This window comes from Delphinus delphis, chromosome X (assembly GCF_949987515.2).
Source record: "Delphinus delphis chromosome X, mDelDel1.2, whole genome shotgun sequence".
NCBI classification, from domain to species: Eukaryota; Metazoa; Chordata; class Mammalia; order Artiodactyla; family Delphinidae; genus Delphinus; species Delphinus delphis.
In genome coordinates, this window is record NC_082704.1 from 100,201,092 (window position 1) to 100,262,262 (window position 61,171).

Here is a 61,171-nt window from a genome sequence, read left to right on the forward strand (position 1 = left end):
ACTAAGAGTGTGGATTTTTGTTTGCAAATCTTTGTGGCCAACCTTTTTTTGCTTTATATTTTTATTATTTTTCATGGTCCCATGTTAAACTAGTTACCATGCATAGCTCATCCTTGAATAAGAAGAGACTTACTTATATAGACTTACATATAAAGAAATAATGAGGTTAACCTAATAAACATTAAATTTTGGAATATAAATTTACCATATGACCCAGCAATTTCACTCCTGAACATTTATCTCACAGAAATGAAAATTTACATCCACAGAAAACTGTACATGATTATTTATATAAGCTTATTTATAATGATAAAAAGCTAGAAACAATAAAAATGTTCTACAATAGGTGAATGGCTTACAATCTATGATATATCCATATCATGGGATACTACTCAGCTTTAAAAATAAATGAACTGTTGATACACAAGTTGGACATATCTCAAGGGTGTTATGATGAGTAAAAAAAGACAACCTCAGAAGGTCACATACTGTATGATTCATACATAGCATTCTAGAAATGACAAAATTATGGAGATGAAAAAGAGATTAGTGGTTGTCAGGGGTTAGGAATGGTAGAGGGGAGCATGATAGGTGTGACTATAAAGGGATAGCCTGAGGTAGATCCTTGGGATGATGGAATAACTATTCCATAACTATTAACTATGTTAGTAGTTGCACATATCTACATGTGTGAAAAAATGGCACAGAACTCTACACTCATTGTACCAATGTCAAGTTCCTGGTTTTTATTTTGTACTATATTTGTGTAAGACATAACCATTAGAGGAAACTGGATGGAAGGTACATGGGACCTCTCTGTACTATTTTTGCAACTTCCTGTGACTTTACAATTATTTCAAAATAAAAAGTTTAAAACTGTTTAGAAACACACAGGAGTTGTTAAAATAAATCAGCAATTTTTAATGCTTTTTGTGTCAATAATGAGCGAGGGAAGCAAATGGAAAATGGACGTATGGAACAAATTTGTCCCATCAGGTTCCTTTTGCAAACTCAATTCTATTGCTCTCTTCATTGTCTGCTTTCAAATGCAAACATCTTAGTTTATTCTTTATAAGGGCTCGTCTTCATGACAACAAAACCCTACTCATTTCATTGAAAAACAATCAATACCATCAGGTGAGGATCATGAAGATTATATGGCCGACTCTGTTAATGTATAAATGTGTACTCGTTTGAATGTGACTTCCACCAGAGTTTTGAACTTGATCTTCAAAACCCAGTATATTTTTAATTTGCATTTGATGCCATGGGATACCACAAAAAAACTCATTGACAATTCGTAACTTCTGTGAATACAGTGTTAAATTAATTTGTCTAACCTTCGTTAACTGTTAAACTTGCAGTCTTCTCTGACTAGGTTTGCATCAGAAGCATCAATTTGAAAAGAGCTGGCTCAGTTTTTACCTCTGTTGATGGTAGAAGATTAAAAATCCCTATGAGTCAAAACCATCTACGCTTTTAGGATTATTATCATTATTATTATTTTGCCATCACTGTATTTTCTCCCTGAAGCAGCTGAGAAAATAAAAGTGCTCTTCAATTAATTTACCAATAAAAACACAGAAGTGACTTTGGAGCCAAAAGACGACCACAATAATGTTTCAACTAGGAATTCTCAAACACCGAGACATCTGTTACGATTCTTAACAGAGCATGGTAAATGTAGATAAACCATTTCAATGTTACATATTGTTATGCATAAATTAGCGTAAGGAGTAGATGGACATGTTCAGTTTTAATTACATTACTACTATGAGGAAAAAGAAAAAAATATCTAAAGGTTATTTTTGTTTGATTGAATTAGTAATACTCAGTTCAATTTCAGTCTTTTCCCTTTATTAATTTTTTAATTTAGTATTTTCCTTCTCTCTTTTAATCTATAAGTACCATTTCACCTTCCTAGTCTACAAATTACCCATAGACAGCATATATACATATATTTGAATAATCATGTATCTTAGATGAAATATAGTGTTTATTGCTTCACTTCACAATAATTTTTAATGTTGCTGAATGTACATTTAACTGCACCTAACCAATGCATAATATACATCCTCATTTTATTTTACGTTTCCCTACAAATGGACACTTACTTTTCATAATGCTCTATTGCCACCATGAATACAGTAAGGAACACACATATATGTCCTTATATTGACTGATCCTTTAATTTCTCTTGGATATATTTAGGATGGGATTGATGTAATACGTTGGGTGACTATGTATCCCAGTTTATCCAGAATAATTCCAGTTTATGCCAATTATCCTAAAATAGTTTTGAAGTGTCACAGTTTGTATGAAAAATTATAAAATCATTCTAGACATAGAATGTGTGCATACTTAAATGAGTACTTTAAAAAAGTCTCTCCACATTAGCTCTAACATTTTGTACTCCTTCCTTCAGAACATGTGGGTTCTTATTTCAACACATTCCATCAAGATTTAGCATTAGCTGACTTTCAGATTTTTGCAACACTGATAGCTATAAGTGGTCTCTCTTTCTATTTTAATTTCCTTTTTTCCTAATTGCCACTGAGATTTGATTGCACTTGTATTTATTTAGTTTTAAGCCTTTTAGGATTTTCCATTTGTGAGTTAACTACTTACTGCTTATGCCCATTTTACATTGGAAGTTCTGTCTTTTTTATAGCCTACATATTTTTTCTAGAAACTTGTATATTTTTCTTGCATTTTTATTGAGATATAATTGACATACACAACTGTATACATTTAAGGTGTATAGAATAATGATTTGCCTTACACATATGATGAAATGATTACCACAATCCATCATCTCATATAAAAGAAAAAGAAAAAAAGTATTTTTCTTTGTGATGAGAACTTTTAGGATTTATTCTCTTGACAACTTTGACATTTAACATACAGCAGTGTTAATTATGTTTAGTGTGTTGTACATTACATCCCTAGTACTTATTTATCTTATAACTGGAGGTTTGTACCTTTGATCACATTTATCCAATTCCTCGTCCTTCAATCTTGCCTTTGGTAACCACAAATCAGATCTCCTTTTTTTAATTGAATGAAAGATTCTTTAAATTCTATAGTGCTTTACAATTTTCAAAAGTTTCACACACATGATTTCATATAATCCCATGATAACCTTTTTTCCCCCCTACCCCTATATTGTCCCTCCCCACTTCCCTCTCTCCACTGCTAACCACTAGTTTGTTGTCTATATCTGTGAGTCTGCTTCTTTTATGGTTCACTTTCTAGTTTGTTGTATTTTTCAGATTCCACATGGAAGTGATATCATACAAATTTGTCTTTCTCTGTCTGACTTATTTCACTTAGCATAATGTCTTCCCAAGTCCATCCATGTTGCTGCCAACGGCAAAATTTCATTCTTTTTATGGCTGACTAGTAGTCCATTGTAATGTATATACCACATCTTCTTTATCCATTCATCTGTTGATGGGCACTTAAGTTGCTTCCATACCTTAGCAATTGTAAATAATGCTGCTATGAACAATGAGGTGCATTCATCTGTTCGAATTAGTGATTTGATGTTTCTATACATTTCAAAATGATCACCACCGGTCTAGTTACCATCTATCACCATACAAACACATTACAATATTGACTATACTCCCCACACTGTACACTTCATCCCCTTGACTCATTTATTTTGTAATTGGTAGTCTGTACTTCTTTATTTTCCTCACCTATTTCATTCATTCCCTCCACCCCTTCCACTTTAGCAACTACCTATTTGTTCTCTGTATCTATGACTTTTTCTGTTTCCGTTTTTTTGTTTTGTTTTGTTTTGTTTTTGGATTCCACATATAAGTGACATCATACGTTATCTGTCTTTGTCTGACTTATTTCACTTAGCATAATACCCTTTAGGTCCATCTATGTTGTTGCAAATGGCAAGATTTCATTCTTTTTTATGGCTGAGTCATACCCGTTGGGTGTATGTATGTGTGTGTGCACACCAAATGGTCTTTATCTATTCATCTATCAATGGGCATTTAGGCTGCTTCCATATCTTGACTATTATGAATAATGTTGCAGTGAACATGGGGAACTAATTCATATCTTTTCGAATTAGTACTTTTGCATTCTTTGGGAAAATATCCAGGAGTGGAATTGCTGAATTGTATGGTAATTCTATGTTTAATTTTTTGAGAAATCTCCATACTGTCTTCCATAGTGGCTGCATCAATGTACATTGCCAACAATGGGGCACGGGGGCTCCCTTTTCTCTACATCCTCCCCAACACTTGTTATTTGTTGTTTTTTTGATGACAGCCATTGTGACAGGTGTGAGGTGGTACCTCATTATAGTTTGATTTGCATTTCCCTGATGATTAGTGATGTTGAGAATGTTTTCATGTGTCTGTTGGTCATCCTTATGTCTTCTTTGGAGAAAATGTCTATTCCATTCCTTGGCATATGCTTTTATGCTTTTAATCAGGTTTTTTTTCCTTGAATGTTGAGTTTTATGAGTTCTTTGTATATTTTGGATATTAACCCCTTATAAGATGTATTTTTTGCAATAATCTTCTCCCATGCAGTAAGTAAGTAGCCTTTTCGTTCTATTGTTGGTTTCCTTTGGTGCAAAAGTTTTTTAGTTTGATGCAGTCCCATTTGTTTATTTTTGCTTTTGTTTCCCTTGCCTGTGTAGACATATCAAAAAAACATATTGCTAAGATCAATGTAAAAGAGCCTACATATAAATACCCTTAAGTTTTAGATATTACAGATACTCTTCTCAGTCTGTTATACATTTGTAAGCATTGCATACAATGTTCTTTATTGAAAAAAACTCTGTAATTTTTGATGCATTCAATCAATGTCATCAAAATTTTGAGTATTTTCTCCTGTTTAGAATATTATTTAAGAATTTCACATCCATCCCTAGCTCACAAAATCATTTTCCTACAAGTTAGTTTATTGTTTCAAAATTTCTACATTTCATTTTCAGATCTTTAATCCACCTAAATTTTTTTTTTTTTTTTTTTTTTGTGGTATGCGAGCCTCTCACTGCTGCGGCCTCTCCCATTGTGGAGCACAGGCTCCAGAGGAGCAGGCCCAGCAGCCATGGCTCACGTGCCCAGCCGCTCCACGGCATGTGGGATCTTCCTGGACCGGGGCACGAACCGTGTCCCCTGCATCAGCAGGCAGACTCTCAACCACTGCACCATAAGGGAAGCCCCACCTAAAGTAAATTTTTAAATAATGGTAAAAGTTAGAGGTAAAATAATTTTTCTCTATATATTGACACAGATTTCCAAAACCAACTAACTAACAAACAATGCAACACTTCCACACCAGTTTGTGGTGGCCACTTTATATTAATTTTCTGTATGTACACAACACTGCTTTTGAGCTTTCCATTCTATTCCATTGCATTGCTCTACCTGTGCATTCATCCACCAATGTCACATTGTTTTGTTTTATATTTTGCTATGACTTTGTAGATTGCTGTGATATATATTGTAGAGATCCTCTATTCTTGGAACTTAAAATTTTTTTCCATAAAAATTATTTATGTGTACGTAATATGAATTCTATAATAAGGATTTTAAGTGCATCAAAACTCCATCTCTTAATATAGATGTGGAATAGAAGAAGATCTTGTACTGAGCAACTTTACTAAACTCTCTTGCTAGTGCCAATAGCTTACCTAATATTTTGTTCAATTTTTATATAGATAACCACATTATCTATATTATGAGAATATTTGAGGGTTTTTTTAATTTCTTTCTCTTTTAATTCTTATAATTCTGGGCTCTACTTCTTGCATTGGCCAGGACCTCCAGTTTTATATCAAACAGAACTGACAGGAATTATGTTCATGTTTGAAATCTTAAAGGTGTCAGTTTTAAAGATTTTACAGTTGTTCCTTTGTTTACTTGTTTAAATATGATTTTTTTTTTTTTTTTTTTTGCAGTATGCGGGCCTCTCACTGTTGTAGCCTCTCCCGTTGCGGAGCACAGGCTCCGGACGCACAGGCTCAGCGGCCATGGCTCACGGGCCCAGCCGCCCCGTGGCATGTGGGATCTTCCTGGACCAGGGCACGAACCCGTGTCCCCTGCATTGGCAGGCGGACTCTCAACCACTGTGCCACCAGGGAAGCCCTCAATATGATTTTTAAATATATAGTTGAGTTTTTGTTTTATGAGAGCTCTTATTGCAGTGAGCAAATTTCTTTTTGATCATAGTTTTTGTTTAAGAAAGGAAACACTGAGGTCTCTGTTGTCATTTAAAGTAATAACCATTTATCTATTGGTTTGAACATATTAATCTTACATTAACCTTCTTTATTCTTTCTCATATGTATTAATTTCCAAGAAAAATAATTTAAAATTTTAACTATAATTGTTGATATACCATTTCTCCTTATATTTTCAAAGTTGTTGCTTTGCATAATTTGAGGCTGTATTATTTGCATATATACTCATCACTATCTTACTTTATTCATCTCTATCCCTGTTATGCCATTTTCCAAATCATTCTCCATTTATATAACCCTTAACAAATTCAATTTCATAGGTAACCAGCAATGTCAGTTCCTGAGGATTCAAATATGTATGCCAAATTGATTATCAATTTTGCCAACTATATCAAAACCAAATCAATTTCCACTCATCCATCTGTCTCTCAGCTTTCAAAATTGTGTTGCTGTTTTCTTCTTTTCTGTGCTACACTCTTTGTCTTCTTATATCTTTGAAAAAAATCTTTACCATTTAAAAAATGTATGCAGAATATCAGGAGGAAGAATTATTATATACAGTTTTTTCAATATGCTATTAGTTTTAGTTCAGGCTGCTATAACAAAGTCCCATAGACTAGATGGCTTCTAAAAAACAGAAAATAATTTCTCACAGCTCTGGTGGCTGGAAGTCTAAGATCACGGTACTGGCATAGCTGGGTTCTGGTGAGAGCCCTCTTCCCAGCTGCAGACTGCTGTCTTCTCCATGTGTCCTCACAGGGCAGAAAGGGAGCTAGCTAACTCTCTCACCTCTTCTTATAAGGGCACTAATCCCATTCATGAGAGCTCCACCATCATGAACTAATTACCTCCTAAGTGTCCACCTCCAAGCACCATCACAATGGGATTAGGGTTTCAACACATAAACTTTAGGGGGACATAAACATTCAGTCCAGAGCACTGGTTTACCAGGAAGCCCCCATAGTTACTTTTTCCAAATGTGCTCCTCCTGTCATCTTTAGTTTTTATTTATTTCCTGGACTTTAAATATACTAATATTAAAATTTCTAATTTTATCCTCTATTTGTCTTACTTTTTATTTCCCATTTTTATCCCTTCCTTTTATTCCTCCTGAGAGATATGCTTGAATTATTCTTCCATTTCCTTATTTTTCATTCTCTTCTGTGTTTCTTTAAACTCATTTTTTCCCCTCATTTTAACTCATATTCTTTCTGGTCTATCGAATTTTATATTTCTGTTTGTTTTGCATTGTCTTTCTTTAATAATTCCTGGGTTCTTCATATATAGTATTGTTTTTCTTTTTGTTTTTGTTTTGTTTTGTTTTTTTGGCCTATGGGTGTATATTATCCCTGGGTATTTCTACCTTGTCTGATAATGTAATGTGTAACTGCAGGGAAGTTTGATAGCATAGAGCCTAACTTGAGACCCTTCTAGAGTTTAGGAAGGGAAGCATTCCCTTCTGGGCTGCTTTTATGCTTCAAACATCATAATCAGAACTAAATATGTCAGGAAAAATGATAAGATTGCAAGCTAATTTATCTTGTTTCCTGCAAATGGTCCCTTTGACCACAGATGCTATGCTGAGCAGAATTCTGTGGAGAGGAGAACTTGGAAAAGGAGACTTGGTAAAGGAGACTTGGAAAATTATGATTTTGGACTTTAAAATATTTGTGAGAGTATCTCACTCTTAGTGTTTGCCTTATTTTGAGATTTATAGGTGCCATGATGATTTTTCATTGTTTTAACAAATTTTGTTCATTTACATTTTTTCCCATGATGGTCAAAGAACATTCTCATTGTGGAAAATTTGGAAAATCTGGAATGCTTAAAGAAGAAAATCAAATGCTCATGAAAAGCAAACCCAAAGATTTTGCAACTGAATAATATACTACACTCTACTTAAAATGATGCAGATAATTTGGAGTACTTCCCTATGTCATTACATTTCTCCAAATTACATATGTAATTATCAATATAAGATGCATAATTTCAAAGAACTATATGTAATTTAACAATTATATTATTGGTGAAAATGTAGGCTTTTTCCAAATTTTACCATTATAACTAATGTAGTAATGCTTTTGTATACAAATATTTGGCAATAGTGCTATTATTTTCTTAGGAGACATTCCTAAAATTGAAATAGTATTAAAGTGTATGAGTTGCTTTATAGACTTTTTGTATAACAAACCCAGAAACACTTTTGCCCTTATATGCAAATTATAGAAATTGTTAATAAATTATGTCTTTTTTTTGCAATGAATCTAGATGTCTACTCAGAATGTTTCCCAACACAGCCATCAACTTATTTGAAATAAAACATTTAAAGATTATTTTTAGTCTAAATTGTTAATTGAGGACCTAAATTGACGTTTTACAAAATATTCACCAATTTTTCAATATTTTAGTAATTAATCCACATTCCATCCCCATTCTTGGTATTTCTGCTATAATTATTAAGTTCTTATATATGTTTAGTACCATCCCTTTTTGACTATATATAGTGACCAATTAATTTTCCTTGTGAACCTTGCATAAATGATCCACTGCTTAAAATAATGCAGTTTTATAGTACATTTAAGTGTTGATTTAGTCACATTTTTGTTACTCCTTTTCTCTAAAGTAGTCTTGGCTGCTTCTTTTTTCTAGCAAATAAAAGTTAGAACTAATTTGCTAGTTTCTGAAATTGACTCAATTGTGACTTTGATTAGAATTGCTTATTTAGAAAGAAATTCTGTTATTTGTTTATCCATGCTCCCATACAAGAACATGTTTCCATGGGAAGCCATTTTTCATGTTCAAATGATGTATCTCAATACATTTTTACATTTCTATTATTCAAGTCATTTATACTTCTTTTCAGGAGTAGCTATAGTTATATTCTGCGTTGTTAGCATAATAAAATAATTAATTATCTATAATATTTTCTAAATAGATTGCTTATATCAAAACACTCAATTTAGTATATTTATCAAATGCTATCAAGCAAAGGTTCAATAAGTTCTACAGAACCCAAATGAGATAAGTAAAATGGAAACATATCCCATCACACAGTACATAATGGTAATATTGTTACAAATCAAAACAAAAAAAAGAGAGAAAATATTAAATCCAGAGAAAAGAGATAGATTACTTTCAATGAAGCAACAATAACAAAAATTCCTCATTGACTTCTCAGTAGGAAATACAGAAGTCAGAATAGGTTTATATCATTAAATTACTGAAAGAAAATTATCTAGAATTCTGTATTCAGCAAAAATAATATTAATAAATTATGAAGGTATGACGAAATTTACACATGAACAAAAACTAATAAAATTTGTCACCAGTAAAAATAATCTAAAGGAAATATCAAAGAGTACTATGTAGGCAGAAAGGTAATGTTTCTTTCAGAAATTTGAAGATATAAAAAGTACTAAAAGAGTGGAAATATAAATGCGTGGGTAAAAATCTGTATATGTTGGTCACATGAACAATAATTGTGCTTTATTTGGGGATTTAAAATAGAAATAGAATAAAACACACAAAAAAGCAGGGATTGGATACATTAAGGTAAAAGTTTTTAAGGTCTTCTAAAAAGTGGTAAAAATTTAAATTTATTTTATAGTTGGATGAGCCCAGGATGGACTCATTATCCTAGACTGAAATCTCTAGGGTTCCAAATAAAATACTTTTCAATTACTCTAAAATAATAAAAGCATCATGGAGAGAAAAGGCAATAAAAAACAGGTAAGACAATTAGAAAACCAGTTAAAAATGGTAGATTTAAATTAAAATATATAAGAAATTACATTAAATAAAAATGTATTTAATCATCGAGTTACAATACAAAGGTTGTGTCATACTGGATATATACACAAACGTGTTACTCACCCTCATCCTAACTTGTTAATGCTGCATGGGGGTAGAAGCCCAGGCTTTCTACATGGTCTCCACTCACTGCTGGGCATGGGAGGGGTACATCCTTACTGCCAGGTGAGGGTGGAAATCCAGGCAACCCACTTGGTCTTCATTGACACTACTCTGTTGGAGAGAGGAGAGGGCACCTCATTACCAGCATACAAGGATGGAGATCTAGGCTCCCTATTTGACATAGCAAATACTGTGGGTAGGGGGAGGAATGTCATGTTACCACTGGGCAGGGGTGTAAGTTGTGGATAAATATCTACTGATACCATGATGATAGGGAGAAATAGTGGCACCTTGTTACCACTGGGTAAGGGTGGAATTCCAGGCTCTCCACTCAGTGGTATTTTGACACCACTCCAACAGTGAGCTGTTGTTACTGATTCTTGTTACTGCCTGGTAGTGAGTAGAAGTCTAAGCTCCCCAAGTGACCATGAGGTTTGGCTAGGAGGGGTTTCTCATTGCCTCTGGGCAATGGTGAAAGTATAGACTCCCTACTTAGCCTCCTCTGAAACCATCCTGGTGGGGAGAAAGAGAGGCATCTTGTCATTGTAGGGTGAATGTGGATGTTCATGTTCCATATTCATCCTTTGCTGACAGTAATGGGAGAGGCCATGGTGTTTGGCTGAAGTAGGATAGTTACTGTCAAAAAATGTCTCTGTCATACTACGATTCCCATTTCCAGATCCATTGCTAAGAAAGAGCAAGCATCCCTTGAGGCTTTTTGTTTTAAATCATTGTTCACTGGTATTTCTGAGTTGTGTACTTCTCCACCACCCAGTACAGAATATATAGGCAGCAAAAGAAAACCCAGGAAATGTGCTGTCATTTCATTTCTTAAAGCCCAAGATTTCTAGCCAGTCCATCTTCTTCATCTTTCAGAATTTTCTTATGTTTGTTTTATATATAATTGCTAGGGCTTTGGGTATTATTTTCATGTACATAGCAGGGGAAATAGGAAGACCCGGAAGACCATAAACTTTTGCTTTCTTAACATCTAGTATTTTTTTTTCATTTTGTTCAGAAAATGAGACCTGTGACATTTCTATTTTTTAATACAGTAAAATTTGTTGTTGCATCATTTATGAGAGTGTTTTCCCATATCTTATCAGTACTTCCATTACACCTTTGCTTATTGCTATTTCCATGTTTTATGACACATTTTAGTGAGCTCTGTAGTTTGTCTTTTTACTTCTTAGACTTCCATAATTTTTCTCATTCATTTCAATATTTCTGATTATTTTTTCTTTTAATACATCTAATTACACAAGTAATTCAAAAATTCACAAATGTACTCCTGGTTTAAAAATATAAACAATACAGATATATACAGAGCAAAAGAGAAATGTCCATCTTCAAACTCCACCTGTAATTATACATGTAACCATCTTTTCATGATCTTTTCAGTTTCATCAAATATAATCATCCTCTATGATCATTACCTTTCTCACTTTTTTCTTGAAGAACTTCCTATGTCAATACATACAAATTTAACCTTTTAAAATTCTACATTGTAGCTCAAAGTACCATGTTTTTAAGGTGTTATCTTCTAAGATAATGCCTTTTACATGTATCTTTGAAATTAAATTCAATATAGTTTATACAAAAAGGGAAATATATTGCTTTGCGTAACTGAGAAGTCCAAAGATGAACTAAGGCATGGCTGGATGCAGAATCTTAGGCAATCTTAACAACGTCTATACCTATCAGTGTTCTCTCCATCTGAATATTGTGCTCATTCTCAGGTTGGGAAAGACACCCCTTCAAAGCCTCAAGTCCACATCCTCTCATCACTTTCTCTCAATAAAAATATATAAAATTTCATGAAAGGCCTTTAGGTAGCTTTAACTTGGATATATGCTATCTTGTGTTAGGAAGTCTGGGTCATAATCATCAACACCCAGACTAGGACCACATGCACTAGGGAACTAGGGTTTGCATCAAGAATGGATTGTTGATAGACACAAATCCAAAACAGTTGATCAGAAAGAGAAAAACAAATACCATATGCTAACACATATATATGGAATCTAAAAAAAAGGTTCTGAAGAACCTAGAGGAAGGATAGGAATAAAGACACAGACGTAGAGAATGGACCTGAGGACACAGGGAGGGGGAAGGGTAAGCTGGGATGAAGTGAGAGACTGGCATGGACATATATACACTACCAAATGTAAAATAGCTAGCTAGTGGGAAGCAGCTGCAGAGCACAGGGAGATCAGCTCAGTGCTTTGTGACCACCTAGAGGGGTGGGATAGGGAGGGTGGGAGGGAGGGAGACACAAGAGGGAGGAGATATGGGGATATAGGTATATGTATAACTGATTCACTTTGTTACAAAGCAGAAACTAACACACCATTGTAAAGCAATTATACTCCAATAAAGATGTTAAAAAAAAGAACAAACAGTTGACCAGCAGAGTATTTTTGTAAAATTCTTAAAGTGATTTATTGAAGCAAAAATGCTGATAAGTGATTTTCACATTTCCAATTTTGATATATTCTATCAATTTACCTTCCCCAAATGCTTTATCCATTTACATTTCCATCAATAATGTAAAAGAGTGTATGTTTCTCCATATGTTTGCAAACACTGTACATACTTAATCTTTTAAAATTGTGCCCATCTACTGGATAAAACTGATATTGCTTTGTTGTTTAACTTTCCCTTTTTCTGATTACAAATTATATTAAACATAGATATGTATAAAAGGAATAACATATTTCTACTTCAGCAATATTTTAATTTTACTATTTCTATCAATGCTTCCAGTGATTATTTTATAAAGCATTTCTTCTTGAGGGAGATGCAAATCAGATGTTTTTTAAAAATTTACTCCATTCACTTTAGAAAATCAATTTTAGAGATTTGTTCTTTAAGTCTCCATGAAAAATCTCTCTTTTCTGTGTGCCTTGTTAGATGATTTCCCTTGTATTGCAAATCCTTGAGTAAGGAGGGGTGTACACAGTCCTAGTAGACACTGCCATATTTTGCTTGTAGAATCTTATTTCCACATCTAAAACTGAGAAGTGTGTTTCCAGTATTGATTATTTATATAACTAATGCAGTTCTATAGGATTGTGGTGGGATTTTTTCCTCTCCACATAGTTGGTTCCCTGAATCTTTGAGAGATGGAATGTATAAAAATAAAATTATTTAGATACACTGTAATCAGAGATCTTTCTGTCTTTTCTTTTGTCTCTAATGCTCTATTTCTGGGAATTGTATCTCCCAGGATAACACCTACAATGGGCAATACTTCCTCTACTACTTTTTAAAATTAACAATGACAAAAAAGGTTCATATCAATCACTTTTAGTAACAAACCTGCCTCCCACAGCAAAGGCATATTTTGGTAATGCTTTGTTGGACCTCTCTTGGATACTGTCATTCTTCCTAATATATGGCCATTATACGCTTAAAATAATTTAACAAGGTTTTAACTAAGATAGATGGCACCATGTTGATGTACCTTTCACATATTTTCATATATATACAATACAAATATATTTTCAACATGTATATAGAGGCAAGCCTGAGTATGGTGGAAGAAATGAGAGAAGGACTCTCAAAGCATAATTCTGGACCTGCTGAAGAGGCAAGAGATTTTTTCTTACCTCTTTGTTTCCTGGTGCTCGAGGAGAGGGGATTAAGAGCACTGCTTAAAGGAGCTCCAGAGACAGGCGCGAGGCGCGGCTAAAAGCACGGACCCCAGAGACGGGCATGAGACGCTAAGGCTGCTGCTGCCGCCACCAAGAAGCCTGTGTGCGAGCACAGGTCACTCTCCATACCTCCCCTCCCGGGAGCCTGGGCAGCCCGCCACTGCCAGGATCCCGGGATCCAGGGACAACTTCCCCGGGAGAACGCATGGCGCACCACACGCTGGTGCAATGTCAAGCCGGCCTCTGCTGCTGCAGGCTCACCCCGCACTCCGTGCCCCTCCCTGCCCCCAGCCTGAGTGAGCCAGAGCCCCCGAAACAGCAGCTCCTTTAACCCCGTCCTCCCTGAGCAAAGAACAGACACCCTCCGGCGACCTACACGCAGAGGCGGGGCCAAATCCAAAGCTGAGCCCCTGGGAGCTGTGAGAACAAAGAAGAGAAAGGGAAATCTCTCCCAGCAGCCTCAAAAGCAGCGGATTAAAGCTCCACAATCAACTTGATGTACCCTGCATCTGTGGAATACAAGAATAGACAACGAATCATCCCAAATTAAGGAGGTGGACTTTGAGAGCAAGATTTATGATTTTTTCCCCTTTTTCTCTTTTTGTGAGTGTGTATGTGTATGCTTCTGTGTGAGATTTTGTCTGTATAGCTTTGCTTCCACCATTTGTCCTAGGGTTCTAACCATCCGTTTTATTTTTGTTTTTTTAATTTTTTTCTCTTAATAATTATTTTTTTATTTTAATAACTTTATAATATATTCTTATTTTATTTCACTTTATCTCCTTTCTTTTTTTCTTCATTCCCTTCTTCCTTCCTTCCTCCCTCCCTCCTTTCTTTCCTTCTTTCTTTATATCTCTCTTTCTACTTCTACTAATTCTTTCTTTCTACTTTTTCTCCCTTTTATTCTGAGCCATGTGGATGAAAGGCTCTTGGTGCTACAGCCAGGAGTCAGTGCTGTGCCTCTGAAGAGGGAGGGCAAACCTCAAGACACTGGTCCACAAGGGACCTCCCAGCTCCACATAATATCGAACGGGGAAAATCTCCCAGACATCTCCATCTCAACACCAGCACCCAGCTTCACTCAACGACCAGCAAGCTACAGTGCTGGACATCCTATGCCAAACAACTAGCAAGACAGGAACACAACCCCACCCATTAGCAGAGAGGCTGCCTAAAATCATAGTAAGTCCACAGACACCCTAAAACACACCACCAGACGTGGACCTGCCCACCAGAAAGACAAGATCCAGCCTCATCCACCAGAACACAGGCACTAGTCCCCTCCACCAGGAAGCCTACACAACCCACTGAAACAACCTTAGCCACTGGGGACAGACACCAAAAACAACGGGAACTACGAACCTGCAGCCTGCGAAAAGGAGACCCCAAACACAGTAAGATAAGCAAAATGAGAAGAAAGAAAAACACACAGCAGATGAAAGAGCAAGATAAAAACCCACCAGACCTAATAAATGAAGAGGAAATAGGCAGTCTACCTGAAAAAGAATTCACAATAATGATAGTAAAGATGATCCAAAATCTTGGAAATAGAATGGACAAAATGCAAGAAACATTTTTTTTGTTTGTTTGTTTTTTTTGTTTTCAACTCATTATTATTATTTCTTTAACATCTTTATTGGGGTATAATTGCTTTACAATGGTTTGTTAGTTTCTGCTTTATAACAAAGTGAATCAGTTATACATATACATATGTTCCCATATCTCTTCCCTCTTGCGTCTCCCTCCCTCCCACCCTCCCTATCCCACCCCTCCAGGCTGTCACAAAGCACCAAGCCAATATCCCTGTGCCATGCGGCTGCTTCCAACTAGCTATCTACCTTACTACGTTTGTTAGTGTGTATATGTCCATGACTCTCTCTCGCCCTGTCACAGCTCACCCTTGCAAGAAACATTTAAAAAGGACCTAGAAGAACTAAAGATGAAACAAACAACGATGAACAACACAATAAATGAAATGAAAAATAATCTAGACGGGATCAATAGCAGAATAACTGAGGCAGAAAAACGGATAAGTGACCTGGAAGATAAAATAGCGGAAATAACTACTGCAGAGCACAATAAAGAGAAAAGAATGAAAAGAACTGAGGACAGTCTCAGAGACCTCTGGGACAATATCAAACGAACCAACATTCAAGTTATAGGGGTTCCAGAAGAAAAGAAAAAGAAAGGGACTGAGAAAATATTTGAAGAGATTATAGTTGAAAACTTCCCTAATATGGGAAAGGAAATAGTTAATCAAGTCCAGGAAGCACAGAGAGTCCCATATAGGATAAATCCAAGGAGAAATACGCCAAGACACATATTAATCAAACCGTCAAAAATTAAATACAAAGAAAACATATTAAAAGCAGCAAGGGAAAAACAACAAATAACACACAAGGGAATCCCCATAAGGTTAACAGCTGATCTCTCAGCAGAAACTCTGTAAGCCAGAAGGGAGTGGCAGGACATACTCAAAGTGATGAAGGAGAAAAACCTGCAACCAAGATTACTCTACCCAGCAAGGATCTCATTCAGATTTGATGGAGAAATTAAAATCTTTACAGACAAGCGAAAGCTGAGAGAGTCAGCACCACCAAACCAGCTTTACAACAACTGCTAAAGGAACTTCTCTAGGCAAGAAACACAAGAGAAGGAAAAGACCTACAATAACGAATCCAAAACAATTAAGAAAATGGGAATGGGAACATACATATCGATAATTACCTTAAATGTAAATGGACTAAATGCTCCCACCAAAAGACACAGATTGGCTGAATGGATACAAAAACAAGATGCATATATTTGCTGTCTACAACAGACCCACTTCAGACCTAGAGACACATACAGACTGAAAGTGAGGGGATGGAAAAAGATATTTCATGCAAATGGAAACCAAAAGAAAGCTGGAGTAGCAATTCTCATATCAGACAAAATAGACATTAAAATAAATCGTATTACAAGAGACAAAGAAGGACACTACATAATGATCAAGGGATCGATCCAAGAAGATATAACGATTGTAAATATTTATGCACCCAACAAAGGAGCACCTCAATACATAAGGCAAATGCTAACAGCCTTAAAAGGGGAAAGCGACAGTAACACATTCATAGTAGGGGACTTTAACACCCCACTTTCACCAATGGACAGATCATCCAAAATGAAAATAAATAAGGAGACCCAAGCTTTAAATGATACATTAAACAAGATGGACTTAATTGATATTTATAGGACACTCCATCCAAAAACAACAGAATACACATTTTTCGCAAGTGCTCATGGAACATTCTCCAGGATAGATCATATCTTGGGTCACAAATCAAGCCTTGGTAAATTTAAGAAACTTGAAATCGTATCAAGTATCTTTTCTAACCAAAACGCTATGAGACAAGATATCAATTACAGGAAAAGGTCTGTAAAAAATACAAACACATGGAGGCTGAACAATACACTACTTAATAACCAAGTGATCACTGAAGAAATCAAAGGGGAAATAAATACCTAGAATCAAATGACAATGGAGACACGATGACCCAAAATCTATAGGATGCAGCAAAAGCAGTTCTAAGACAGAAGTTTATAGCAATACAATCCTACTTAAGAAACAGGAAACATCTCGAATAAACAACCTAACCTTGCACCTAAAGCAATTAGAGAAAGAAGAACAAAAAAAACCCCAAAGTTAGCAGAAGAAAAGAAATCATAAAGGTCAGATCAGAAATAAATGAAAAAGAAATGAAGGAAACGATAGCAATGATCAATAAAACTAAAAGCTGGTTCTTTGAGAAAATAAACAAAATTGATAAACCATTAGCCAGACTCATCAAGAAAAAAAGGGAGAAAACTCAAATCAATAGAATTAGAAATGAAAAAGGAGAAGTAACAACTGACACTGCAGAAATACAAAAGATCATGAGAGATTACTACAAGCAACTCTATGCCAATAAGATGGAAAACCTGGAAGAAATGGACAACTTCTTAGAAATGCACAACCTGCCAAGACTGAATCAGGAAGAAATAGAAAATATGAACAGACCAATCATAAGCACTGAAATTGAAACTGTGATTAAAAATCTTCCAACAAACAAAAGCCCAGGACCAGATGGCTTCACAGGCGAAATCTATCAAACATTTAGAGAAGAGATAACACCTATCCTTCTCAAACTCTTCCAAAATATTGCAGAGGGAGGAACACTCCAAATTCATTCTACGAGGCCATCATCACCCTGATACCAAAACCAGACAAGGATGTCACAAAGAAAGAAAACTACAGGCCAATATCACGGATGAACATAGATGCAAAAATCCTCAACAAAATACTAGCAAACAGAATCCAACAGCACATTAAACGGATCATACACCATGATCAAGTGGGGTTTATTCCAGGAATGCAAGGATTCTTCAATATACGCAAATGATTCAACATGATACACCATATTAACAAACTGAAGGAGGAAAACCATATGATCATCTCAATAGATGCAGAGAAAGCTTTCAACAAAATTCAACACCCATTTAGGATAAAAACCCTGCAGAAAGCAGGCATAGAGGGAACTTTCCTCAACATAATAAAGGCCATATATGACAAACCCACAGCCAACATCGTCCTCAATGGTGAAAAACTGAAAGCATTTCCACTAAGATCAGGAACAAGACAAGGTTGCCCACTCTCACCACTCTCATTCAACATAGCTTTGGAAGTTTTAGCCACAGCAATCAGAGAAGTAAAGGGAATAAAGGGAATCCAAATCAGAAAAGAAGGAGTAAAGCTGTCACTGTCTGCAGATGACATGATACTATACATAGAGAATCCTAAAGATGCTACCAGAAAATTACTAGAGCTAATCAATGAATTTGGTAAAGTAGCAGGATACAAAATTAATGCACAGAAATCTCTGGCATTCCTATACACTAACGATGAAAAATCTGAAAGTGAAATCAAGAAAACACTCCCATTTACCACTGCAACAAAAAGAATAAAATATCTAGGAATAAACCTACCTAAGGAGACAAAAGACCTGTATGCAGAAAAGTATAAGACACTGATGAGAGAAATTAAAGATGATACAAATAGATGGAGAGATATACCATGTTCTTGGATTGGAAGAATCAACATTGTGAAAATGACTCTACTACCCAAAGCAATCTATAGATTCAATGCAATCCCTATCAAACTAACACTGGCACTTTTCACAGAACTAGAACAAAAATTTTCACAATTTGTATGGAAACACAAAAGACCCCGAATAGCCAAAGCAATCTTTAGAACGAAAAACGGAGCTGGAGGAATCAGGCTCCCTGACTTCAGACTATATTACAAAGCTACAGTAATCAAGACAGTATGGTACTGGCACAAAAACAGAAAGATACATCAATGGAACAGGATAGAAAGCCCAGAGATAAACCCACACACATATGGTCACCTTATCTTTGATAAAGGAGGCAGGAATGTACAGTGGAGAAAGGACAGCCTCTTCAATAAGTGGTGCTGGGAAAACTGGACAGGTACATGTAAAAGTATGAGATTAGATCACTCCCTAACACCATACACAAAAATAAGCTCAAAATGGATTAAAGACCTAAATGTAAGGCCAGAAACTATCAAACTCTTAGAGGAAAACATAGGCAGAACACTCCAGGACATAAATCACAGCAAGATCCTTTCTGACCCACCTCTTAGAGAAATGGAAATAAAAACAAAAATAAACAAATGGGACCCAACGAAACTTCAAAGCTTTTGCACAGCAAAGGAAACCATAAACAAGACCAAAAGACAACCCTCAGAATGGGAGAAAATATTTGCAAATGAAGCAACTGACAAAGGATTACTCTCCAAAATTTACAAGCAGCTCATGCAGCTCAATAACAAAAAAACAAACAACCCAATCCAAAAATGGGCAGACGACCTAAATAGACATTTCTCCAAAGAAGATATACAGACTGCCAACAAACACATGAAAGAATGCTCAACATCATTAATCATTAGAGAAATGCAAATCAAAACTACAATGAGATATCATCTCATACTGGTCAGAATGGCCATCATCAAAAAACCTAGAAACAATAAATGCTGGAGAGGGTGTGGAGAAAAGCGAACCCTCTTGCTCTGCTGGTGGGAATGTAAATTGATACAACCACTGTGGAGAACAGTATGGAGGTTCCTTTAAAAACTAAAAATAGAACTGCCATATGACCCAGCAATCCCAGTACTGGGCATATACCCTGAGAAAACCATAATTCAAAAAGAGTCATGTACCAAAATGTTCATTGCAGCTCTATTTACAATAGCCCGGAGATGGAAACAACCTAAGTGTCCATCAACTGATGAATGGAGAAAGAAGATGCGGCACATATATACAATGGAATATTACTCAGCCATAAAAAGAAACGAAATTGAGCTATTTGTAATGAGGTGGATAGACCTAGAGTCTGTCATACAGAGTGAAGTAAGTCAGAAAGAGAAAGACAAATACCGTATGCTAACAAATATGTATGGAATTTAAGAAAAAAAAATGTCATGAAGAACCTAGGGGTAAGACAGGAATAAAGACACAGACCTACTAGAGAATGGACTTGAGGATATGGGGAGGGTGAAGGGTAAGCTGTGACAAAGCGAGAGAGAGGCATGGACATATATACACTACCAAACGTAAAATAGATAGCTAGTGGGAAGCAGCTGCATAGCACAGGGAGATCAGCTCGGTGCTTTGTGACCGCCTGGAGGGGTGGGATAGGGAGGGTGGGAGGGAGGGAGACGCAAGAGGGAAAAAACAAAACCAAAAACAAAACAAAACAAAAAAGCCAGAGCCTGACCTCAAAAATAAAGTATACTTTTAATTATAACCATCTTCATCATAAATGGCTAAAATTAATTCCATCACTTCAATATTTCTATGTGAACTAAATGTAACTGGTAGAAAGGAATTCAGTTACTGAAGCACATTATTTCATTTCCACAGTGGTTTCTATAATGCTGCTTATTATAAGGGCATAGTTTTGTGGGTTTTTTTGGCAAATTGCTCCAGTGTATAGTTATTTTTTCCCTCTTTTAGTATCAGATATACTTAAATGTAGAAATAGAATGACTTCAAACCATCAATTACTTTACCTTATCATCTCTCCACAAGTGAATGGTTAGCAGAGAGAAAAATAAAAAATAATATATATTAACTTTCCAAAAGGAATGTGCAATATAAAGTATGGCCTACTTTTAAATGTCTAACTTTCCTATGCTAATGTCACTATAGGGAAAAAAATACCAGTTCATCCATTGTAAAAAATGATAACTTCTTAAGCCTCATTACGATTATCACATTTATTTGTAACTTCATATGTTATCCTGCCATTGTGAAATTAAACGTATTTTTAAAGGCATCTTTTTTTTTTTTACATTCTTTTTCCCTCTTTGAAATGGTATTGCAATAGAGGTATCTGCAATGGAATACACAGTCCCTTTCCCAGAAAGACAAATGTTTGAATTAATATTTGAATTAAGTGGGAAGCAGCCGCATAGCACAAGGAGATCAGCTTGGTGCTTTGTGTCCACCTAGAGGGGTGGGATAGGGAGGGTGGGAGGGAGACGCAAGAGGGAGGAGATATGGGGATATATGCATATGTATAGCTGATTCACTTTGTTATAAAGCAGAAACTAACACACCATTGTAAAGCAATTATACTCCAATAAAGATATAAATATATTTGAATTAAATTACATTCATTTTGTCTCTATCGTGTTTTATAACTTTATCACATCTCCTAAATCTGGCCATCTTCCTGATTCTGTGGGTTATCATCAACAGCCAGAAGGAGACACATTGGGTCTCTTGATCCTTTATTTCTTGGACAAAGATGGAGAAACGTAAAATTATATCCTCAATATTATAACAATTTTCAAACCAGGAAAACCATCTCTTCTTTGGTTTTAGATAGAGGAGTTAGGAGAATTGGGGAGAGCATAACTGGGTGCTATCATTTGCAAATGGTACAGTGGCTGGTGGTGACCCTTCCAGAGGGCAACGTGGGGCACATCCACCTGCTAGAGATTGCCAATTCCCATTTTGACTCAAAACTCTTAATTCATGTTGCCGTCAATTGCCATAGCACTGTGGTCGGCTCAAGGAATAGTGCAAGTTGCTAAAAATTAGAAATAAATATGTTGAGGAATGAGTGAGTCATTATTCAAGCAAGCATAACAGGAAAATGCAGATATTGAATGAGTGGAGAATAAATGTTAAGGGCTTTGCCTGAAATGAACAGAGTCCAAATCCTAGCCCTGCAACATACTATCTGTATAAGCTTTAGCAGTTCCCTTAAATTCTATAGTCCTTACCTTTTTCATCATGAAAATGGAGTTAATAATTGTACTGCTGTGTAGGCTTATAAGGAGAATTAAAAGTGAGAATATATGTTAAGGGTTTAGCTTAGTACCTGGTATACAGTAAGCACTCAGCAAATATTTGCTATTATCATTACTGTTCTTACAAAGAATCCTTAGATCTATGCAAACTCTACATTGAGATCCACATGGAGTCAAAATTCTGATGTTTAACTCCCCATAAAATGGGCCTGTGCCGTCTTTGTTTCCTATGTCATCTCTCACATCCTTTTGTCCATTGTGACTGATTAATTGCTGCCTCTGTACATTGCTGGTCTTCCATCTATTTCGATGGGAATAATTCATTTTCTGCCTATTTAAATACTGCCCAACCTGCAGGGCTCAGCTCATACTCCCTCTTCCACAAAGCTTTTTCCCTGAACACAGAATCACAGAATGTTAACATAAAAATCTCAGTACTGTGGGATATCCAGAAATGTGGGAATTTCAGTGCTACAACTGAGACAATCCAGGGAAACTGAGACAAGTCAGTCACTGAAAAGCTAGAAGAGATCCCAGAAATTATCTAGATCAACCTTCTCAATTTACTGACCTGAAAACAGAGTATCTAAATGACTAAACAAAGTAAGTTAACTGGTTAAGTGATTTTGTGACAGAGTTGGGGCTGGAATGTAGGCTTCCTGATTGCCTGTGACTTCTTCTAGTTTCCCCCAAACTACTATGATAATTACAATATGTTTTAAAGGGAAGCATAGGTACATGAGGAAACATGGAAAATTGCAAGTAAAAATGTCTTAGTTTGAATCCAGGCCCTGCAATTTACTAGTAAGTAAACAGGAGCAACTGATTAAACATCTTCAAACCTCAGTTTTCCCCATCTATAAAATGGGATAATATCGGGCTTCCCTGGTGGCGCAGTGGTTGAGAGTCCGCCTGCCAATGCAGGGGACACAGGTTAATGCCCCTGTCCGGGAAGATCCCACATGCCGTGGAGCGGCTAGGCCCGTGAGCCATGGCCGCTGAGCCTGCGTGTCTGGAGCCTGTGCTCCGCAACGGGAGAGGCCACAACAGTGAGAGGCCTGCGTACCGCAAAAAATTAAAAAAAATTTAAAAAAAGGTATAATACCTACTTCAAAAGTTCTTGTAGAGATCAACCAAAATCTTATATATTTTTATAAATATACAAAAATTTCTCTTCATACTTCTTCATTCTTTCTTCCCTTTTAATGTCACAGATTTATGTAGAACCTTTCTGTGTCTAAAGCCTATCCAGTATGTGTGCAACCCCTTGAAGCAAGCTATTGGCTAGTTTTATGGATGAAAAAATAGGCATCACAAGACATCAAGTAACTTCTTTCGGTTCACTCAGTGTAATCAACAGCATCAGGGTATAAATCAAAATATTCTGATTAATAGTCCAATGCCTTTTAATTTTACTATCTCTCTGTAGTTTCTTTTTCTTCTCATGTGTGTGACTTATGTCTCCACCCCTACTGGGGCCAGGGCCTTTGATGGCAGAACCATCCACTGAGCATCAGTGTGGTTAAATCGACCTTTGAGTTTGGCAGTGTGTTCAGGGGTCTCAACCATAAATTTCCAGAGTACTTTCTGCCCCACTTACTTTGCAGAGAAGTTATGAGGATGCATAGAAAGTATAAACATGCATGTGATTTTATAACTTATTAAATGCTACACAAATATAGGGCATCTCCCCCATGACTGGCATTCAATCACTTCTCGCTGACTGAATTATGTGGTTTATAGTTAGAACTGGAGAGATGAGAGCAGAGTCAGATTATCTTTATATCTTTGTTTTGGTTTTAAGAAATAAATAACACCTTTCAACTTTTATCCAGCCTCTTCTGAAACATTAAATTCTAACCCCAGAGCAATGCCCATGTGCTCCCAAATCACAAACTAAACATTAAGGAAAAAAAGGCAAAGAGCATTCTTTTGGATTACCGAGCTCAAGCACCCCCTGCCCTGTCAGACATTTCACACCTGTAGTGTGTTGCCTTAAACAGTTAGGTGGGATTTTACATGCACATGTGTTATCTTTCAAGGTAAATTCTAAACTTCTTGAGGGCACAACGTTTATATATATATATATTTTTTTCATTTTTATTGCTCACATCACCCATTATAATGCCTTGCAATTCCTAAGGAATAATCTTTATTATTGTTGTTATTGTTGTTGATTTTTTTCTACTTGCTAATTCCTCACGGGGAAGTTGAACTAAACTCTGCTTATGTTTCAACTCTCAAAGCCTAGAAATTTGCTGTCTCTTTGTTTCTCCTTTTGCCAAATGCCCCAGCCATGCATTTCGTCTAGCATCCCCATGCTGCCCTCTAAGGACCGTACCATCTACCTTTGGTCCTGTGGATGCGGTCCCACTTGGGAGAATGGCAATGGTAGGGACAAAGATCTATTTGTATCAGGGAAAAGCAAGAAGCCATTTGGCTGCTTCCTGAATCTTGCCACATAGGCAGACACCTATTTCCTTTATGCCTAAGGCCAACTCTTCTTGTTAGAGTTAATAAGCAGTGGGTGCTGTTTGCACTTACTTATCCCTGAGAACTTCACCTGGGCAAAAATGTGCTCATATCATCCATGAAGCTGATGATTTGCCCAATAATGTGTGCATGGAGTTTTCCACTCTGCCTGAGTAAAATTAAAGAGGATTTTTCAGCTGCAGCCTGGGTATGGATACCTGGCAACTCCCATAGCATCACTAATGAAAGAAAGCTTGTCTTTGCATGCTGTGAGTAACTACATTCCATTGTCACATTTCACATTTGGAGTTTCAAGTTCATCACCTATGAAAAAAAGTGAGAGCGATAACTGTTCTTCCTACTTGAGACAGTGTTTATTTTTTATGAGGGTCATATGTGTGACAAAGCCCTAGAGTAACACAGAACACATCCTCCACCTTTGATGACAGATATCAGATTGGACCTGGAAAGAGTTTCCTAAAACATTCCCCTCTCTAATGCTGCTTTTCAATCTTTAGTCCATGGGGGCATGAAGCAGAATCAGATAGGAAAGATACAATATTTCCAGTTTTAAAGATCTCTTGTCCACAAGATACAGCATCTGTCTAAATAATGTATTTCTGTACAATCCCAGGAGCAGTCTTGCACATTATCACCAGATTCACTTCATTACCCAGTTATTTTGTACCTTCCCAGGCTGTTAGTCAAATCACCCTGCTGCCTAGCAAGTTTCTGATTAATCTGGATTTCACTAATTACCCTGCAGTCACATGGAATGGACTAAACTGTTTAAAGTATTCTTGTGCTGCAGTTTTCATAGAATCTGTTGCAATGAAACTACAATTTCTTCCCTGATAATGAGTCTTTCCATAGGAAGAACAGCCAGGAACTATATTTTAATTCTTCCTCATACAATCTTTCTTTCAGGTAAATATATTTCATCTAGGAAATCAGAGGTGTTTAAAAAAAAAAAAGGATACCTGAAAAAGTTAAGGAATCAGGCTCGTGTTGCTGCTCCAGTGACATGACTGGGGAGAAATAAGGTGCCAGTAGATCGGATTCAAAAGAATAATAAAATAAATGCTAAGAGTCAAGCCCTAAACCCAGTTCCAAACCTACAAACCTCTGATGATTATCTTCCAAGAAGCAACACTGCCACCTGGCTGTGTAAGATCGAGAAACGATGCTGATGCTTTCCTTTTCTAACCAAATCCTCCAGACATTCAATCTACTTCAGGATTCTCTAAGTAGGACTCTGGAAGATTCCTATAGTAACCCCGAGAATACAACGTGTTAGGGCACAAATCAGAATGGGATAACTGGAAAATATCTCAAGATCCATCTAAAGTACCATTTAAAATTCATGAAAACGAAGCTCAAAACTGAATCCAAAAGGTACTACAGGTCTTAAAACTTGAGGAAGAAAAGATTGGAAAAGGTGCATAAAAGCAAATGCAGGGAAATCAGTAGTTAGAAGGCAAAGGAAGCAATCAAAGAGAGATGATGGTGAGGACAGTTTATTGAAAATTAAGACAACTAGGAAGATTTTTAAACTAATATTTAACAGTAGAATCAACAGATCTTGATTCTTGGTTATAGTTTAGAAGGGTAATGAAGAAGAGGAATGATGCTTAGGTTTCTGATATTAGCAACAGGGTAGATACTAGGGCCATTTACTGAAATGAGCCTTGAAAGAGACTCTGGTTTGGGGGAGAGCCCCGAAGTTGTTCTGACATATTGGGTTTCAAGTGCCTGTCGTGATTCGAGGAGACTGTTCTTTGACAGTCTGTCTAGAAGGTCTTAAAAATGATCAGTTTAAAATTAGTTAAGGTCAGTTTTCAGCTATGGTAGAAGTGAATTATTTTCCTGTAGTCACTGAAAGGACATGGCATTATCTTCTGATCCAAAGCTAAGGTGGCTGCTGGAAGAGACTAAGAAGGATGGACAGAAGCCTAGAACGCGTCCAGTGAATGTCAAAGGAATATTTTGGCAGAAGCCAATTAGGAGACTATGAGAAAAGGAAACTAGTATTTATTAAGCTTTTGCTATAGGCCAATTGCTCAGCATAGTTAATATGTTAGATCATTTTAATCCTTAGCCCTAGAAGACAGGCACTATTTCTCCATTTAACATTCTCTACTTGGTTAACTATTATTTCATCCATCCCAGAGTCTAATATCATTTCTTCAGGAAAGTCATCTTTAACCACTATACAATGATCATTCTTCTGTCATTAACTTCAATGGCACCCTGAGTCCCCCCTTTATTATATGCATCTACTTATTAATTGTTTTATATTTATTGTATCTGTCAGGTTAGTATAAGTTACAGTGTTGTAACAAATATTCCCCAAATATTAGAGGCTTTAAACAGAATTTTTTTCTCACACTGTGTATTCAAAGCAGAGCAGCAGGAAGGTCCTGCTCATGGGCATTACTGATGGATTCATGCTGACAGTAGTTCCAATAACTTATGGTGTTGCTTTCTCAATATGTATTAATATTTCCATGATTGCTACACTGGGGGAAGTTATGGCTTGAGAGTTGAGTACTGGCAACTAATTGCCTCTTCATGTAAGTGACATATATCCATATTTCATCTAAACAAAGCAAGTCACAGGGCAAAATCCAACTTTAAAGGGAGAAGGGAAGTGAAATTTTCCTATTTGCACAAAGTAGAGAAAACGAATACTGGCAAATAATAATTTCTAGCATACTCAACTTTCCCATTGTACTATAAGAGTATGTTTTGTTCACCTTGGTATCCACTAGTATATCGACTGGCATGTAGTAGGTACTCCAAACTATTTATTAAATGAATGAAAGTGTCAAAGCTGGTATGCAGATGCCAGACTGTCTCCAAAACTGATGTTCTTTCCACTCTACCATGCTAAACCACAGATATACATTGTACTGTTTGACTTCCATCTCCATAAATTTCCTAATGTATAGTTGGCTCCCAAAGTTGTTTTGGGGTTTTTAAACCTTTTTCCTTCCAAAAGGTATGTATGTTCATTATTATGTGATGATAGAAACATCCATTTTCATTCCCTTTGAGTTTGTTCTAATTTAACAGGTCACCTGGGATGAAATTTTCAGGATCATAACCCGAGTATAAATGACGCAAAATATTAGAAATAAGATAAAAACTACACGAGAAGAACTACGACATACAGACAGGAAAGGCCACATAAGAAAAAATGATATTTTGTCAGGGTTTCAGAAAGAGCTCAGAGGCAAAGCTGGTCAAACAGTTTGTTACTTAAATTAATTAATTAATTAGGCTAGCAAAGTCTAGTGAGTGAGAAAATTATGTTGCCAGGACTAAGGTCTTTTACAATTATTATTTTACCAAACATTTATTGTTGGCATCAACTGTATGTCAGACATTTTGAGGCACTGGCAGTATGATCTTCCAAGTGCAGAATTCTTTCTCGAATTTGTTTAGTGAATGGCAAGTATTTCATTATGACTAGATGGTGCTGGTGGGTTCATAGTTGTGGAAAGGAGGCTAGGGCCAGGACAAGAGTGGTCTTATATGACATGCAAAGGAACATATACATTGTCCTGATTCACAGTTAGTGATGTTAAGCATAAGAGTCACAATCTAACTTGTGTTGTATAAAGATGACTCTACTGTGTGTGTGAAAGATGCGTTCAATGGGGGCAAGGATGGAATCACAGACAATAGTTGAGGTTATTCACTAACGTGGGGGAGAAATTAAGAGATACAAATTAAGGCAGTAGCAGTGGAATGTGGAGGATGGGGTAAATTTGAGTAATATTATCAGGCTGTGATAGGTTGAATAATTGGTCTCAGTTCTTCACTTCCCTGAAATAATTACATATATACACCTATCCTATGGCTTCATGTTGGGCAGCGTGTACTTTGATGCCACTGACATTAAGCTTGACATGTGACTTGCTTTGGCCAATATAATGTTAGTGGATATAATGTGAGCAGAACCTTGGCATGTACTTGCTGTATTTGGCTTGGTCCTCTTGGGCTCCAGTGATCTGCCATGAGAAAAACTAAACCCTGGGAAGTTGCTGTTACTTCATCCTGGGCCTCAGAATGAACACATGTGGGGTAGATCTACACCAAATCTACAGACCACAGCCTGAAGCAGAGTTGTCCACAAACCCCACACACCTGTGATTTTGAGAATATGTTTATTGTTGGATGCCAATACATTTTGGAGTGGTTTATTACACAGCATTATTTTGGTGATAGATTACTAAGACATATATAGATATGCTAGATCTCAGTAAAAGACTAAAATGTCTGAGGGAGATGTAGGGGATTAATGGTGATTCCCAGCTTTCTGGAATGGGTAACTGATAGTATCGTGGTGGGATTCTCCTAGGGGAAAGGAAAGAGGAGGAGCAGGTTGGTGAAGATAAAATTATGAGTCTAGATTTGTGACAGATTTCATTTTAAGTACCTGACAGACATCTAAGTGGATGTGTCTTATAGGATTCTGCCAGAACATCACAGTTGAGGAGATAATTATGTGAGGCATTTAAGCAACCAAGATCCCTGTACTACAGGACTGGTCTCATAAGACGTGAGGTCTAGAAAGTCTGGAAATTTTGAATTGAGAGATATCAGCATCCAGACAGTGGTTGAAGCCATGGGAAAGAATGAGGTCTTCCAGGAGTGTTTATACGATGAAAGCAGAGGAGAGACAAAGACATTAATACTTAAGCATGAGACCCCAAAATGGAAGACCACAAGAAGAATAAGAAGAAAGATCAGAAAGATGAGAGTAAAACTGATGGTGAGTAGAATTCCAAAAGCAACCTGGAAGAGTATTTCAAGCACAAAAGGGTAGCCAACCATGTCAAATGCTCTAAAGTAGGATAAAGATCAAAATGTGCTTGGAGTTAAAAAGACTAAATAGCATAAAGAAGTCATTTTTAAAACATGTAGGATTAACTTAAACCTACTCTAAATCCAAGTGAATTTTCAGTTCGAATTTGGCAAAGAAATTTTAAAAGCCAACTGAAAGAATAAATATAGCAAATAGCTGCTGCATTTTGAAATGTATTTTAAGTGTTTAATATTAAAACAGTATTATATTGGTGTCACAATAGACATATCAATAAAACAGACTCTAATTTGTATAAAAATTTTAAGTTAGAGAAATGGTTGCACTCATAAAGTTATATATAAAATGCACAAATCAGGGACTTCTCTGGTGGTCCCTTGGCTAAGACTCTGCACTCCCAATGCAGGGGGCCTGGGTTCAATCCCTGGTCAGGGAACTAGATTCCACATGCCACAACTAAGAACCCATATGCTGCAACTAAAGATCCTGCATGCCGCAATGAAGATCCCGCATGCCACAACCAACACCGGGCACAGCCAAATAAATAAATAAAAAAAATTTTTAAATGCACAAATCAATGTACAGAGTAATCACTTATATTAGAAGAATAATACATGGTAATATATTTGCAAAGTATTATTTTAAAAAGAAAGAGACCTATCTGTTTTATGGCAGGTACTTTATTGCAATTCTATAATATATATTATTGTCATAAATGTATGTATTTCTGAAAGAAAATGCATCAAATTATTAATAATGATTCAACTGAACTGTTAGTAGTTAATTGTTATCTTTAGGTGATGGAATTATAGGTGATAGTTCAATTTCTGTATTAAACTTTTTAAAAATTTCATATGTACCGTAGTGGACATATATCACTTTTATTAAAAATAGAAAATAGTAGCTATGTGAGGTGGTGAGTGTGTTAATTAGATTGATTGTAATGATTATTTCACAGTGTTTTGACATTTTACATATAACAAAACATCGTACACCTTAAATATATACAATTCTTATGTGTCAATTATACCTTAATAAAGCTGAAAAAATAAACATTATATTTTAAAGTACCCAATGAATTTATCACCCAGGAGATCCCTAGTGGTGGTAGTGAAAGGAGTTTCAGTGAAGAAGTAAGAAAGATGGACAGATGTGTTCAGAAGTAAAAGTGAAGGAATTGGGCTTCCCTGGTGGCGCAGTGGTTGAGAGTCCGCCTGCCGATGCAGGGGACACGGGTTCGTGCCCTGGTCCGGGAGGATCCCACATGCCGCGGAGCGGCTGGGCCCATGAGCCATGGCCGCTGAGCCAGCATGTCCGGAGCCTGTGCTCCGCAACGAGAGAGGCCACGACAGTGAGAGGCCCACATAACGCAAAAAAAAAAAAAAAAAAAAAAAAAGTGAAGGAATTGATAGATCAGTGTAGACCACTAATTTTAATGTAACTTGGCCACCTGGTTAAAAATAAACTTAAAAAATTTCGTGGCATGGTCAAGAGTAAATGTAATAGCATTCTATTTGTCTCAAGGTTCTAGCTGGACTATTACAGTAGATCAGGTAATTAGGCAAGGTCTTTGAGCAGCCAGTGTCTCTGTATAAAAACAAATGCACTCGACTCACAGGACAACCATTCAGGTGATTCACAAGTAAACTCTTGATTTTAATTTGATATGCTTCTAAAAAAATCTGGATATCTAAAAAATCAGATTTGCTGATCACCTAGAAGTAGCACACAGGAAGGAACTGCTAGAATTGTGAGAAACAAAGTTTAACAATAAGTAAGGGGACAAAGAACTATGACTATCAGGAAAAGAAATAAGTAATTTCAAGATATTGATGCTGGTCAATATCAGAGTTGTAAGTTCAATTAACTAGGATGGAAACCGCAGAGCTCTGAATAAGAGCATTGGTAAATAGGGACAGAGAGGATGAAGAAGTGTTTAGGAAGTATATTTGGCGGGACTCTTCCATTTGTGTATGGTGGTATATTAGTTAGAGTTCTTCAAAGAAACAGACCAATAAGAGATCATATATACATATATATATGGCAAGTCTGAAATTCATAGAGCAAGCCAGTAGGTTAGAAACTCAGATGTTACACTCTTGAGTCCAAGGTCTGTATAGCAGGGCAGGCATACTGGAAACTCAGGCAGGGTTTCTGTGTTGCAGTCTTTTTTTTTTTTTAATACTTACATATTTATTTTGGCTGCGCCGGGTCCTCGTTGTGGCATGCGGGATCTTTAGTCGCGGCATGGGAACTCTTAGTTGCAGCATGCATGTGGGATTTAGTTCCCTGACCAGGGATCGAACCGGGGCCCCCGGAATTGGGAGCACGGAGTCTTAGCCACTGGACCACCAGGGAAGTCCCTGTGTTGCAGTCTTGAGGCTGAATTCCTTCAGGAAACCTCAGTCCTTGTTCTTGGGGCCCTCAACTGATTGCATGAGGCCCAGTCACACTATGGGTGTAATCTGCTTTACTCAAAGCCTACAGATGTAACTATTAATCACATCTAAAAAATACCTTACAGTGGACATCTAGACTGATAACTGACTAAACAACTGTGCAGCACAGCCTAGCTAAGATGGCGTACAAAATTAAGAGCTGGGAATGATAGGGAGGAATCTAGACTTGGAAATACGACGCTGCCACTAACTGGGACAAAGAATACAGGAAGAGGACGAATGTCGTTGGGAAAAAAAATAATATGTTTATATTTTTTCACATTGAGTTTGAGATATCCTTGAATCAGTCATCGTTGGATTTATGTTTAAAGCTTTGTGGGTAGGTCAGGGCTTGGGATAATAGATCTGGACGTTAGCAGCAGATAGTTTGCAGTTAGAACTGGAGGAGTGGATGAAGGTACCTGGGGATAGTTGTGGGGAGAAAAAAAATAGTGGACCGGATATGGTAACTTGGGGAGCACCAGTTCCCCAAGGGGTGACGGAAAAGAAGTCCATTGAGGAGGCAGAGAAAAAACAGGTTGAGTGGTAGAAGAACCAGGACAGGGCAGTGTCTTAAAAACTGCAGCAGACAGTGCTGTGCTCGCCAAACCCAATTCTATATTCCTTCTTCTCAGGCACATGGAAAGCTCCATTTTTCAGACCCCTTGAGGCTAACCGAGGATTTATGACTGGTTTCAGCCAATGAAATGGGAGAAGAAGTGATGGGTTTGGCTGAATCAGAGAAGAGCCCTTTAGAGACTCTCTGCCCACTCTCCCCTGCCTCAGTGAATAGGTAAGCCCCAGAGAAAACCCCCAAATGCCCCTCCCTCCCCCATACCCATTGAACATGTAGTGTGGTTGAGAAATAAACCTTTGTTGTGGTAAAACACTGAGATTTCAGAATTAATTTGACACTCTAACATAACCTAGTTTATCTTGACTAATACAGAAGCCAAGGCAGCAGAATATTTTGCAAAGGAGAGAACAGTCACAACAGTCTCACATGCATCAGTGTTCCAGAACAGAGACCCTTCCATGGATTCCCAAATGTGGAATAATTAAGCCAATAAGTCCAAACAATTTAGGAGGTCTCAATCATAACAGTCTGACAGGGAACCTGCATTGTCTTTTGGCTTTAGCAAACAAATGTGCTCATCAGATCAATAAAATGTAGAGTTAACTTGAATTGGACATTGACATCACAACACATATACACATTACAGTGTACTAGTCTTGTGGTTTGGCTTGAAATCTTGAGGTGATGACATAAATTCTGATTGAATTATCTTTGCCTTAGTTCTCCATTTATGTTTTGCAAAAAGAGTGGTCTCAATATTTCCCCTTAGTACAAGAGACCCCAATTTATAAACAACTTTATCCTATATATTTAGTTATGAAGTTGATTGTTTAGCGTTCTGGGTGCCCTTTCACAAGTGGAAAGAAATGATAAAGGATGATTAGCTTCCCAGGCCATATCCCACCACCTACAGTGCAGCCAGACTAGAAATGCATATTATTCCAGGACATAATTATGACTTATGTTATTGATTCTAATCAATGAGAAGCAAACTAAATGTCATTTTACATAAGGCACAACAATAGAGTCAAGCAGGAAGCTGTGCCAGATATACATGCATTATACTTGAAAAAGGAGAATTCCAAATTCCAAAAGTACATTGATGTAAAATAAAGGAGGTCCAACTGGCCTAAATGCACACATCTAATCATAGATTCCACATATCTGTATAAATAAAAATGAAATCTCTGATGAGACTAGTAATTATGACATAAAATGTTCCAGCTACAAAACATTAAGCTAAAAAAATCACTTAAAAACTATAAAATATACATGAAAACAATGCTTTGATTAGGCAGCATTTCCAATGTATTCTGGTCCTTCTTCCACATATTACTCTCAAATGAGATCATCACAATCTCTTTTCTTCTCAGATTTATAGAAATTACATTAAGAGGTATCCTTGGATACCAAACAATCCTTAAATCTCACTTAGTCCAAGATGTGGTCAAAGCTGAGTTCCTCAGTTCTTCACTGCTTAGCTATTTACTAATGATAAAACATAAAATCTCTCTCTTTTGAGTTACCTCATTTATCCTATACAAATGGGGAGTGAAGTATTAAGGCTAATAAATTTTTCTGATAACCATGGCTTGTATTTAAACATTAATACTTTTTATTGACCTAATTAATATTAATGGAAATCATCCGATAGTGCTTTAGGGACTACAGATGTGACAGATTCCCTCTCAGTGGTTAGTATTTCTACATTGTAGTTTTTAAGTGTTAAGGTTATCTATAGGGCCCATATTCTTCCTGTATTAAATGTCAATTAATCCTTCAATGAAAACTCAGCAAAATGCTTTGATAATAAAATAATAGTTAACACATATATAATGCTTATGAATTCGTGGGCACCGTGCTGAATGCCCTACACTTAATTCACAAAATAATCTTATAGTTAGGTATTATTATCATCACAATTTTACAGATAAGAAAAGAGGCACAAAGAGGTTACGGAATTTACCCAAGATTACACAACTAGTAAATGGTAGCGCTGGGATTGAAAGACCAGGTGTCTGGTTCCAGCATCTCACGCTCCTACGAACTACATATCGCCTTTCTAGATGGTGCGAGATAAACGTGCTCCAGAACTATGTTGAAACTCATGAACTATCAGGAACTTATCCTCTGATATAAAATTTCTCTTTATCAATCCACCAGCTGGAGAGAGAATAGTCTATAGGTAATCTTTTTGTTTTCATTCTGTAGGAGAAATAATCATGCGTCACTTCACTCTTCTTTTGTAAATTATTTGCTTATTTTTCCCATTTTAAAGGCTTCCCTAACATCTGTAATTAGAATTTCCCATGCCTTTTGAAGTTTATTTTTCTTAACCTTAAAAATATTTTTAGGAATAGTATGTGCTCCCTGTGGAAGACAAAGAACATAAAAAATTAAAATATGAACTGCTAGTCCTTAATGTACTTATTAGTAAACTTCCACTGCCCAATGTAGAGCCACAAAACGTAGCATCCTAACACAACAACTGTTTGTTCTCACAGATCTACAGGTTGGCTGAGGGGCTCTACTTCACGCTGTAGCTTAGGACCAGAGGGCTGGCTGGGACCTTTTCTAATGGTGATGACAGTTTTAAAACGTGAGGTGGGTCTTATAAGTGCTGTCACAGAAAGATCTTGCAATCACTTCCATTAAGTTACAAGAGCAAGTCACAGAACAATATGTACACTGTGGCCCCTGTGTGTTAAAAATTCAACATATTTTTGTAGCACATCTATGTACAAAGAAGCCTCAAATCAGCTTTAGAATGACACACACCAGACAGTTAATTGTGGTTACTTTTGAAAAGGGGGCTGAATTTTCGAGCAATGTTGTAAGGCGGGAGATTTGATTTATGTGTGTAAGAAGTTTTTATAAGAAGAATATATATGCTATGATTAGCTCTGTCATTAAAACATTTAAATGAGCCTAAGAGTAGAAATAGTAGTTGTGTATCACTCGGATTAAGTAACTGCTAACTGATGCAACAGAGAAGACCTGATATCTGAATGACTTAACACAACAAAAGTCTGTTTCTTGTGCACATAAAATCTGATGAAGGTTGGCAGAGGCTCACCGCTCACAGATGACTCCGAGATCCCGGCTATGTACGTCGCGTGGCTCCACACCTCAACACGGGCTCTCTCTGTTTGCTGCTGAATGGAAGAGAAAGCACAGAGGTGCCATACTGACTCCCTCGTGCCTTGGTCTGGAGGTGACCCTTCCTAATTACAAGTGGACTGGGAATATAGTCTCCCCAGGAACCCAAGGAGAGCAAGACAGGATGTGGATGAGGTTTGCAGTCTCCCATAAACTGGTGTATAGTGTGTGCTCAATAAAGAGCAACTACTGCAATTGCTTATGACAACAACCCTCTTAGTTAGTTGGAGGAGTTTCTGAGAAGGCCAAATTTACCTTGAAATTCACCAAGTTTTTCTTGTGCATACTATGTAAGACATGTTTTCAAATACAGGATTCCATCTAATTTCCAAAAGTACCCTGTACATCTCAGCAGAGAGGGCTTTCACCAGTACCTTTCTGCATTGCCAATTGCAATAACCTGTGAAATCTCAGTAGGCTGGGAATTTTCTCCTAACTTTTGGTTGCATGGTCAAAATCATAGCCACCCATCACCTGACTGAACATACCTGAACACCCGAACAGGTGCCATTAAGCATATTGAACAAACAGCATCTCCCCTGGGACCGATACAGACAAGGACTACTGGGAGGATGGTGAATTACTTTTCCTTGTTATTCAAAGCTAGCATGTCTGACAAAGAACCATTTTCCACCTCCGAGAAGGACTCCAAGATGGGTTTTTAGGAATTCAGCCTCAGCAGATGTTTGTTTACACAGTGATTTCCTTGGTCCCTCCTCCTTTACCACTTAGGAAGAAGGCTTTGGTTTTGGACCCCTTAATTAAGTTCACTCATCAGTGTATGGATTCAGTGGCCAGATTCAAAGAAGACACTTCATTAAAATCCTACTGCAAATATCACGTTGTTTCAAACAAGGCCTCCCTAGCCTTGGGGTTATAAGCCAAGGCCCTGTAGAGTCCATACCAAATCAGAGTCTCGTCACCAGCAGGCTTGCAAACACTGAGAATGTGGTGGAGGCACCCAGTGGGGATGAGGAGGTGTGTAAACGTCACTGTCTGAAGTGAACAGATACATGGAAAGGGTAGCTGCTGTCCCAGGGGTCCACGGTGACGAACGGGATCTGCGGGGAGTCGGGATGCTCCGAGTCAGGGGAGGGCAGGGCATATGGGCTGTCCATTCCTCCGGGAGCTGAGTGCAGCCTCCAGAGGAAGATGCAGAGAAGAGCTGGCCAGCAGGTCAGCTTCCAGTCTGGACACGAGGGCACACTGGGGAAGACCCAGGGGCAGGGCGCTGTGATGCCGCAAAGTTCTGGGACTGGACCCCCGTGCCGGGACCGGGGCAATCAGCTCTCAGGGAAGCCTAGGGCAAGGGGCAGGAGGATCCTAGGTAAACGAAGCCCACAGACAATCCCCAAATGGTGTCTGATTCTCATGTTCACCTTCCTTCTTTAGGCCTGCTTTTAATATTTTGGCTACAAGTTCCTCTTTCTTATTGCCTGAGAGACGTCACGGAGCAGTGAGAGGAGAAATGGATTAAGAGACAGAAGGGCTGCCTCAGGCTGGGAGGAGTGGAACAGTATGGGCTCTGGAGGAATTCAGACCGGGCTGTACTCCCGGTTCTGTCACTTTACCAGTCCGGAGAATACTGCAAGTTCTTTGTCTGCCAAGTGGGTTTGATAAGCCTCATCTTATAGAACTGTCGGAACATATGTGATATATGTAAAGCACCTGGCACAGTGGCTGGCGATGTCTGGGTCTTTCATGCATGGCAGTTATTATGATGCTTATTTTCATACCAGAAGAGACTGGTCTTCTCTGTCCTAGAGATACCCTCATCTCTAGGAATTTTTCATTTTATCCAGGAGATGTCAGAGACTATGCAGGCCTCTAGGACAAAGAAAGCTGAATTAACCAAAGTGCTCCTTAGCAAGTAACCCTGAGTACATTTTCCCTATCAGAGAATATGTTGTTTCATTTGTGGAGGCAGGGGTTCCACCAGGATGCAAATCAAACCTTATAGAATTTGTGTCAAGGACCAATAATTCCCCTGCCTCCCAAACCCGTCCCCCCAACCGATTTTCATGTGTTTCATCACCACCAAAATCTGGGCCCATTTAGGAGTTCTGCCAGATTACACTCAAGACAAACAAATCTCATATATTAACGCATATATGTGGAATCTAGATAACTGGTACAGTTGAACCTCTTTGCAGGGCAGGAACAGAGACGCAGACATAGAGAACGGACATGTGGACACGGGGGAAGGCGGGGTGGCATGAATTGGGAGATTAGGATTGACCTATGTACACTACCATGTGTCAAATAGACAGCTAGTGGGAACCTGCTGTACAGCACAGGGAGCTCAGCTTGGTGCTCTGTGACCACCTAGATGGGTGGGGGGAAGTCCAGCAGGGAGGGGATATATGTATACGTGTAGATGATTCACTTCGTTGCACAGCAGAAACACAACATTGTAAAGCAATTATACTCCAATTAAAAAAACCCGGTAACTAATTAATGGAGCGGGCTGGGGCTCCTCCAACCCAGGGCACAGAGTGCCAGCACAGGGGCTTCTCAGCATCCCACCACAAAGGAGACAATATGCATAAAACACCTGGTTTGTTTGTGCACCGTGTTCACCTGCACCGGGGCAAAAGCACTGGACCCCTGCTCACCATTATCACAGCCTCATCTAGCTCACCACGCAGCCAACTTAAAATTACCTCCCAAGGAGGGATTTGCAAAATAACCTAAAACTCAAAGTGTTCTGGCTAAGAGAATTTATACTTCACTGCTCTCATCTGGACTCTCTCCCCACCATCCTCACTGGGTTTTTTCATCACACCACCTTCCTTATATAATAGCTGCTCTTATACTCTCAACATCTACAGGCAGGTGCAGGGTCTTTTTTATCTTAGCATCATCACTACCAGCACAGAACCTTCCAAAGAGCAGATGCTCAATTACAGATGGGAATCAATGAGGCACTGAGTGAGGAATGTAACTTATTACTATTTAATTTTGTCGGCATTCTTGAATAAGCTAAGGACATCTAGGTGTATATCTTTGAATTTTACAAAGAGAAAGACAAAGGTGAATAAGACAAACCAAAATTTGACTAAACTTTACTTTGCTTTTCATTTTAAAACCACAGCATTCTTTCACATTTCCAAGAAAATTCCTATTCCAATGCCATATTATCTCAGTCCAGAACCCCAACCCCAGAAAGATGCAAGGAGTTTTCACATCGTACTACACAGTACCTAAACTCTTACGCTTAAACCTGATAAACAACAACAAATATGTGATCCATGTCATTTATAAACTTGGATTCTGAATCTAAAGAAACATTCTAGTGAAAGAAACAACATTTGAAAGATACTACTGTAAAACAGGAACACAAAGAAGATATATATTATGATCTTTCCAGCCCCAGCTTAGCCTCTCACTACTGAAAAGGTTGGCAGCGTTGGTCAAACACAAAGTGAAGAAGCTGCCTCAGACCTCACTAAGGGTGGGAGGAACTGCTAGACATGACCTTGGAAGGCGCACTGGCCTTGACTCGAGTACCAGCCCTGGCTGCAGCTCGGGCTCGGGCTCGGGCTTGGGCTCTCTCTTCCTCATCTCTCAAAGCCTTTTCATAATGGGCTGGAAAGGCACTGGGGACGGTACCAGTGATCCTGGCCACAAACTCCAGGACTTCCATCTTGGTGGTTTCAGCGCGGGCTCTCCGGCCCCACAGGAACTCATAGCGCGGGGGATCGCTGTCGCACACCTGACGACACACCAGGTACTTTTCCTGCACCAGATCTTCTGTGATAAGCTTCCTGGGCTCCCCAAAGATTATGTGACACCTTCCAACATAAACACCCAAAACATTCAGGTATTTCCAGATCTCCTCCTCAGAGGCGCGGTCGCCACGCAAGAAGATCACACCGAGGAGAAGCATCAGAAGCCCATTCTTCTGAAACCGCCCGCCACTGCTCTGACGCCCATCATCGCTGACATGTAGCTTGCTGACAAGGGTATAGGAATCACCACCCGGCTTGACTTCCTTCAACTCAAGACCAAAGATCAGCTGAACGCACTCAGCAGCTCTCCTGAGGATCTCAGGGAACTTCCCCTTGTACCTTTTGTTCACAAGCTTCAGTAAGTCTGCCTTTATAATGGGCTCTTCCATTGTATACTTCTCCAGCAGGAATTCTATCAACATTCCCACCTTCTTGATCAGAGGATCTCTCTGAAAGCTCTCACCGGAGGCTGAGGCGCGGGAGGAACTTTTCCTTGCCTGAACCGGGCCCTTGGCACGCACATCAGATCCTGGGCCTGAAACCCCTGCAGCACGAGAGCTAGTGGCTGGGGCTCCCTGAGGCTCCTGGCGAGTGCCAGCAGCAGGGGAGCTCGGGGGAGTACCCCGAGAAAGAGAAGAGGAGCACGAGGGCGACTCTTCTCTCTGTGCTGCAGTGGCCTGAGCACCCCCGAGATTCTGGGTCTCCCTCCGGGCCTGGTGGCGCTTCTCACGGGCACGGAGCTTACTCTTCTGCCCCCGAGGCATGACTATGGGCAGGGACAGCAAGCGGGGGAGTGGGCAGGAGAGCAGGTGATGCTGGAACCTGGAGGAGGGAAGGTGAGAGGGTGTGAGCACCTTCAGCAGGGAGGTCCCACCCTGACTTGAAGAAGGCCGCTCTGCACGTTTCCTTGAGGGCACTGCTCTAGGAACCACTAGGCTCTTGTTCTTGGTCAGCCTGTCCCCTGAGAACCCAGGGTAAGAAGCGAGAGTGAGTGAGCCTCAGGCTACAGCCTGCCAGCCCTGCCTGTGGCTGACGGCGGTGACCACAGATCCTGGTAGGGTAGGCCCTCTCTGGGTTCCAAGGGTCCCTTTCGTTCACAAACAGGATTGTCACATCGACTCTTGGTAGGGCCAGGACCTCTTTCCTGTGCTGCTCTAAAGGTGACACCTCAAAGCTCCCTGGGGCCCACGAGAAGGAACTGAGTCATGGACACTGTCGGGGTGCACAGCACTGACACTTCTGTGGGAGCTGCTCTGTCCTGAACTTGTTGGTCCTCAACCATTCAGCGTCCTCATCTTGTCGATACCAAGGGTCTGGGACCCCTCCTGCTGCCCCTGGTGCGGCACCTTCAGACGAAGGATCTCGTCTCCCTTAGAAATGATACAAAGAAATGAGGAGCCTCCGCCTGACAACCATGCTCCGGGCCTTCAAGGTCTGAGCAGAGGCCTGGGCAGGACTCTTTATTATGCCTTTGATTCGGTGGAAGGGGGGTGTGCTACCTTCAGTCGTCAATCACAGTCCCCACTGGGTCTCCTGGGAGGATCTGGGGGCTCCTTTCTCTCTTGACTTGAGGACATTTCCTCACAGTACGGCCCACAGCTCCCTGAGACCGAACAGTGGAAGTGACGATGGCCTTACCTGGCCACAGCGCCCCTAGTCTCCAGAGGCTGAAAGCTGCAGCAGGCAGGCTGAGGCCCTATAACGTGTGGTCCTCCCTCACGGTCCCCATTTCTCACTCAGGGGAGGGTCTATGGTTCCTCCCTCTGCTGACCCATCACACCAAGATGCTGACTTCCCTGTGAGTTCCAAGTGGGGAACTGATAGGCACTTGTGCCTCACATCTGTGCCTGGGGGCGCCTCTAGGAACGACAATGGAGAGGGACTCTGCGCGGTCCCCGCTGGCACAGGGTGGACTTCCCCCCACAGTCCTCAGCATCTTCTCCGTGAGTCCTGGCAAATCCCGGAAATCCTCCCTCCGCTGATCTGAGTTCGCTTGCATTACATTAAGATTCTCACCTTCCTGAGATCCCCAAGATGAAAGAAAGGGTGAGCCACTGCCAGTCACCCCCGTCCATGCCCTCCCTGGGTTGGTAGCAGGGGCTGGACTCCACGGGACCCCACTGTTGCGGCATCGTTGGCCTCTTCCGCCCTCACTCAGACGGCATCTACGCTCCTCCCTCAGCCCACCTGAGTCTTCTGGCCTCAGATCAAGGCCCACATCTGCCTGGGTCCCTGGGGCCCGAAGTGAGGGGTGACACATCAGGCTACCTCTACCTGGGGTTTCCCAGGGCTGAGGGGGGTGGGAGTTTGTGGGCCCCCACTGCTTTGGGTGGGTGTGCATCTACATCATCCCTCAGTATCCTCACCCTGACGCACAGCAGGACTTGGACATCCTCTGTGTCTTGACTTGACGTCTATCCCCTCATACTAAGGCCCCCAACTCCCCGAGACCCGCTAGAAAGAAAATTTTCTTGTCTCTCTAGCTACAACTGTGTGTGGACTTGCAATGCTGACAGGCAGGAAGAGATTCTGTGGCCCTCACTATTGTGGTGTAGGTGGTCCCCTCAATTCTCAGGGTCCTCTCCTTGGTTCCTGGCATTACCTGGAAATCCTCTGGCTGCTCACCTGAGCCCATACTCCCATCAAGGAGGTTCCTCACCTCCCTGCCATGGTCCGGGAAAACGTGAGTGATATTCATCAGGTCACCATGCCTGAGTCTCCCTCCCAGGTCTGAGAGTAGGGATGAGATTCTATGTGGTTCACTTCTTTCTGGGTGGGGCTCCCTCACGTTCACTCGGTGTTACCACCTTGACTCTCGTTAGGAACCAGGCTTCTTCCCTATGTTGAATGAGGCCTCTCCCATTAGACCCAAACCCTGATGTCCCTGAGACCACCCTTGGAGGAACTGAGAGGGCAATTCAGCCTGAGAGCTCTAAACCTGGCTTCCCAGGGTGAAGGCAGAGGTGGCACTTTGTGGGGTCTCCTCTGTTCTGGGGGAGTCGGTTGTCTCATTCCTCACATAGAATTTGTGCCTTGACATCGATCATGGCCTGGGACTCCCCTTCTTCTGCTGAACTGGGAAGCCAGCCCTTAAAGCAAGGCCCTCATCTCCCTCAGACCCCACAGGCAGAAGTTAGGGGGCACCTGAGCCTGCCAGCTCTGCCCTGGGCCTCCCGGGGCTAACGGCAGGGGCGGCATGAGATGCAGCTCTCTCCACTGTGTATGGAGCAGTCTCCATTTCCTCACTCAGGATCTTCACCTTGACTCTGCACCCTGCCTGGGACTTTGCCCTCTGCTGACGTGAGCCCATGACCGTCAGAAAAGGTCCTCATCTTCCTGGGACCTGAGCTTACAGTCAGAGTGAGCCTCATTCTGCCAAAGCTGATCTGGGGCTCGGCTACGCCTGGTAACAGCAAGGGTGGGACTCTCCGACCCCACTGTTCTGGAGTTGGTGGCTCCCTCAGTCCTCATTCAGGACTCTGGCGTCCAGTCCGGGTAGGGTTTGGGATTCCTCCCTCCACTGACCCGAATCTACATGCCTCAGACCGCAGCTCTCACCTCCTTGAGTAGCTAGAAGAGAAGTCGGGGGCTCCACATCCCGGCTACCTTATCTGGGGACTCCCAGGTCTGAGAGCAGGGCTGCTGATTTGTGCAGTTCCCTGTTTTCACGAAAGGTCTGCTTACTAACACTGATGGTCCTACCTCTGCTTCTTTTAGGGCCAAGTCTCCTCCCTAAGCTTAATGGGGTTGCCTTATCTATCTATCCATCCACCCATCCATCCATCCATCCATCCAACTACCTCTTGTTTTACATTTCACACCCTTTACGCATTTACTTCGTAACTGGTAGTTTGTATCTCTTAATTGTCCTCACCTAATTTCTCTCCTCCCCCAACCACTTTTGCTCTCTGTATCCATAACTGTTTCTGTTCTGTTGTTTGTTCATTTGTTTTGTGTTTCAGCTTCCACATGTAAGTGAAATCATACAGTATTTGTTTTTCTCTGTCTGACTTATTTCACTTAGCGTACAGAACACCCCCTTGGTCCACGCCCCCGCCCTTTCTTTTTGGCCGCACCATGTGGCATGTGGGATCTTTGTTCCCCCACCAGGGATCGAAGGTGCGCCCGCTGCAGTGGAAGCGAGGAGTCTTAACCACTGGACCGCCAGGGAAGTCCTGCCCCCTTTCCATAAAGGCCTTTCTCTACCCGAACGTCCCCTAGCCCCCAACCCCACTTCCCACCCCAGGCAGAAATGAGGGGTTCTCTCAGCCTGAATTCCTCTAGGGCATCGCGCGAGTGAAGGCGGGAGGGGGCCCCGTGCAGTCACGCCTTTCGGAAGGAGGGACCCTCGTCAGCTCTGAAGGTCCCACTTTTCACCTGCTGGGGACAAGACTACACCCTTTGCCTAAGAAGCCGCCCCCTCTAGACAAAGGCCCTCCACTCTCTGAGGCCCTCCAGACGGCAACTCCTCTGGCATATACGTCAGATCAGGGTCCCACGCTGCTGATGGCAGGCAGGGGCGGGAGGCGGGGGGGTTACCTTTGTTAAGTGGGGAGAGGGGAGGGAAGGTCCCTTCAGGCTACATTCAGGTCCTCACCGTGGCTCCGGACGAGTCCCGAAAACCCACGCTCGGACGAACAAACGCCGCGGCTCCCGGTCAGGCTCCTCACTTCCGAAGCGGAAATCCGGGGGAGCCGCATCCGGCGCTGCGTGGGGTCTCCGAGGGCTGACGGTAGGGGCGGGACTCTGCGGGAACGCCCACTGTTCAGGGGTCAGCGGTCCCTGTGTCCTGCTGGTGCCGTCTATCAGAGCCCGGGACCCCTCCCTCTATGGTCCTGGGTCCTCCAGCCTCCGAACCAAGCCCTCACCTCCCCGAGGCCCTAGTGGGGGGAAGTCAGGGCGCTGCTCCGACCATCTCTGCCTGACAAGACGGGCGCCACCCTGTGAGCCTCCCTCCTTGGGGGAGAGACCCCCTCATTAGCACTGAGGGTCCTCACCTTGACTCTGGTTATGGCCAAGACGTCCCCCTCTGCAGAACTGGAGTCTGATCCTGCTAGATGAAGCCCTTCCCTCCCTGAGATCACTCGGGTGGAATGAGGGGATGACTCAGCAGTAGCTCTTCTGGGTCTCCCAGGGCTAAGAACTGTACAGAATTCTATTTGGCCCCCTCTGCTTTTGGGGGTCCCCTCATAACACTCAGCATCGTCACATGAATTCTTGTTAGGGCTCAGGTCTCTATCTCTCTCTCTGCAAAACTGAGGCCAACCCCATTAGACAGAGACCCTCACCTCACTGAGACTTTCCAGGCTGAAATCAACCTGACATCTATGGCCAGAGCTTCCCGGGGATGACAGCATCAGAGATTTTTCCGGGGCCTCCTTTTATGCTGTGCGTGCTACCCTTAGTCCACATTCAGATCCTCACCTTGACACATGATCAATCCTGTAACTCCACTCTCTGCTTTCCTGAAGCTGCTTGTCTTACATCAAGGTCCTACTCTCCTAAGAATTCCAAGTTAAAAGTCAGGGTGATCCTCATATGACCACAGTGAATTAACTGACTCATCATCAGCCTCAGGCTGGGAGGAGTGGAATGGCACGAGCTCTGGACAAACTCAGACCAGAGGTCCAGTCCCAGCCATGTGACCTATTAGCTGTGTGAACTCAGGTCCATCACCAAGCTCTGTGAGCTTCAGGTGAAGTGGCTTTGTTAAGCCCTATTTTGCAGGGCTAGTGGCATGCAGGTAATGTATGTAAAACACCTGGCACAGCGCCTGGACCACATTGAGACTTTACACAATGTCTGTTTTTACCATGATTATGATTATTTTGGCTGCAGACGATACCACCCACCCTGAAGGAATTTTTAAATCCAGGAGATATCAGAATATGTGGCATTCTAGGACATGGAACACCAAATCAGTCCAAAGTGCTGTTTACAAAGAATCTTTAATTTCCCCAATAAATCAAATATGAAAATTACATTTTCCTTCCAACTGAATGAAATTCAAATATTCTAGAATTTGCTTCCAAGACTAACTCTTTCTTCCTTCCAAGCTGCCCTTTCATCTAAACAACCCCTATCGTCATTAATTTTACCATCACCGAAAATGTACACCTCTCGTAGAGTTTGCGGAATTACAACCAAAAAAAAAAAAAAACTGAATGCGAATGCCCTTTTAATAGAATGGGCTCTGACTCCTTGTCCCCCAGCAAAGAGTATCAGCCCACTGGCTTCTGAGTTTCCAGTTTCAGACTACTGTCACCTTTATTTCAAAGACACTCCTTGGAGATGATGTGCATAAAACACCTAGGTTGTGCACTGTGTTCACCTGCACTGGGACAGGAGCACGGGGCACGTTCCATCCCTGCCCTGGGTGGAGATTTCTCTCTGGTTTACTCATGATTTCAAAGTAACTGTTAAGGGCAGTTTTCCATTCCAGGCTTAAGTCTCTCAACTCTGAGACCCACCATCTGAGGGTCTGACCCCTGTTCAGTGTTTCCACAGCCTCACTGGCTGGCTCACCATACGGCCTAACTTAAAATTATCTCCCACTGCAGGACTTCTATATTGTCCTAAAGTCTCAAAGTGCCTTGCATCAGGACATTTACACTAGACTCCTCATGAGGAACCCCTCAACCCCCACTTCTTACCCCTGATTTTTATTGGGCCTTTAGATCTTCGTTCACCAGCTGCTTTCTATGAATGCTGCTCTTAGACTCTAGAATTCTACAGGCAGGGGTTGGGTCTATGTTTCTTAGCATCCCCAGTACCATCCAAAAGCCTTCTGAAGAGCAGACGCTAAATTGATATTTGAACAATTAAAGATCAGGGCTTCCCTGGTGGCACAGTGGTTAAGAATCCGCCTGCCAATGCAGGGGACACGGGTTCGAGCCCTGGTCCGGGAAGATCCCACATACCGCGGAGCAACTAAGCCCGTGTGCCACAGCTACTGAGCCTGTGCTCTAGAGCCCGCGAGCCACAACTGCTGAAGCCCACGTGCCACAACTACTGAAGCCCACGTGCCTAGAGCCCGTGCTCTGCAACGAGAAGCCACCGCAGTGAGGAGCCCACGCACCACAATGAAGAGTAGACCCACTCGCCGCAACTAAAGAAAGCCCTTGCAGCAACCAAGACCCAACGCAGCTAAAAATTAATAAATTAAAAAAAAAGAGCACGTGTGCAAGAAGGCAAAATACTGTGATTTCACTTCTCCCACATTCTTAAGTAAGCTAACCGAATCCAGGTATATATACTTCAATTTTACAAAGAAAGACTAAAAGGAATAAAACAAACCAAGAAGTGAATACCTCTTCAGTTTTTTTTTCTGTATCTCATGATCACACAGACTTTACTGTGGAATAATTTCCTTTTTCACAAAAAATCCATATTCCAATGTTCCGAATGACAAGAAATGATTCGAGGATTTCCAGTTTGTGTTACATAATACCAAAATTCTTATTTCTCAACCTGATAAGCTGCACTAAATGTGTGAGTCATGTCATTAATAAACTTAGACTCTGAACCTAAACACATCTTTAATTGAAAGGAACAACATTTAAAAATAGAAAAAAGAAAAATCTCCGATTTGTGCATATTGTCTAGGAACACAAATATATTATATGTTGTGTTCCCATGAGCCACACCTTGGCCCTCCACTAGTTGGAAGACTGACTGCTTTCTTTAAATACAATGTGAAGTATCCGCTCAGCCTTCACTAGGGACTGGAGGAGCTTTGGGACATGCCCTGGAACACCCACTGGCCAGCGTAGCAGTATGAGCCCTGGCTGCAGCTCTGGCTCAGGCTCTCTCTTCCTCATCTCTCAAAGCCTCTTCATACCAGGATGGGAAGGCACTGGGCTTGGTATCATTGACATTAGCCCCAAACTCACACATTCTTTTATATATCTATATCCATAACTATCCTGGAAGCACCCCATACTAGTTTACAAAGATCATGCTCATTCTTTTTTATAGCTAATAGTATAGTGCTCCACTCTGTGAATATACCATGTTTTTATCAATTAATATATTCACGGACATTGCAGTATTTTTACATTGTTGTGGATGTGTCTTCGGGGTTAATTTCTGAAAAATTGGAGTTACTGGCTCAAATGTAAATGCATATTTCCTTTTGTTGTATCGCCAAATTCTGTTTATGTTCTAATCTCATTCTTTGACGTGTAGCTGTCCAGCTACACGTCAAAGAATGAGATTAGAACATTCTCTAACATTACATACAAAAATATACTCAAAACCAATTGAAGACCTAAATATACGAGTGGAAACCATAATGCTCCTAGAAGATAACATGGGTGGAACACTCTTTGACATAAATCATAGCAATATTTTTTTAGATCTGTCTCCTAAAGCAAAGGAAATAAAAGCAGAAGCAAACAAATGGAATATAATTAAAGTTAAAAGCTTTTGCACAGCAAAGGAAACCACTGACAAAATGAAAAGACAACCTGTGGAATGGGAGAAAATATTTGAAAATGATATGCTCAATAAGGGGTTAACATCCAAAATATATAAACAGCTCATATAACTCAACAGTTAAAAAAAACCCCAAATAACCCAATCGAAAAAATGGGCAGAAGACCTAAATAGACATTTTTCCAAAGAAGACATACAGGTGGCCAACAGGCAAATGAAAAGATGGTCAACATCATTAATCATCAGATAAATGCAAATTAAAACTACCATGAGGTATTACCTCACACCTATCAGAATGGCCATCATCAAAAAGAACAGAAATAACAACTGCTGGCAAGCACGTGGAGATCTGTACACTGTTGGTGGGAATGTAAATAGGTGTAGCCACTGTGGAAAACAGTATGGAGGTTCCTCCAGAAACTAAAAATAGAGCTACCATATGACCCAGCAATTCCACTCCTGGGTATGTATCCAAAAGAAACAAACAAACAAACAAAAAACAACAACCCCACCCCCTCACTAAGTTGGATGGTCTCCTTCAGGTTCTCGATGGTTCTCTGAGTCTAAGGGTTTCCACCGCTCATCTACCCTTCCCCCCAGCTTCGTCTACATGCCTCTGACCCCACCCTCCCAGTCCAACCTCTCTGTTTAGTAAGAAGGTGCCTGTGTCTGGCAGAGCCAGGATAGGATGAAAAGACTCCTTCCCAGCCGCCCAGATAATCAAGAGTTTTGACCGGATCTTTGAGCACACACCAGGACTGTGAGGGGCCAGAGGAAAAGCACAGACTATGGTGCTGAAAGGGATTAATAAGGAACTTAGTGATTTGGCCCGTGACCCTCCAGCACACTGCTCTGCAGGTCCAGCTGGGGATAATATGTTTCATTGGCAAGCCACAATTATGGAAGCTAATGAAAACCCATATCAAGGTGGTGTATTCCTTTTGACAATTCATTTTCCTACAGACTACCCCTTCAAACTACCTAAGGTTGCATTTGCAACAAGAATTTATCATTCAGACATTAACACTAATGGCAGCATTTGTCTCAATATTCTAAGATCACAGTGGTCTCCTCCTTTAATTGTTTCTAACGTTCTTTCATCCATTTGTTCACTGCTATATGATCCAGACCCAGATGACCCCCCCCCAGTGCCATAGACTGCATGGATCTATAAAACAGAGAGAGAGAAGTACAAAAGAATTTCTCAGGAACGGACTCAGAAGTATGCCAGGTATGCTACCTTAAAGTCAGAATAACCTGCATTATAGCCAGAATAAACTTTAAATTACTGTTAAAAAAGGAAAGAAACACTAATTCGAAAAGATGCACGCACCCCAATGTTCATAGCAACATTACTGACAATTGCCAAGATGTATATACCACATCTTCTTTATACACACACACGCGTGCACACACACACACACACACACACACACACACAATGGAATACTAGTCAGCCACAAAAAAAGAACGAACTTTTGCCATTTTGCAACAACATGGATGGAATTGGAGGGTATTATGCTAAGTGAAATAAGAGATAGAGGAAGAAAAACGCTGTATGATACCACTTATATGGAGAATTTCAAAAATAAAGCAAACTAGGGAAATATGACAGACTCACAGATATAGAGAACAAACTAGTGGTTACCAGTGGGAAGAGGGAAGGGGGAGGGGCAGGGGAAGGATAGGGGATTAAGAAATACAAAATACTATGTATAAAATAAATAAGCGGGTTTCCCTGGTGGCGCAGTGGTTCAGAGTCCGCCTGCCGATGCAGGGGACACGGGATCGTGCCCCGGTCCGGGAAGATCCCACATGCCGCGGAGCGGCTGGGCCCGTGAGCCATGGCCACCGAGCCTGCGCGTCTGGAGCCTGTGCTCCGCAACGGGAGAGGCCACAACAGTGAGAGGCCGGCGTGCCGCAAAAAAATAAAAATAAAATAAAAATAAATAAGCTACAAAGATATATTGCACAACAAACGGTATATAGCCAGTATTTTATAATAACTGTAAATGGAATATAACCTTTAAAAATTGTGAATCACTCTGTTGTGTACATGAAACTTATAAAATATTGTACATCAACTATACCTCAATTAAAAAAGATCTACTCTCTTAACAACTTTCAAATATACAATACAGTATTATTAACTATAGTCGCCATGCTGTACATTACAGCCCCAGGACTTCTTTATTTTGTAAATGGTTTGTACCGTTTGGCCATTTACACCCATTTCATCCATCCTCCACCCCACACCTGTGGCAACCACCAATCTGTTCTCTGGGTGTTTTTTTTTTTAAATTTCCACATATAAGTGAGATCATATAGTATTTGTCTTTGTCTGTCCCTCTGTGTTATTGCAAATGGCAGGATTTCCTTTTTTTTTTTTTTAAATGGCTGAATAATATCCGAGGGAGAGTGAAAGTATGACTGTGTGTGTGAGTGTGTGTGTATCACATTTTCTTTATCCATTTATCCATCAATGAACACTTACGTTGTTTTCATGTCTTGGTTATGGTAAATAAATGAATATGGGGGGGGTGCAGATATCTTTTCAAAAAAGTTGTTGTTCTCTTTTCCTTCAGATAAATTTCCGGGAGTGGAATTGCTGGATCGCACGGTAGTTCTATTTTCAATATTTTGATGAACCTCTATACTGTTTTCCATAGTGGCTGCATCAATTTACAGTCCCATAAACTCATATTTTCTTGAATAATTTAAGCACATCCTAAATGCAAAAGGTATATATCTTTTCCTGACTTTAAAAAGTGTATATCTTTTAAATTTTGGAAAAGAAAGATTGAATGGAGTACACCAAACCCATAGGTGAACAATTTAATTTGTTTTCTCTATCTTCTTATCCTATTTTACTGGGGAGTTCTTTTACATTACCAAGGATATCCCTATTCCAATTCCATGCAGTCTTGCTCTGGATCACATCAATGATTTAAAAATTTTCAATTTGTATTTCAAAAAACAAAATTCTTACTTCTAAATCTGATAAAGAGCAATAAGTGTGTGCCCATGTCATTCATAAGCTTGTTCTGAATCTAAATAAACTTTCTTTTGAAAAGAAGATCACTTGAAAATTACCAAAAAAATAAGCCAACAGGAATTTATGCATATCAGGAACACTGGTTAACAGGCTTTTCCAACCACAAAGTGAAGAATCGGCCTCTACCTCACTAAGGGTGACAGGAGCAACTGGATGTGGCCCTGGAATGTGCACTGGCCATGGCAGTAGTGCCAGCCCTGGCTGCAGCCCTGGCTCGGGCTCTCTCTCCCTCATCTCTCAAAGCCTCTTCATACCAGGATGGGAAGGCAGTGGGGACCCTATCATCGACCTTGGCCAAAAACTCCAGGACTTTCATTTTGCTGGTTTCAGCTTGGGCTCTTGATCGCTGTCACGCATCTGATGATACACCAGGTATTTTCCTGCACCAAATCTTCTGTGATAAGCTTCCTGGGCTCCACCAAGATGAAGTGCCTCTTTCCATCAAAAACACCCAAAACATTCAGGAATTCCCAGATCTCCTCCTCAGAGGCGCGGTCGCCATGCAAGAAGATCACACCGAGGACAGGCATCAGGGGCCCATTCTTCCGAAACCGCCCGCCACTGCTCCGACGCCCATCATCGGTGAGATCTAGCTTGCTGACAGGGGCATAGGAATCACCACTCGGCTTGACTTCCTTCAAGTCAAGGCCGCAGACCAGTTCCATGTGCTCAGTGGCTCTCCTTAGGATCTCAGGGAATTGTTTCCTGTACATTTTGTTGACAACCTTCAGCATGTCTACCTTCATGATGGGCTCTTTTATATTTCTGCAGTAGGAATTGCATCAACATCCCTGCCTTCATGGTTAGAAGGTCCTTCCGTAAGCTCTCAGTGGAGGCTGAGGCTTTAGAGCGACGTGCACTTTCTCATCTTGGCTCTTGACATCTTTTTTGGACATTGTGCATGAAATAGCTGAGAAGTAACGATGGTGGATGTGGATCTCTGAGGCTCCTAGGAATGCCAGCCACCGGGGAGTCCAAGGAAACATCCCCAAAACAGGAGAGGAAGAGAAGGGGGACTCTTCCCTGCTCAGTGGTTTGAGCACCCTGGAGATCCTGGGTCTCACCCCGGGCATGCTGGCATTTCTCACGAGCACTGAGTTTACTCTTGTGACCCTAGGGAATGATGAGTGTGATCAGGAACAGCAGGCGGGAGTGTGGGTGATGCCCGCACTTGGAGGAGGGAGGAGGAGGGGGAATGAGATGATGTGAGGACCTTCAGCAGGGACATTCCACGTAAGCTTTAACCAAGTCCATCTCTGCAGGTTTCCTTGAGGGCACTGCCCTAGGACTCTGCAGGGCTCTTGTTCTCCTGGTCAACCTGTCCCTGAGAACCCAGTGGAGAAACGGTGAGCCTTAGGCTGCAGCCTGCCTGCCCCGTGTTTTACTGACTAGGGTGACAGCATGGTTGATAGTGGGGCCACTTGTGTTTTTCAGTGTAGGGGGTCTTCTATGTTTAGCTTCAGGATTATCATGACAGCTCTTGGCAAGGCCTGGAAACTCCCCTCTCTGTTACTCTAAAGGTGACACCCCAAAGCTCTCCGGGACCCACAAGAAGGAAGTGAGAGGGGCACCTCAGCCCACCACTCTTATCAGGGGGAACCCAGTAGTTAAAGCTCTGTGGGTACCTCTCTGTCCTGAGCTTGTTAGATCCTAAGTCATCATTTGGAGTCCTCACTTGGATACCGCACAGGGTCATGGACTCTTCCTTTTGCTGACTGAGGGCTGGACCTTCAGACCAAGGATCTCACCTCCTTCCAGAACTCATAAAAAATGGGATGGGGATCCATGAAAGAAATAATTGATAAGCTAGATTTCATTCCCTTAAACTTCTAATCTGCAAAAATACACCATCAAGAGAACAAGAAGATGAGCTACAGTCTCAGAGGAAATATTTGCAAAAGACAGATCTGATGAAGGCTTTTATCCAAAATATACAAAGAACTCTTAAAATTCAATAAGAAGGAAACTAACAACCAGATTTAAAAAATGGACAAAAGATATGAACAGATACCTCACTAAGGAAGATATACAGATGGCAAACAAGCATATGAAAAGATGCTCACCATCATGTACCATTAGGGAACTGCAAATTAAAATTACAACCAGAAACCACTACGTGCCAAAATCTAGAGGACTGACAGCACCAAATGCTGGTGAGGATGGGATTCAACAAGAACGCTTTCATTGTTGGTGGTGATGCAAATGGTATAGCCACTTTGGAAGCCAGTTTGCAAGCTTCTCAGTAAACTAAACATATTCTATACTGTTGGTGGGAATGTAAATTGGTCCAGCCACTATGGGAAACAGTATGGAGGCTCCTCAAAAAATCAAAAATAGGGCTTCCCTGGTGGTGCAGTGGTTGAGAGTCCGCCTGCCGATGCGGGGGACGTGGCTTCGTGCCCGGGTCCGGGAGGATCCCATGTGCCGCGGAGCGGCTGGGCCCGTGAGCCATGGCCGCTGAGCCTGCGCGTCCGGAGCCTGTGCTCTGCAGCGGGAGAGGCCGCAGCAGTGAGAGGCCCGCGTACCGCAAAAAAAAAAAAAAAAAAAAAAATCAAAAATAACATATGATATTATCGGCAATCCCACTACTATCCAAAGGAATTGAAATCAGGACCTTGAAGAGATATCTGCATTCCCATGTTCATTGCAGCATTATTCCTAATAGCCAAGCTATGGAAGCAACCTAAATGTCCACCGATGGATGAATGGATAAAGTGTAAAGTATACATACAATGGAATATCATTCAGCTTTAAAAAGAAGCTAAAACTTCTCCAGCTATGACAGCGTGAATAAATCTAGAGAACATTATGTTCCAGTGAAATAAGCCAGACACAGAAGGACAAATACTACATGATGTCATTTATATGAGGAATCTAAAATAGTCAAAGTCAGAGAAGCAGAGAGTAGAGTGCTGGTTGCCAGGGGCTATGGAGATGGGGAAAATGAGAAGGTTTTAATCAAAAGTTACAAAGTTTCAGTTATGCAAGGTAAATCCTAGGGATCTACTATACAGCATAGAGTTTACAGTTAAGACTACTATATTGTACACTTTCTAACAGGTTAAATCTTATGGTAAGTGTTCTTATCACACACACAAAATAAAAAGGGTGGGAGGAAACATTTGGAGGTCATAGATATGTTTATGGCATAAACTGCGGTGACTGATAGTTTCACAAGTGGATACTTATCTCCGAACTCATCAATTTGTATACATTAAATATGTACGGTTTTTGTATGCCCATCCTACCTCAATAAATTGTTTTTTTAAAAAAAACAACTAAACATACTCTTACCATACAATCTAGTAATCATGCTCCTTGGTATTTACCAAAATGAGTTGGAAACTTACATCCACACAAAAACCTGCACACCGATGTTTATAGCAGCTTTACTCATAATTGCCAAAACTTAAAAGCAACAAAGGTGTCCTTCAGCAAGTAAATGGATAAATAATGGAATACTGTTCAGTGCTAGAAATAAATATCAAACCATGAAAAGACATGGAGGAACCTTAGATGTGTATTACTAAGTGAAAGAAACTAATCTTAAAAGGCTACATGCTGCGTGATTCCAACTACATGACATCCTGGAAAAAGGCAAAACTATAGAAAAAGCAAAAAGACCAGTGGTTGCCAGGGGTTGGGGGCAGGGAGGGATGAATAGAGCACAGAGAATTTTTAGGGTAGTGAAATTACTCTGTATGACACTATAATGGTAGATACAAGTCATCATACGTTCGTCAGAACCCACAAAGTGTACACCACCAAGAATGAAGCCAGTGTAACTCTGGACTTTGTGTGCTAATGATGTATCAATGTAGCTTCATAGATCGTAGCAAACGGCCCACTCTGATGGGGGATGTTGATAGTGGGGGAGGTGTGAGCTGTGTCGGGGAAGAGGGTACATGGGAACTCCTTGTACTTTCTGCTCCATTTTGTTGTGAACCTAAAACTGCTTTAAAAAAAAATAAAGTGAACTAAAAAAAAAAACTGATGAGGGGTGGTGGTTGTTGCTCAGCCTCACACCCTTCCCTGGGGATTTAAGTCTTGAGTGCAGGTGCAGGGCCAGTTTTCCCCTCTATGCAAGAGTGGGTGGGCCTCTCAGTCCTCACTCAGTTTCCTTGATTTGACTCCTGGCAGGGCCTGAGGCTCCCCTCTTTCTCGACCTGAGGACATTTCTTCAGAGAAAGGCTCTTATTTCCCTGAGATCCAATAGGAGGTGAGGGTGGCCTTACTTGGCCACACCTGCCATGCCATGAGTGACAACTGTATCAGGCAGGTTGAGACCATATGATGGTGATCCCACTCAGGGTTCTAACTCAGTACCCTAAATCTGACTCACGTGAAGGCCTAAGATTCCCCCCTCTGCTGCCCTGGGACCTCCCCCTCAAACCAAGTTCCGCACTTTTCTGTGATCCCCGAGAAGGATATGAGGCCGTCTCTTCCTGACATTTACACCAGGATCTGTCACGGCAACAGGGAGGATTCTGTGAGGTCTCCGCTGATATGGGTTTGGTGGGCCCTGAACTCTTCAGGGTGCTCACCTTCCTCCTGGGGCACCTTGGAAATCCTATCTCTACTGACCTGAGTTGGCCAACCTCAGGCCAAAGTCTTCACTTTCTCAACCTCTTACGTGGAAATCAGGTTCAGCCACATCTTGACAAGGCTGTCTGGGGACTCTGAGGGCTGACGGCAGGGTCAGGAGTCCATGGGACACACTGTTCGGGGGTGGCGGGTGTGCTTCCTTCATTCCTCATTCAGGGTCCTCACCACCACATGTGGCAGAGACTGGGACTCCTCCCTCTACTGACCTGAGCTCATCCTCCTAGGTAGGACTCACAAGTCCCTGAGAACCCTGAAGAGTAAGTGAGGGCATGCTCAGGCTGACAACTTTGCCTGGCATGTTGCTCTCCCCAGGCCACCCGTAAGGGGCCCTTCATCGTGGCTCCTGTTTCTTGATTAAAGGCTTCCTGGGAAAGGGCCCATCCCTGAAAACTCTTGACCGGTTTCCCTATTGCAAACCCTTCAGAGACTGGGTCTCCGTCCCAGGAGTGATGTGAAGTAGGGAAGTTGTAACACAAGGCAGGATGGATGTGCTGTCAAAGAAAAAAAATACATTGGTTTTTCCCTTCTCTTTACCAGCAAGACTTAGCATTTTATGTAACTTCTCTTTGAATAGATTTAACTTCCAAATGCGAAGGGCTGTCCAGCATGATTTTCTGAGCCCCTGATCTTTTGAGGTTATCTGACTTTGGATATGTAGATGATCATACTGTCACTAAATATCTTCCTCTGCTTTCTTCACCCTTTTCAACTATTTTGAGACGCTTATTGCTGTGCTTATGTATTCCCATCCAGTGTTTTGGGCACAGAGTCCTCCTTTTTATCACCTGAGATATATTTTGTAGTGAGTGAGAAGTAAGGTGAATTAAGGAACACAAAGTTGGCCTCGGGCTGGGAGGAATGGAAAAGTGTGGGCGTCAGACTTAGTTAGGCCAGGAGTCTAGTTCCAACACTGTCACTTAACAGCTGTGTGAAACTGAACACATTACCAAACTCTGTGAGCCTCGGTCTTTTCATCTGTGAAATGGGTTTGAGAAGCTCTGCCTTGGGGACTGATAGAATTTATATAATGCCTGTGAAGTGCCTGGCCCATTGCCTGGCTGGTACTGAGACTTTCAAGGATGCCAGTTCTTACTATGATTAATTTGTCCCCTGGAGTTTCAACCCACTACACTGAGATTTAACTTTCAATCCAGGAGATGCCAGAGAATAAGCAGGGCTCTAGGGCAAAGAAACCCCTATCAGGCAAAATCCTGCTTAGCAAGGAAAACTAGTATTTCCCTGTTAGAGTATGTCATTCAAGGTCAACATGAGGTAGACTTCCTCAGTAGATGCAACACGAAGCTCTAAAATGTTTCATGGACCTAAAACGTACCTCCCTCTCAGCTGCCCTTCTTTATAAACCACTCCCACTTTCATTCATTTAACCACCCACGAATATCTATTCCTTGCCTAGAGTTTGCCAAATTACAATCAAGATAACTTAATTTGAATGATTTTTTTTGTGGAGTGGGCTCTGGCTCCCCCAACTAGGGCAAAGAGTGCCAGACCAGTGGCTTCTGGGCACCCCCACCCCTCAGGGGAGTACCACCCTTATTTCTCAGAAACTCCCTGGAGACATGACAGCGTGAATAAAACATCTAATTTGCATAGTGTTCACCTGCACTGGGACAAGAGCACAGGACACATTCTATTCCTGCCTCAGGTGATTTCTCTCTGATTTACCCACAACCCCAAAGTACAAGGAGACCTCGAAGATATTGCAGGTTTGGTTCCAGACCCCCAAAATAAAGTGAATAGTACAATAAAGTGAGTCACAAGAATTTTTTGGTTTCCCAGTGCTCTTATAAAATTTATGTTTACACTATACTGCAGCCTATTAAGCGCGCAATAGCATTATGTCAAGGAACAATGTACATACCTTAATTAAAAAATACCTTTCTGCTAAAAAATGCTAACCATCATCTGAGCCTTCAGCGAGTCCATCTTTTTGCTGGTGGAAGGTATGAAATATTGTGAGAATTACCAAAATGTGACACAGAGACACGACGTGAGAATACCTTGTTGGAAAAATGGCGCTGAAAGACGTGCTGGAAGCAAGGTTGACACAAACCTTCAATTTGTTAAAAAAAGAAAAGAAAAAGCACTATCTGTGAAATACAATAAAGCAAAGCGCAACAAAATGAAGTGTGCCTGTAACTGCTACGGGCAGTTTCCCATTCCAGGCTTTGTCTTTCAACTGTACAGCCCACCATCTGAGGATCTGGCCCCTGCTCAAAATTATCAGTCTCATCTAGCCCACCACGCACCTAACTTATAATTACCTCCCACTGAAGGACTTACATTTTTCCCAAGGCCCACCACTGCCTTGCATCAGGGAATTTACATTTGACTGCTATCATGTGAAACCACCCCTTCTCCTTTCTTATCCTGTCTTTTCATTTGACCTTTTGGTCTTAGAGTATACATCACCATTTTCTTTATATGATAGCTGCTTCTCGGCTCTATAATTTTATGGTCAGTGGCTAGGTCTCCTTCTTCTCAGCTCTCACAGTACTAGCAAGGAGCCTTCTAAGAGCAGATGCTCAATTAATGTTTGGGGAATAAACGAGCCTGTGAGCATGAGGTCTAATTTATTATGATTTAATTCTACATTTTTGAATGAGCCAAGCACATACTGTTATTTCTAATTTTATAAAACAGAGTAAAAGGAATTAGTAAACCAAATATTGACCATCTTACTTTTTCTATACTATACTACATACAGTATACTATACTATACTTAACTTTTTCACATTTTCAAGGAATTGCATATTGCAATGCCATGTTATCTTCCACCAAATTACTAAATAAGATGGAAGTTTTCCCAATAAGTTTTACAAAACAGCAAAACTCTTATTCTTAAACCTGATAAACAACAGTATGACTGATGTAATTCATAAACTTACATTCTAATGCTAAATAAAATTTCATTTAGGAGTAACGTTTGAAAAACAGCAAAAAACAAAGACGTATTTCCAAATTCCCCATACAGAACAGGAACACGAAGGTATTATACAGTATTCCCTCTGTCACACCCAGCCCTACACTACTTGAAATATTGAATGCTCTCTTCAGCCACAAAGTGCAGAATTTGCCTCAGATTCTGTGTGGGAGGAGCTGGACAGAACACTGGAACATCCACTGGCTTGGGCTCTCTCTTCCTCATCTTTCAAAGCCTCTTCATACCAAGACTGGAAGGCACTGGGGACGGTGTGATTGACCTTGGCCAGGAACTCCAGGACTTTCATCTTGCTGGTTTCGGCATGTGCTCTCGGGCCCCACAGGAACTCGTAGCGCGCTGGATCACTGTTGGCCACTTGCCGGTATTCCAAATACTTCAGCTTCACCCAATCTTGGGTGATGAGCTTCTTGGGCTCCCCAAATATGAAGTGCCTCTTCCCAGCATAGACTCTCATCTTATTCAGGAATTCCCAGATATTCTCCTCTGTGGTGCAGTTGCCCTTCATGAGGATCACAGCCAGAATGTACATCAGGAGACCGGTCTTGGGTAACCCGCTGCCACGGCTCATGGTCCCATCGTCGGGGAGAGCCATTTTGCTGACAAAGGTATAAGTATGCTTGGTACGGTCGACCTCCTTTAAGTCAACACCAAATAGCATCTCCATGCTGAAGGAAGCTCTTCTGAGGATCTCAGGGAATCGATTTTGGTACTTCTTTGCGATAAACTTCAGCATATGTGCTTTCCTAACAGGCTTTTTCATTTTATACATGTGCACCAGGAACTGCACCAACACACTCGCTGTCCTCCTTAGAGGGCCTTTTCGAGACCGCACGGCGGAGACGGCGGCCTGAGAGGAACTGTGCTTTTTCTTCATTTGGCCTTTGGCTCCTTTGTTTGATCTTGCGGGAGAAACACCTGCAGGATTAGTGGTGGTGGCTAGGGCCCTCTGAGGACTCTTGAGAGTGCTACGTGACTTAGCACCCGGCTTTCTCCGAGTAGTAACCCCAAGAGAAGGACATGAAGACGAGGCGGCTTCCTCCTCAGCTGCAGTGGCCTGAGCACCCGTCAGACCCTGGGTCCCACTTTGGGCCTGGCAGCGTCTCTCACGGGTGCGGAGCTTACTCTTCCGCCCCCGAGGCATGGTGACTGTGGTCAGGGACAAAAGGCAGGAGTGCAGGTAGGACAGCGGGGTGATCTGGCAGAGATGCGAGAGGATGAGAGGGAGTGAGTGCCTACAGCAGGGAGGTACCACCCTGCCTTTAAGAGGGCCGCTCTTCAGGTTTCCATGTGGGCCCTGCTCTACGAACACACAGGACTCCTGTTCTGATCACCCTGTCCTCTAAGAACCCTGTGGAAATAATTAAAGTGAGCCTCAGGCTGCAGCCTGCCAGCCCTGCCTGGTGCTTATTGGGGCTGAGAGCAGCAGTGGGCAATTATCAAGTCCTTGTGGAGCCCCCTCTACTCTGGAGCATTGGGGTCCCCTCAGTTCATATGCAGGACCATCATATCAACTTTGGGCAGGGCCTGGGCCCCCTCCTCTGTGCTGCTCTAAATTTATACCTCAGACCCAGATCCTCATCTTCCTGGGATACCTTAAGAAGAAGTGAAGGGGCACCTCAGCCTAGCACCCCTACCAGGGGGCACCCACAGCTGACAGCGCTATGGGACTCTGTCCTGGGCTCCTTGGGGTCCTCAGTCCTCATTCAGGGTCCTTGCCTTGGCTCTCACCAATCTGATACCATCAGAAATAAAGAAGGGGAAACCCGGGAGCTGTGCAAACAAAGAAGAGAAAGGGAAATCTCTCCCAGCAGCCTCAGGAGCAGCGGATTAAATCTCCACAATCAACTTGATGTACCCCGCATCTGTGGAATACCTGAATAGACAACGAATCATCCCAAACTGAGGAGCCGTGCGAATGAAAGGCTCTTGGTGCTGCGGCCAGGAGTCAGTGCTGTGCCTCTGAGGTGGGAGAGCCAACTTCAGGACACTGGTCAAGAAGAGACCTCCAGGCTCCACATAATATCAAACGGGGAAAAATCTCCCGGAGATCTCCATCTCAACACCAGCACCCAGCTTCACTCAATGACCAGCAAGCTACAGTGCTGGACACCCTATGCCAAACAACTAGCAAAAAAGGTACACAAGCCCACCCATTGGCAGAGAGGCTGCCTAAAATCATAATAAGGCCAAAGACACCCCAAAACACACCACCAGACGTGGACCTGCCCACCAGAAAGACAAGTTCCAGGCTCATCCACCAGAACACAGGCACTAGTCCCCGCCACCAGGAAGCCTACACAACCCACTGAACCAACCTTAGCCACTGGGGACAGACATCAAAAACAACAGGAACTACGAACCTGCAGCCTGCAAAAAGGAGACCCCAAACACAGAAAGATAAGCAAAATGAGAAGACAGAAAAACACACGGCAGATGAAGGAGCAAGATAAAAATGCACCAGACCGAACAAGTGAAGAGGAAATAGGTGGTCTACCTGAAAAAGAATTCACAATAATGATAGTAAAGATGATCCAAAATCTTGGAAATAGAATGGACAGAATGCAAGAAACATTTAACAAGGACCTAGAAGAACTAAAGATGAAACAAACAATGATGAACAACACAATAAATGAAATGAAAAAGACTCTAGATGGGATCAATAGCAGAATAACTGAGGCAGAAGAACGGATAAGTGACCTGGAAGATAAAATACTGGAAATAACTACTGCAGAGCAGAATAAAGAAAAAAGAATGAAAA

At 41.0% G+C, this 61,171-nt stretch overlaps 2 protein-coding genes and 2 pseudogenes across 2 annotated transcripts; 1 reads left to right on the forward strand and 3 right to left on the reverse strand.

Annotated features, from left to right (window-relative positions):
- Positions 1–39,072: 39,072 nt before the first annotated feature.
- On the reverse strand, positions 39,073–40,119 carry LOC132418319 (melanoma-associated antigen B1-like). Its single transcript, XM_060002140.2, has one exon. The coding sequence runs from the start codon at positions 40,117–40,119 to the stop codon at positions 39,073–39,075; it is 1,047 nt and encodes a 348-aa protein (XP_059858123.1).
- An 8,460-nt stretch (positions 40,120–48,579) lies between these two features.
- On the forward strand, positions 48,580–48,948 carry LOC132418307 (ubiquitin-conjugating enzyme E2 D3 pseudogene; annotated as a pseudogene).
- A 2,028-nt stretch (positions 48,949–50,976) lies between these two features.
- On the reverse strand, positions 50,977–55,786 carry LOC132418232 (melanoma-associated antigen B4-like; annotated as a pseudogene).
- Positions 55,787–58,522: 2,736 nt separating this feature from the next.
- LOC132418036 (melanoma-associated antigen B3-like) lies at positions 58,523–59,554 on the reverse strand. Its single transcript, XM_060001944.1, has one exon. The coding sequence runs from the start codon at positions 59,552–59,554 to the stop codon at positions 58,523–58,525; it is 1,032 nt and encodes a 343-aa protein (XP_059857927.1).
- Positions 59,555–61,171: the final 1,617 nt, after the last annotated feature.

Excerpts from the sequence above, each read along its gene's own strand:
- LOC132418319 (XM_060002140.2), bottom strand. The coding sequence starts at position 40,119 with ATGCCTCGGGGGCAGAAGAGTAAGCTCCGTGCCCGTGAGAAGCGCCAC.
- LOC132418036 (XM_060001944.1), bottom strand. The coding sequence starts at position 59,554 with ATGCCTCGGGGGCGGAAGAGTAAGCTCCGCACCCGTGAGAGACGCTGC.